Source organism: Nycticebus coucang, chromosome 5 (assembly GCF_027406575.1).
Source record: "Nycticebus coucang isolate mNycCou1 chromosome 5, mNycCou1.pri, whole genome shotgun sequence".
Classification (NCBI taxonomy): Eukaryota; Metazoa; Chordata; class Mammalia; order Primates; family Lorisidae; genus Nycticebus; species Nycticebus coucang.
Window position 1 is genome coordinate 92,198,839 of NC_069784.1, and position 72,089 is coordinate 92,270,927.

Sequence of the window (72,089 nt, forward strand, 5' to 3'; positions counted from 1 at the left end):
CTTGATGTCTGGATCTGCGTTTCTTTTTTTTTTTTTCTCTGCTATGTTCACTGGTTAAATATGTGTCAGTAAATGACCCACATTTCTACCATAGAGCCAAACATAGTGAACAAATGATTTTCAATTGTGAGAGGAGGGCCATGCCTCCCTCAGAATTTATTTATATGTGCAGTGACCATTTTATAAAACTGCTTATCTTGTCTCTGCTGGCCACATATTCCCTTTGCCTTCTTCTATGTCACCAAACTATATTTTCCCCTTTAACTTCTCTTCCCCCATCAAGAAATATTTCTGTAGATAGAAGCCGTTATTGATCAGAGTGTGTGAAGCCCACCACTGTGCCAGGCATTACAAAGAGGTTTGAGAATTTCCGTGAAAGCTATAATTTTACAATTCATTCCTGAAGATGTGGGAATCTTTTACTTTTGCAGAAATAAGTGTATTGACAGTTTTGCTTAGAATTTAGTGGCATTTCATAAAGCATTTCTTCATGAGACATGGACATCGCTTCAACAGTTTACTGTCAGCAAATCATCTGGAAACCAGCCCTGAAACGCTGTTAGCAGCCTTTGATACTTAACTGGTTGAGTTGAAATTAAATGCTTATAAAATTTAAAAGAGTGAAAAAAGTGGAGTGAAAGTGCTAACTCGAATTTTGGGAAATGTATAGGAGTTTTGATTAGAATTATGAGTATAATAGAGGAGTTATCTAGTTCTCTTACTTATCATGTTTTGTAAACTTCGAGATTGTGATACTAACAGCAACATGAGCAATGCTCATTAAAATCTAACAGATTTTGAATTGTATCCTAACTCCCAACGTCTTCAAAGGTTTGAATTATTTATAATAGAAAAATGTACTTTTCTCTTAAAATATGTTTGTCGAGATTTTTAAAACTTTTTTCTTATTTTTAACTGCGAAAATTTCTTCAAAATATTTTGAAGATATGGCAACCCAGTGAATGATCTGGAAACTATATTCCTTACCATTTATAAACTCGAATGTCTTTCTAAAAGCCAGGCTTTTAGCAATTAAGTTAAAAAGCTCTCGAAAAAGTACGTTATTGTACCAAACACATTTGAAAGTAGTTTAAATAGTATGCAAGTCAAACAAAAAGGAATACATTTAACAAACGGCAAGGTTTTTTATTCTAAATCTCAAATTGTTTTCAATCTTAGATTGTATTAAGAAACTTGAAAGAGTTCTTAGCCTTTTACTTTTTCTTCTGTAACCCTTAGTATCATCATATACAAAAGAGTAACTACAATGAAACACATTTTTTTCCTAGTTATATAATAATCCTATAAAATTAAGGTTTACTAAGGGTGATACCCCCTACTAAGAAATGCATCAACAATTGCTTCAATTGCTTCTTTAACTTGTCCTGCACTCTCTTACTTTTTGCAAGACCGTTTTCCAATCCTCCATTCCCTCAAACTCTGGCAGCGTAGTTCCTATATATTACAGAGGACATGAAAGTCCGCAGAAGGCCCATTGGCTAATCTGACCTCTACTTACCAGACAAACTCACATTAATCTTACTACCACTCTGAAAATAAAATGAAAGTACCTCTATTCTATCTGTGTTTTGCAACCTAAGCCCTCACCCATTCTCTCCCCACTACTGATCTTTCTTCTCTCATCCTATTCAACCTATTTTTTTCCAATAATCTTTAAACATAAGCATTTCTCATTCAAGTATTTTTTAAAATCTCAATAAAAGCATTAACCAAAACAATGAATACAATAGTCCTGCCAGCTGCTGCTTGGTCCTGTTTTCCCTTTTCACAGCCAAATGTTTGTGAGATTTCTATTTACTGTCTCCATTTTGTCACCTATCACTAAATAGCCAACCCTTCCAGTTTGATTAGCGTCTCCCACTTCATTGTAATCTGACCTGGGACTATAATGTGATTAAATCTAGTGGGATTTTTAAATTAATTTTTTACATAAACTTTCAAAAGCATTTTGACCATTGCCTTCATCTATAAATTCTTTACTCCTTTTGCTTACTTGAAGTAACACTGTCTCAACGTTTATTCTGTATCTTTCTATGCATTTTCTCTCTCTTGTTTGTAGCCTCATCCTCTGCTTCCAGTTGAATGAAAGTTAAAAAGTTCTTTGAGTATTTTCCTTATATCTCTTCTCTTTTCACTTTGGATGTTGTGCCTAGGTAAATGCACTTATGCTTATGACTTAAATTGTTCACTTTATGTAGGGGGCTCACGAATTTTTCTATCCAGCCTATATCTCTCCTCTGAGTATCAGACCCATGTATCCAACTATCTATATAGGAATTCTGAGTATTGGAAGAGTAATACAAATCAAAATTTTCAAAACTGATCTTTATTATGTTTCTCTTTATACCTGGGTTCTGAGCATCCTTCCTCTTCAGACAATAGTAGCAACATCTGTTCTGTTACATAAGCCAGAAACGATGGGCTATTCTCAGTATCCCTCTCTCCCCTTCCATCTGTGTGCCTTAATACAAAGTCTTACTGAATTTATCTCTTAAGAAACTTCTTTTTTTTTTTTTTTTTTGGTTTTTGGCGGGGGCTGGGTTTGAACCCGCCACCTCCGGCATATGGGACCAGCGCCCTACTCCTTGAGCCACAGGTGCTGCCCCTTTAAGAAACTTCTTAAGAAGAAGAAATTTCCCCTCCAAATCCCCACTACCATAACTATAGTCCAGACTACAATAATTTATCATGTGTACATATGTGTGTGTTCACAGAAAAAATTGTCAACAACAATATTTTTATAATTTGTTATGCCATATTTCACCTTTGTGATTCCCAATACAGGAAGTATAAACTGTATAGATTTAGACTAGCAGTCCCCAACCATTCTGGCACCAGGGATGTGTCTCATGGAAAACAATTTTTCCACAAAAAGTGGGTGGGGAAGGCAGAACTCAGTCAGTTATATGATGGGAAGCAGCTGTAAATACAGATGAAGGTGCTTCACTCATCACCACCACTCAGCCCATACTGTGCAGTCAGATGATTCCTCTATTTCACAGAGGACAATTTTTCCCTGGACTGGTGGGGGGCAGAGGCAGCACTCTGCAGTCCAGCTCCTAACAGCATACAGTCCAGTCCATGGCCCGGGGGTTGGGACCACTGACTTAGAGAGATGAATTTTGACTTATGCATTATTTATAAATGTGACTCCATGAAAATACAATATCAGAAATTCATTTTTGCCTATAAGCATTGTGCATGTATAAAAATGTTGAAACTTTTATCAGTAAATGGAAAGATATTTCTTTTGTAGATCTGCATTTGTGACAGATACAATTTATTGATACCATGGCTTTTTGGGCAACTGCATATGCAGTGGTGACCTATTGTGGTTTTGGATCAAATTCATCAAAAGAGTTAGGTTGTCCTTCATGGTATTCCAGATGACCACAATTATGAAGGGGGGTGCAATTGCCAACCATAGTGATAAAAGTTATCACATTTCCTTTTTTAGACCTAAATTGTATAAATACAGTTCACCTGCTTATAGCTGTGATATCTGTGTGACTATAATTAGTATGTATACGTAGGTGTTTATGCCTGCAAAAATATTATGTTATTATTGCTTATTGCTTATTTTATTGTGTATATAGGTCTATTAAGTGTTATGTTGTGTTTTTTTCCTCAAATACTCTTTTAAAAATATAAATGTCTTTTAAATAATTGTTAAATTATCTTCCCTAGAATTATATTTTCAGGATTTTGATCTTTTAGAATCTTTTGGTGATTTTACACTAGCAATTTTCATCTTTGTAAATTTCAACTTTTAGGATTGTGTCTTTTGGGCTTATAACCCAAGCCAAGATCTCCACAGAGCTGGCAGAGTGATTTTTCTAAAACATAAAGCTGTTGGTCATATCATCCCCATGTTTAAAGTAATTCCAAGAATCTAATAAACAAACACATCCTTGGGCGGTACCTGTGGCTCAAAGGAAAAGGGCGCCGGCCCCATGTACTGGAGGTGGCAGATTCAAACCTGGCCCCAGCCAAAAACAAAACAAAACAAAAACAAACAAACAAAACAAAAAACAACGCATCCTTGCAGTAGCTTAACTTTGTAAGTGTTGCCAAATATCTGATTTTACTTTGCAACATGCTTTTTCTTTCCTGCATTTCAGTGACTCTGGCTTATGTCTAATACTTTTTGCTGATATAAACTTACCTATTACACAGCTTTCAACTTTCACTTTTATGTAATTTCCAGCACTTCTCTGGACCCTGGCTTAGCTAAGTGTCCTCTGGGAGAACTTCCCTTTTCTCACTGACTAGATCAATTTTCTTTATTGTAAGCTTAAAAAATACTAAATAAGTCTCTTTCAAAATGTTTGCTACATCTAAACATTCAATTTTAGTTTAAATATTCAATTCTTTCATTAACATCTGTCTTTCCCCCTAAACTGTACACATCATGAGCTCAGTTTCTGTGTCTGTCTGTGCTCAGCATGGAAGCCCCAGTCCTTAGTATAGTCTGTAGCACTTAGTAGGCACTCAAGAAACATTCTCCAGATAACAAAATGAATGAATAAATTATGGATATTTTTTCTATGGTCAATAGAAATTCTGAAACTGAGAGACACTATTATAACTATTATCATAAAAATTCAAGTAAAAATTGTTCAACCATAAAGTGTGATAAGGTATCATTATTTAATATTACCAAGACTGTACCTGAAACAAGTATCATTTACGTGTAAAACATTAAGGAAAAGGTATGTTATAAAGACGAAGTAGGGGAACTTCCAAGAAAGATGGCAAAAATGATTAATGGATTACAGGGATTGATTCACTTGGAAAGTGTGACAATAATCAGCTGACTCAGCATTGCAATTGAAAGAGACCATGACATTGCTTGGATTCTACATCGTAAGTCTTCACCCCTACCATTTTAATTATGGCACTTTTCATGAAATTAGATTATTTTTTCAAATAAAGCAATTATATTTTAAAAGCATGGCTCAAAGGTGCTTTAAAGGATATGTGATAATAATCTATAATTATTGACAGGATGCAAACACCAATTGAGAATTGAAAGTCTTTAAAAGAAGAATGAGTTCTACAATTAGCAGAGTGAAATTGGGCTTAGAAAATTTTCAGTCATGCATAAAATTGCTATTCCAAACTACTGATTTTCCATGCCAAATGCATTCTCATAATATTGACCATGGAGCATTTCAAAGAAATAACCAGACAAACGTGGTGTTGAGGGGTGGGGTTTAACATTCAGAATATAAATAACAAAAAATAATAAAAAGCACCTTTTCTTAGATGATTTATGACCTTGTCAGACTTCATATGACAGCGTTGTTGGCCATTCCAGGAAAAGAGTTCCAAATTGCTTTGTAGGGTTGGCTGGCTGCTGCATTGGTACATAGCTTCCCACGGGGCGTATTTTCAAGGTGACCATCGTGATATTTAGCAGTGAAGTGTATAGAACTTTTTAACTTACCTGTCAAACCTCATAAAAATTAAACTAACAATGAAAAATACAGTTTTGGTTAAAATCTTTTACTTCCATACTTAAGTTTCTATAATTTTTAAACTTGTGGTCACTATATATATTAACTGTATTTTAATTTCCCAAGTTTGATTCTATCTTTTTAAACTTCTTTATATTTGAACATTAGTGGCATCTAATGACAAAAATAAAACCAAATTTATTTTCTTTGAACAAAGCAAAACACAACAAAATTGCATCCAACAGGAGAGAATTGTGATCAAGGACATGAAAGTACCAGCAGTATTTTGATACTTTACAAAGTGAATTTTGTATTTATCAATATTTGAGTATTCTTGACATTTATGTTCACATATTCTTTTTCTCTTTGCTATATTCAATTCAAAGTGTCATCTTTTTCCATGTATAGTAACAAGAATGAAATCATTCTACAACACATAGATGAACCAATATGCCATGGAGAGAAATCAATCTTCCACGTTCTTCTTGTTCACTAGACTCTGCTTCTCAGACTGATGGCAGATTTGACCTTGTGACTAAGACATACACCATTTCCAATTCACATTTGAAGAGAAAATCCAAGGCTCTTTCCCTTTATTCCACAGACAAGAATGACAGAAAATCAAATGGCCTTGGAAATCCTTTGAGAGTATGGCAGACCTGCCCTCCTGGACCGTAAGTGTCCCATGGAACGGAGCTGCTAGCTGACTCTGGACACTTCTCTGAATGTTTCCTTATTATATAAGCAATGAATCGGGTATTTTGGTAGAGCAATGTAGCTCGTTACCTCAATAAATACATATGTCAGTAGAAGAAACCAAAAGTGTTGGTTCAGAGTAACTTCATAGCTCAGAGTAACCTCATTTGTACAACTCTCATTTTACCTGGAAGGAGAGAGATGTTAATTTTTTTTTTTTCTTGTTTGTGGTGAATGCTTCATTGGTACCATTTTGTGGTATTTGCAGGCCTCTCTGACATTATCAAATGGATTGACATTTTAAATATCCGCAGTGCTCAGTGGGTACTAATTCAGCAAAGGCGAACCGCAAGCTTGTTTCACTATGACACAGCAAGTGATGTGTGGCTGTATAATCACAGCAGCTGAAATGAGATCAAAAGGCGCTGTGTTGTTAAACTTCTGAAACTGCTGTCACAGCGGACACACCTGGAGGGGTCCTTGAAGGAAAAAGCTAAGTAGTGAAGAACCTCCTAGGTCACCAGCTTTTCTGAACATATTACCCTGGCTCAGCGGGAAAGTCTCTCCTGGTACACAGTGTTTCCATATTTATAGTAAATTTTTTATACATTCGCTTCAATCATCTGTGGGCCTCCTAAAATGTTTTGATTTTCTATTTGCTCCAAATTGAAGTTTGACTTCCTATATTTTGTCACAGTTAAGAATACAAATACCCCAAAAGATGAAGAATATAAATCTTTTCCAGATTTACTGTCACAAATTTTTGGAAATTGATCCCAAAGGAATTTTAGTAAGTAGGAAATGATACTACTAACTGTTTGGCATGTGAGATTTCATAGTTTCTTGAAGTATGTTCTATATTATGTATGGAGTCTACAATGACAAATGTTAAAAACATCAGTGAATGGAAAGACTTTTAAAATTTTATGCTGAAACTTTTTTTCTATAAAACATGATTTTTATAAAATCCCCAGCACTTTAAAATAGTTCATGAAATAAAAATTTGTATATTATATTAACTTGAATTTCCTTAGCCTTTAGATGCTCACAAGTAAAAAGAGGTTCTAGGGCAGTGCCTGTGGCTCAGTGAGTAGGGCGCCGGCCCCATATGCTGAGGGTGGCAGGTTCAAACCCAGCCCTGGCCAAACTGCAACAAAAAAATAGCTAGGCATTGTGGCGGGCACCTGTAGTCCCAGCTGCTCAGGAGGCTGAGGCAAGAGAATCACGTAAGCCCAAGAGTTAGAGGTTGCTGTGAGCCGTGTGACGACATGGCACTCTACCAAGGGCGGTACAGTGAGACTGTCTCTACAAAAAAAAAAAAAGGGGGGTTCTATTAAGATTTTTACACAAATTCTCTTGGTTTACATTGGACACATCTGTAACAGCATAAATTCAGCATTTCTTCCTCACATCTTCCTCAAGACGCTTAGGGTATCGGCATCAAATATATGCAAATGTGTAAAATATGGACCCTGAAAATATTCAAGGCCAGTTTCCTACACTTCAATCTTGCTATGTATTTAGAGCATATTTAACGCATCAGAAAGATGAAGTTTGGAAATTTGATTAAAAATAAACAGAGGAAATCAGTATGTTTCAACTTAGGTGCATAAAGTTTATTAGTGTGTCAGTGGGAAGTCATTATTTTGGAAGACAACCCAATGCCTTTGTTATGCAATTCATTTCATTTGCTTGTCATCCTAATATTTGTAAGTGGCAGCTCTTCTAATCACTTCTGTCTAGTTAAGAAAAAGAATGAACAGAAGAGCAAAAACAAAATGAGACTACAAAAAAGAGAAAAATAATCATTACTGCAGGTGTCTTCACAAACTACCCTTCCGTCCAAGCGCTCTGAAGGGAAAACTGATTTCATATCAGGTCCTCCTCATCATTTCCCCACTAGGTTCCTATCACACAACACTGAAGGTTTTATAAGCAAATTCAAGGAGTGTATGGCAGAGAACAGAGCCTGAGGGGCAGAAGAAGAAAGAGGAATATTTAGGGCCAGAGATCGTGGATTTCAAGAACTTAAATGAAAGCTGTACAAGCTATAATAGAGAAAATATCTATGGAGCATGGACTATGGACATGGCACTATTCTAGGTGTTTGGGACATTTCAGTGAATAAAACAAGAATCTGTACCATTACGGAGCTCTCATCCTGACCTAAGGAGACTGATAGTAGACATGATAAGTAAGTAAATTGTGCAGCTTGTTAGAAGGTGAAGGTTCCCCTTGCCGAAGAATGAGATAGATGGAGGGGGTGGATATGGTTGGTGATGGAGGGCAGAGCAGGTTTAGATACAGCTGGAAGAGCTGACCATATTGAGCAGGTGAATTTTGCACAAAGACTCGATAATCAATGCCACCGGAGAAAGTCTTGAGAGAGGAGATGAAACAGGTACAGTGCGAGCAGCCCACACACAGCAGAGATGCGGGGAGAGGAGCGTGAAGACATGTTGACGGACACATCACCTTCTCGGCATCTGTGGGGGGAATGGAATAAGCCTGAGTAATTTGAAACTACTTTTGATCACTTTATTTTGACCTTGACATCTTTAAGACTACATTCCAGAAATTATAGCTTTACAAGTATTTGAATAATGTGAATAATAGTAACATTCATAACCCCTATAATCTTCCAAGTCATGTTAAAACTACTCACTAAATATTAATTCACAGAATTTTATCAATAACATATGAGATAAATGATTATCTTTTTGTACATTTTACAGAGAGGGTAGGGAACAGCTAGCAAGAGAGAACCAAGATGCACGAGCGAGCAGGTGAGCTTGTTTCTTCTTTCTTTCTTTTCTTTTCTTTTTTTTTAGATAGAGTCCCACCTGTTGCCCTGAGTGCTGGGGAATCATCATAGCTCAGAGTAACCACATTGCCTAAGGGCTCAAGCGATCCTCTTGCCTCAGCCTCCTCTGCAGCTGGGACTACAGGCACCTGCCACGACCCCCCTGCTAGCTCTTTTTTAGTTTGTTTGTTTAATCTTTCTATTTTTAATAGAGACACGGTCTTACTCTTGCTCAGGCTGGTTTTGAACTCCTGAGCTCAAGCAATCCACCTGCCTTGGCCTCCCAGGGTGCTAGGATCACAGGTGTGAGCCACGGTGCCTGGCCTGCTTGTCTTCTTTTCCATGCTTGAAACCATTTTGCCGAAGTTCAGCTCCAGTAACCAGCAATGCTTCTTTACTTCTATTTGGTGAAATATGTTACTTGCTGTTTTCCACAAAACAGAGACCAGTTTGAGAAGCTCCTGGACTACTTTTCAGCCTTCATCATAAATTTAAATTAGCTATAAATTAGTTCACATTTTTCGGTGATATTTAAATCTTGCTTTCCTCTTATCATGCTATTGTGTCTTCTTTTATAAATGTGGTCTTTAAACCTGGACGCTGGGGTTCACGCCCATAATCCTAGCACTCTGGGAGGCTCAGGTGGGAAAATCAGGATCACTGTCAGCAGTTCAAGACCAGACTGAGCAAAGTGAAACCCCATCTCTACTGAAAAACAGAAAAAATTAGCAAGGCATGGTGGTGGGTGCCTCTAGTCCCAGCTGCTCAGGAGGCTGAGAAGGAGGATTTCTTTTCTTTTTCTTTTCCTCCCACCCATCTCCTTTTCTTCAATCTCAGTCTTAAAATGATTTCTTCAAAGATACTGTCAGCTGAGAGGAGGATTTCTTGAGTCTGGGAGTTTGAGGTTTCTGTAACCTAGGCTGAGGCCATGGAACTCTAGCCTGGGTGACAAAGAGAGATTCTGTCTGAAATGAATAAACACATAGACATCTTTAAAGATCCCCCTCTATCTCTCTCCCACTCTACTTCCCTTCTTTCTACTCTTACTCCCAATCTATGTCAACCAAATCTCTCTGTATTCTGGCTCTTAAACATAAAGAACATGGTAGCACCTAGGATTATATGAGCAGGAACTCAGAGGCTCATTGTATTTACTGGTTGTATGTTAGGGAACCAATGGAAAGTCATCCATGGAAGTAACATTTACTACCTACTCTGAGACACGCGAGCCCTTACAGTGCTCACTGCATCTCACTTTCCCTGCTTCTTCAGCTTCTTCTCTGAATCTTAAGGTCATATTCTTCCTTTCCACTCTCTTTCCTTTTTAGGCTATCGTTTTCCTGACATCCCTATCAAAAGGGAACCCTTTCTCCCCTTCCCCCTCCTCACCCCCCCACCCCATTTTGGAATCTTCTCTCCTGGTGAAGAGAAATGTTTTCAGTACCTCTTCCAGAAATTTCTGTCATTCCCAAAAGTTCCAGTTTCAAATCCTCTGTGTCATAAGATATTACTGACATCTATAGAACCCGGGTTTCTCCTTCTCAGCATTTGAATATTTTAATCAATTCTTCATTTTCAATCTCATGGACACTTTTATTATTCTTACGGTTTCAATATACACGTGACTTACTTCACTGCTCAAATCCTTGACCTTAATCTTGTTCCAAGGCTTCGTCCATCTCAGCAAGTCACTGATTAGACTCTGAAATTATTAATAACTCTAACCCTTGCATAATCTTAATTTCAATTTTTGACCCTGACCACAATCTCATTTTTCTCCATTTAGCCTCTCTCCTATCCTGACATCAGCAATTGTCTGACCCTAACTCAGTGTACAATTTGTTGTTCCTGCCACTTTTTACAGTCTGTTACTACTCATATGTCCTCACTTTTCATCTTAGCTTAAATTCCATGAGCCATTATTATAATCACTTCCTAACCCTCACCTTGATGTAATTTCTTCACTTTGTGGTACTCAGTTGGAAAAAAAAAAGAAGAGTAAAAATAAAAATAAGCACTCTGGATAATTCTATCTCTGTACCTAGTCTATGTTTTACACTGATATATTTGAGTATAGGAAGAAAAACCATAACATCATGTGGACTGATCTCACTTAAAATGAATGGCCTTTAACCTTGACTGAAGTTATAAGAGCTGTCTACTAACATATGAATTCATTTCCCCTATATTACATTTGTATTCTATATGACCATCCCAAACCTTTTCTTCTCTCCTTGTGCCTCTGGTACCTCGGATTCTTCACTTCCACTGACAAACTTCTTTAACGTTGGAAAGAGAACCACTGAAAGCAGCTATATTATCAATGTAAGAGCATCCCCAAGCTGCACCCTGCTTATCTGCTCCCCCTTTCACCAAAAGTTACTGAAAGAATTGCTTATTCTCCTGGTTTCCACATCCTTTCCTTCCACTTTTTCCTTACCTTTTTTGCAGATAGGCATTCTCTGCTGTTGATTCCTTAAATCTACTCCAGTCAGAATCAACAATGATCTCCACTTTACTAAAGTGTATGGTCAATTCTCAGTCTCCACTTATAGGAGCAGATGAACAAAGACAGACTCTGTCTCTATGGAATATTTTCATGTTGCTTCCATTAAACTACACTCTCTTGGTCTTGACACAGTATTGAAATATATGTTCTACAAAACCTTCACAGGAAAAGAAATCCATGTGTACATAAATTATCTTAAAAACAAGAAGAGAACTCTTCTCAATATACTTTAGGAAACTATTATCGCTTTGCTAGTAAAACTGGGAAAGAGCTGTACCAGTAAGAATATTGGCCAGTCTCACATAGATCTAAACATGCTAAAGAAAATAATAGTAAATTGAATCCAATAAATAAATATCCATGTATATTGCATAACATATTACATAGCATGTAAATATATATAATATTCTTACACTATTCTATATCATATATAAAATCATGTTTTATCACAAAAGTCTGAAAATGTTTTTATATTAAAATATATTCACAAAACATACTATTTTAACAGATTCATAAAGAACAAACAAGTCTTTTTCTCAGTAGGTGCAGAAAAGTGCTTCATGAAATTCAACACTTAAGGTTCTAATTCAATGCAATTGTTAACAAAAAGAGGTATTGATCAGAAACTTAGACCAACATTAGACTTCAAAATACATATTAAAATACTTCCCTTATAATAAGAGAATAGAGACAAGAATGGTCATTATCATTATGTTTATTTCAACTGCAATTTTACTTGAGGCTCTATCTAACATGCTGAGAAAAGAAGACATAATCTTATAAGAAAGTTAATGGAAAAAATAACATAGATAATTCCTAGGCAATATGATTATCTATTAAAATCTAGAGCTCATACAAACTAGACTCATAATTTGATGAAAGCAAAAGCATGTTCAAATCAGACACGATCGCAAGAGGGACTTTGCCAAACAAATGCAATCAGTGTAACCTGGCTTTTGTACTCTCAATGAAGCCCCAACAATTAAAAAAAAAAAAAAAAAAGGATTTCCTTATACACCAGAAAATACAATCCATATATGTAAATATAATTAATAGAAAATTCTCTTATTTACAACAGAAATTAAAAACATAAAGTATATATATAAACTGACTAAAAAATAAGAAGAGAATTGAAAATGATCCAAACATTTTAAATTGTGCAATATATATAAAGACTTTTTTAGAAAAAATAAGAAAACACATAAAATATCCTGAATAAAAGGTTTATGTGTGTACATATATAAAGAGTCAGTATCTTAAAGATGAGAATTTCCTACTAATCTCATGAATTCAATGCAAGATTTCAATAGTATTTTTGTAGACCTTTGCAAGGTACTCTTAAAAATATACATAGTCAATAAATGATTAATAACAACCAAGTCATGGCTGGGTGTGGGGCTCATGCCTGTAGTCTTAACACTTGGGAGGCCGAGGCAGGTGCATTTTCTGAGCTCACAGGTCCAGACCAGCATGAGCCAGAGCAAGACCTTATCTCTAAAAATAGCCAGGCATTGTGGCAGCACCTGTAGTTCCAACTACTTTGGAGGCTGAGGCAAGAGGATGGCTTGAGCTCAAGAGTTTGAGATTGATGTGAACTATGACATTAAGGCACTCTACCAAGGGTGACAAAGAAAAAAAAAAGTGAAATTTCAGAGTACTATATGTTTGCTATTATTAAGACTTTCTATCAGCTATACTAATAACTTTGCGATTGGCACAGAGATAGTCAGTGAATAAATCAATATAATAAAGTAACAGGGAAATGATAAAATTGAATTCCTCTACTAAGCTTGATGCATTAATAAATTCCAGGTGAATTAAAGACTTAAGCCTGAAGATCGAGTTCTATACTTTTAAAAATATACATAAAGAATATCTTAATATAGTAACAGTAAGAAAATGTTGTGGACAATGACTAAAATGCACATCCATTAAAGAAAAACTGGATTAATTTCAATTCATTTAACTTTGTATTCAACATAGAGAACATACTACCCCACGAAAGTTAAAAGCCAGAGTTATACACTCAGAGAAGGTATTGCGTGTTCTATACTACAAGGATAAAGACTAGCTTTGAAATAAGTGATTACTTCTACGAGTCACACATAAAAGGGAAAAGTGAAATGAGAAATGAGCAAAGGGAAAGAACAGACAACACATAGGATAAGAAATCGGTATGTGCAATTGATACGAAAAAAATGTTTAACTTTTAAAACCCTAAAGAGACTTTAAATTATAACAGAAAAATAAACGTATCATAGTTATTAGTTTGGAATATTATGTTTGATATCACCAAATATGGAAAAGAACATGGTGAGAATAGAAAGACATTACTGGGGAAAATGTAAATTCTTTAGAAAACCATGTGAAGATATTTAATAGAACTAAAGAATGCAAATTATGTATCAATACTAAAAATCTATCATAAATATTCACCAGAACACTTGTAGAGGACACTTTTTACAGAGCTTTGGTAATAATGAAAATGTACCCAGAAACCAAGTTCTCTTGAGGAACCCTGGTAGACAAATAATACTATATTTATCTAAATTTTTGCCAAGATTTCTTTACAATGAGCAAGAACATAATTATTAAAATGACAAAAACACAACGTTCTGCTTCTTAAAATGATTGCACGATTTGCTGATTCATTGTTTTTATAACATGTACACACATAGAGAAGCCACATTTGAAAAGGATACGAATGAGGCAACAAAAATCAAAATAGTGGTTATTGCTATGGTTGGTGAGACTAACTTACCTGGAAAGGGAAGAAGGGAGCCTTCTGAGATGAACTCTGTCTTCTACCTTAATCCTTAATCTGTGTGCTGGCACACAGGTTTGTGTGTCTGTGAGAGAGAGAGAGCAAGAGAGAGAGAGCAAGAGAGAAAGAATTAAAATCTTCAACATTCTGGAGAAAGGAACTCAAAGAAAGACAAGTTAAGTCAGATATATCATATCCCACCATTCATTTCTGCCCATATTTCCTTTGTTTCTGTTAATGGTCATTGCTCTCCCCAGGGGCTCCATACCTATAAAGTATCTTTCAAATGGAAGAAAAGTATCCAATGTACTCAATACTATTATGAAACCAATATATAATCACCTACACTTTCATATGAAAGATAAAACAACTATAGTCCAGAAAGAAAGAGAGAAGAAGAGGGAGGGATGGGGAAGGGGGAGGCTAGGAGGAGGGAGGATATTTGGTGGGACGTCATCTATTGTGTGTAATGCAATGGTACATTTTAAAACTATTAAAACTCTCCTTCAGGACGGGAGCCTCTGTGGAAAGCTGGCTCCAGTCAGCCGTCTTGCCTCCGCCAAAGAAACAGATTTCAATGAAATACAAATCAAAACTACTTTGAGATATCATCTAACTCCAGTAAGATTAGCCCACATCACAAAATCCTCAAACCAGAGATGTTGGCCTGGATGTGGAGAAAAGGGAACCCTTCTACACTGCTGGTGGTAATGCAAACTAATATGTTCCTTTTGGAAAGATGTTTGGAGAACACTTAGAGATCTAAAAATAGACCTGCCATTCAATCCTACAATTCCTCTACTAGGCATATACCCAGAAGACCAAAAATTACATTATAACAAAGACATTTGTACCAGAATGTTTATTGCAGCCCTTCATAATTGTTAAGTCATAGAAGAAGCCCAAGTGCCCACTGATCCACGAATGGATTAATAAACTGTGGTATATGTACACCATGGAATATTATGCAGCCTTAAAAAGATGGAGACTTTACCTCTTTCATGTTTACATGGATGGAGTTGGAACATACTCTTCTTAGCAAAGTATCTCAAGAATGGAAGAAAAAAGTATCCAATGTACTCAGCCTTACTATGAAACCAATTTATAGCTATCATATGAAAGCTATAACCCAACTATAGCCCAAGAAGAAAGGGAAAGGGGAGAGGGAGGGGAGGGGATAAGATGGGTAGAGGGAGAGTAATTGGTGGTACCACACCTACGGTGCATCTTACAAGGGTACATGTGAAATTTACTAAGTGTAGAATATAAATGTCTTAACACAATAACTAAGAAAATGCCACAAAGGCTATGTTTACCAGTTTGATGAATATATTTCAAATTGTATATAAAACCAGTACATTGTACCCCATGACTGCATTAATGTACACTATGTACAGCTATGATTTAATAAAAAAATAAAATTACTGTTAAGAGTAGAGTATAAATGTCTTACCACAGCAAATAAGTAAGTGAGGCGTTGGTTTGTTAAAAAGTTTTGTGTAAGCTTGCCAAATTGTATATCATATTAGCATGTTGTACCCCATAAATGCATTAATGTACATAGTTACAATTTAATAAAAAATTTTAAAAAAGAGAAGAAAATATTACCACATGGGGACTTTACCTAACAAATGCAATCAGTGTAACCTGGCTTATTGTACCCTCAATGAATCCCCAACAATAAAAAAAAAAAAAGGAAAAAAAATAAAACAAACAAAAAAATCTCTTCTCTGATCAGATGGCTCTTCCATGTTGCAAATTTCTATTTCCAACTGCTAAGCATGTCTTTATAAATTCTCTACTAGGTCTTCATAGCTCAGAGAATCTAATAAAACATTTTTTAGAATAGACAGATGGATTTTACCTGCAAACTTGTTATTTCTAACTGTGTAAGGATATATAGGTTGACTACTCGTATAGTTGAATGCCTTTTCTACCCTCCTGCCTATGCTTAGGTGTGCTTTTGACATACTTCAGAGTGGGGTAATGCTGCAACTCCCAAACCAAAAAAAATTTAGATCTAAGGGTTAGATTTTATTTTTCTTTTTGTTAATGTTAAAAACTGTAATCTCAGATTTCTCAAAGTTATATCATAGTGTGTATATAACCTAAACATGTGTATCCCTGTAATCTTCTGAAATTAAAAAAATATATATCGGCTGGGAGCAGTGGCTCACACTTGTAATCCTAACACAGTAGGAGGTTGAGGTAGGAGGATCCATTGAGCTCAGGAGTCTGAGTTCAGTTTGATCAAAAGCAAGACCTAGTCTTTACTAAAAATAGAAATATCATCCAGGCTTCATGGCAGGGGCCTATGGTCCCAGTTACTCAGGAGGTTGAGGCAGGAGGATGACTTGAACCCAGGAATTGAAGGTTGCTATGAGCGAGGCTGACACCACGGCAGTCTAGAAAGGACAACAGAACAAGACTCCATCTCAAAAAATAAATAAATGAAATAAAAAATAACCAGCATCAGTTGAGTTCAACATATTCAGTTGAACATTTATAAAATGACTATTGTTTAAAACCAAGTTTGGGGAATACTAGATTTAAATTTTGTTTCTGTGTGATAAAATACCTAAGTAAAATAGACTAAAATCATGTAAATAAAATAGACCAAAATTGTAAATACTAACAAAAATATGCACTTTGAGTTAAATTATAGTTTCACTTGATGAAATGAGGTTCTGTGTTTGAGTAAAGACAATTATTGGCTGCAGCAAATGTAAAGAAAGTCTATTATCCCTCAGGGAGGACATAACACTTGATATACTCTTCTCATGATACATTACCTTACAAAAACTTTTCTTTTTTTGAAAGTTACAAGACAAAAGGGTATCTTATGCATGATAAGAAAGAAGAAAGGGGGTGAAAACACGTTAGAGAAATGTGAAAACCCAAATATTAACCACTTAAGTTTATGAGACTTAAGGAATTTATTAACAGTGCCAAAAACAAAAGTACCCAAATTGGCCAAATGGCGATATGATCTCACACACACACACACACACACACACAGAAAAAGAATAAATAAAATGAAAGGCTCATTCAAATAGTAGAAAGACTATGAGAAAAAACAATTTCTTCTTGTTTGATCTAAATTATTTTCTTAAGAAGTCTATCAGGGTAGATTGAGTATATTGCACCTTTTCCTCCTGTTGTGCTATTTTTAAATTATAGGACACAACAATTCTTCAGTTTAAAAAAGCTAAAAAGGAATTAGAAACAAATGATAAGGCGTTGGGATTTAGCACTGAAAGCCCATATACTATATATTCACAAATACAACAAGAAAAATGATAAGGCTATATTCTGTGAGAAAAATAAAATAATACAAATCTTTTTCCTGAATCTCTACTTCCCGAGCTGTATTTTGCATCTAGGAAATGATATATGGTGTTAGGCCCAGCCAATCTCCATAAATGAAATTTCCCTGTGAACCACAGGAAATTAGAACTTCATATTTCTTCAGAACTTCATGTTAACTTGAATCTAACTAAAAATGTCTGAAATTTGATGGTTGTTTCTATTTTTAAAAATGGCGAAAAGGAGAATAAAATAGGGGGATTTGTTAAATTGTGTTTATTTACTGTTTATTCCCTCTAGTGAAGGCTTCATAGGTATCATACCCTCTCTCACAATCTTTAAAGATTATATAGATGATAAGAGATGATAATCATAAAATATCAGAATGACATTTTATATTAAAAATAAAAATGGTGCTGAGGGGCCCTTCAGGTCTTAAGTACCTTTCCAGGCTGAGTTTTATCAATTTCAGAGAGTGGCAACTGCATCGTGTAAAGGAGGGCATTTTTAGATCTTAGGGTTAGAATATTCTTCAGGTTAATGTAAAAAAAAAAAAAAAAAATCAAGCAACGTTCATTTTATTCTCTGAAACTTATCAGCAAATAATGTCCTCCTCCTCGAGTTTCAAGTCTAATATACTGTGAAACTACACTTAACATACTGTCTTGTGGCATTCAGAGCTCATCCCTTGTTCCTACTGTAGCTATAACATGGCCCTCCAGTCTACGGCCAAGGACATGTGCATAAAAGAGTTGGTTTTCAATTTCCTGAGATGAGATTTGCACTTTCCTTTGGTCCGTAACTAATGAAAAGCCACTATTTTATTGTGTCTTAATCTTTCAACGTGTTCCTAACACGAATTTATCTTTTTCATTACCTCTTCAAAATTGTCAGTTAATGATCAATGATATTCTATGATGCATGAAACTGGAGAAATACAGTAATTTCTTTTGTAAGACAAGAAGATGTGGGAAGAACTATTCTCAGGTCCCACCTCCAGCCCTAGTCAGTAAGCACCAAAGACGTGGGGGATCACTGAGAAGCGAGCAATTCACTTCATCTGAGGGTGACTGGGAATGCTGCCTGAAAACGGCACAGTCCAACCCATCTCGGTGGATAAATGTAAACTGGCCAGAGGTGAAAGGAAGAGAAGGAAAACAGGGGAAATAGCAATTTTCAATACCCAAGATTTAGAAGATCATTTAATGACCTCTTGTTCAATGAATGAATAAATGTATGACTGAAAATCAAAGGACATGGGAACAAATATTTTTGCCACAGTTCATATTTTATATTTTTATGTGATAATATATTACTTAGAAACTTCTTCAAGAAAACGTAAATGTGAGGCAAAAGATTTGAAGTAATCATAAAAATTTAGTATCAACAGTAGTGGCTAAGAGGACACAAATACAGATCAAGATTTCAATTAAAAAGAAATTATCAGGTGGCGCCTGTGGCTCAAAGGAGTAGGGCGCTGGCCACACATGCCGGAGGTGGCGGGTTCAAACCCAGCCCTGGCCCAAAACTGCAAACAAACAAACAAACAAAGAAATTATCATAAAACATATCAGTATACAAACTGGATGGAGTTCAAGATGGGGGACCAGAGGCATCAGACACCTGTCCTCTCTGGAGTGAAAGGCCAGGTAGATATATACTTCTCTCTAGGAGAGAACCCTGGAGTCTAATGAGGAACTTATAGGAAATATCTGGGGCTTGGAAGAAGACAGATGTGAGCAGACAGCACAGTGGAAATCAGCGCAAGCCTGGGGGGACTTGGTATCTCAGGGAAAGGTGAGAGAGAGAATTTCAGTGATCCCTATCTCTGCTGTCACTGCTGCAAGCCCCACCACAGGAGAACTCCTCTACCCAAAAGACTCCTATCACTGGAATGGGTGGTGATCTGTACACCTCTGAAGGGCATTTCATGGGGCTTAGAACTTATCCCAGGTTGCTCACCCCTTACTCCAATGGGCTGCCATTATGAGAACCCACAAGCTGAGGACACTATCCTTCCTTAAAGCCAAGCCCTTGTGTCTCCACATCCCTGGAGTTCCCCCTGCCATCTCGTGGTGTCCACCTGCAGGGCTGCAGCAGAGAAACACTGGCATGATCCAGAGGTGCTTTGGGGTCCCTGCTGCTCTAGTCCCCACAAAGTGCTGCCCTCCACCCACAGGGCACACTGTAGCAAGCAAAAAGGAGCCCTAGAGATAAAGGACAAGAAGGCATTTGCCTTACAGAGTCTGAGAGCTCACTGCTTCAGGCCGGAAAAGGTGACTGCACTCCCATCAGAGACGTAAGTTCTGTGATCTACCTCACCAGCAGAGAATAAAGTATCCCACTGTCAGTGAAGCAGCCTCTGTTCTCTAGATCATGGGTGAAGAACAAGATTCCTTCTATTACTCCTCATACCACTCCAGGCCCAGCCACTTCTGCTGCTGCCAGGGGATCCCAGAGCAGACTCTACAAAGAATTTTTAAAAAAATCCGTAAGAAAAACCAAAAAAACCCTTGCAAAGACTTTAACAGATTATTTTTTTTTTTAAAAGAAGATAGAAAAATTGCCAAAAAAATATGAAAAAATGCTCAACATACTAATCAGGGAAATGCAAAATAAAACCACAATAGATGCCACTTTGCCCTTGTGAGAATGGCCATTACTAAAAAATCAAATACAATAGACATTGGCATGGATTTGGTAACAGGGAACAGTACGCACTGCTGGTAGAAATGTAAATTAGTAACATCTCTCTGGAAAAATGTATAAATATTCTTCAGAAAACTGAAAGTAGACTGACCATTCAATCCAGCAATCCGCTATTGGGTTCCTACACAAAGGAAAAGAAATTATTTTATGAAAAAAATCACCTCCACCTGAATGTTTATCACAGCACAACTGCAGAGATATGAAGTCAACCTACGTGTCCCTCAGTGGGTGCAAGGGTAAGGAAAATGTGTCTCCTTACATACACTCTGGAATACCACTCAGCCAGCAGAGAGAATAAAATAATTTTTTTTGAGCAACTTATATGGAACTGAACCCCATATCCCAAGTGAAATGCCTCAGGTATTATAAAATAAATACCATATATTCTCACTTATAAGTGGGAGCTAAATGACGGGTCTCTGTGGTCATAAAGTGGCCTGGTAGACATTGGAAATTAAGAAAAGGAGGGTGTGAGAGGCAGGTAAGAGATCAAAATTACTTACTGGGTAAATGTGTACTTTTCTGGTGATGAGTAAACTCAAAGCCCCAACTTCACCATTAAACAATTCATACCAACCATATGACAAAAACACTTGTGTTCCCTAAATCTATTGCAATGAAAAAGAACTAATTGAATAAATAAACAAAATTTTAAAAAGTTAAGAAGTATGCATGACATAACTCCTATGTTATAAAATTATGATTATACTCTATAAATGATAGCATTTATTGATGAGCAAATTAATGGCCTAGGCTGTCTCCCTCTGGCAGAATGAAGGCTATGCAGCCAACTGGCTGACTGGAATCCTAGCTCTGCCCTGCTCTGTGATTATGTGCAAGTTGATCCCTCTATATTTTCTTTTTTTTTTTAATTTTTTTTTTTTTTTTTTTGTAGAGACAGAATTTCACTTTATTGCCCTCGGTAGAGTGCCGTGGCCTCACACAGCTCACAGCAACCTCCAACTCCTGGGCTTAAGCGATTCTCCTGCCTCAGCCTCCCAAGTAGCTGGGACTACAGGCACCCGCCACAACGCCCGGCTATTTTTTGATTGCAGTTTAGCCGGGGCCGGGTTTGAACCTGCCACCCTTGGTATATGGGGCCGGCGCCCTACTCACTGAGCCACAGGCGCCACCCGATCCCTCTATATTTTCATTCCTGTTCTCTATAAAATGGGGCTAACATTAGTATTTCCCTCATTATCTGAAATCGAGAATTAATTGGATTATATATGTAAAGTACTTAAAGATCAATCAACAAACAAACATTAGCTAATGTTATTTCTCCTTCTATAAATGCTAGTAGTCACTGATGGAGTTATATATTTTTGTAACACATAAATTTTATATCATGAACATGCATTTCTTGTATAATTTAAAGAAAATTAAAATGGATCATAAGGTCTATATGGGATGTTTTTTGTTTGAGTCTTCCCTCTATTCTAACCTTTGCTACCCAAAAAATGATTTGCTGAGAACACTGCAGCTCCCCTTGGGAGCTTTTTAGAGATGCAAGATCTGGGCCCAAGCTTAGATCACCCAATCAGGATGCTGCACCTGCACAGGCCCCGTGACTCCTCACACAGGCAGTGTTGGACGGGCGTCTTTATGGCCTATGACCACAAAGAAATCAAATCATCATTTTTTCTATCTTTAATTCACACTACCTTAAAAAATACTTGAGATGATGTATTTAGTTTCCTTTTTTTCACATAAGGCCTGGGCATCAAGTATTTAAAAAAGGTAAATTTAATAACCATGATATTAGAAAGGTTGTTACTGTTTAGACCTACATTTTGTAACCCTCAATGGATAGCATCCTTCTAAAATTTTATTGTTTGACTGACTTAACATTCACGAAACTCAAAAATGTACTATTTGATGACAATTTTAATTTCTGATCCTATATCGGAGCATGTCTGACATGATCATTTTCCTGTTTGGCTCTGATGTTGGAAGACATCAACACATTTTTTTTTTTTTTGTGCCTTTCTTCCACGAGAAGAAGGGACAGTGCTGAGTACTGAGCACTGAAGGTTAGGGACAGTGCTGAGTACACTCTTTGGCCCTCAAACATGGTTGATCGCTGGCTGTAGAAAGAAATGGGCTGGTCAACTTGAAAAAGTGAGAGTTATTATTTTAGAAAACACAAAGTTTATGGGCAGAGTGCACACAGCTCATCAGTACTGTGGAAGTTACAGATTACAAGGAGGTCCTATAAATGGTGGCAAAAAATTATTATTCTGGCTGATGGAAGGTGCAGTTGTGAACAGCTATACCTTTTACTCATTAGTTAAGAAGAAAACTGGAGAAAAAGTGCAGACACACCTTTCTTATAGGAAAAATTTCATCACTCGTCTTGTAAGCAATGTGAGGAACAGAAATTCAAAATAGAGGGAAAGAATGTCATCTTTTGACACTGAGGAAAGGCTAAATGGGAAGATGCATTTTATAATGCAAAATGAAAAACAATTAACAAAGGATTGCCTGGTTTGTAGCAGAAGAAATGCTACAGGGAGAGAAACCCTTTTCTACTGTGAGACATGCAAGAGGAATCCTGGACTTCATTCTGGAGATTGTTTCAAGAAGTGTCACACTCAGGTGGCGCCTGTGGCTCAGTCGGTAAGGCGCTGGCCCCGTATACAGAGGATGGCGGGTTCAAACCCGGCCCCAGCTGAACTGCAACCAAAAAATAGCCGGGCGTTGTGGCGGGCGCCTGTAGTCCCAGCTACTCGGGAGGCTGAGGCAAGAGAATCGCTTAAGCCCAGGAGTTGGAGGTTGCTGTGAGCTGTGTGATGCCACGGCACTCTACCGAGGGCCATAAAGTGAAACTCTGTCTCTACAAAAAAAAAAAAGAAGTATCACACTCAAAAAAATTATAAACGAAAATTAAAAATAAGCACTTTCACTGTTTTGTGTAACCTTCAATAGATGGTAAAATTATCAGGTGAGTTTATATTGGTTTTTCTATTTTAAAACTGTAGGATAATTACAAGTAATCCACAAACTGCTTTTCCCACCCCAAAATAAATAAGAGCTGGGGAGCGCACACCTGGCAGAAAAATTGGATTAGAATTTTTAAGATCATTGCATAGAACTTCTTAGAATTTAAAGGTTATTGAAAGTTAACAGTCATCTCAAGAAAACTTTTTTTCTTACATACTATTGTGCCATTTTTGTTTTCTCAGCTTAGTATGAGGTACAGACGATTAGGTTACGTTGTTTGCGTTTGTTAGGTAAAGTCCAAGTTGTGGTTGTGCCTTTCACCCAGGAGGTTTGCCATATACCCTCACATTGTGCCTGCTAGGGAGAGCACACCGATCCCCCTCCTTCCTTCACTCTCCCAGCTCCCTCTTCTCCCCGTCCCACACTTGAAATTTTTAATGTATTTAAATGTATATGTATGTGTGCATGGGTATAGTTTATAGGGCACACGAAAAAGTCTTGTGAGGTGCGCAGTTTAAACCTTGCCTCGAAATGCTTTGATATCCCTGAATGGCAGGGTCCGTCTGTCCCCTTCCCGTTGGATCTGGACAAGCTTGTGACCATTTTGACCACTAGAGTACAACAGAAGTAATAGTATGTGGATTTTAAAGTTAATTCATAAAAAGTCATGCAGCTTTTGCCTGTTTCTCTTTGCGTTCTCGCTCTCGAGAAGTTTTCTCTTGGGATAATTGTTCTCAGAACCCGTGCACCATACTATGAGAAGCCCAAAGCGTGTGGAGAGACTGAATGTGGATGGTGCAGACTCCAGTCAGGAATCCCCGCCCAGGTGAATGCAGCCCCCGCCTAGCACATCGCCAGTGGTTCTCCTCCTGGTTGAGACCCTCCACATCATGGGACAGGAACAAGCCATTTCATAATTCCCTGCCCGAATTCCTGACACACAGAATCCGCACCCTGCAGAAAATATTTCACGCCAAAGTTTGTGGTGTGCTGCCCAGTAATGGGTTATTACACACAAAATAAACAACTAAGCATTAGAAAACAATAATATGATTTGGAATTTTTTTCTTATTTATGTTTTTCAATTTCTCTGTAATAAATATGTATTATATGCAGGCAAAAAAAGATAGCTATTCATGAAATCTAGTATGATTGAATTCATATGCCCGTCCATGGAAGGGCTTAAATTAGGTTAAATACATTTATCTTATGGAATTATCTGAGACATCCTAATCCTTACTATTCTTTTAGTAAACTGAATATACATATATGTTCATAGGAATTTTGCATATCATTACTATTACATACAAATAATTCATTTTAAATAGAGTATATCTAAGACTGTGCTTTGAGCACAGTTCCAGAAGTCATTATTTCAACCTGTCAAAGTTCTTAATTGCAATAATATTTCATAGAAACATTTGCAATAAAAACAAATTCCATTGGATACTTAACAGAAACTGAGTAATAGTAATAAAAGATAAACAATAGAGAAAGCAGAATCATTCAGAATCAGAAGGAAAATTGAAAAGGAGATGGCTTAGGATTGCAAGGAGAAAAAGGACTGATATTTAAGAAACGAAAATACGCCTCATGTTAGCTTTGCTTATTTAAATTGCTCATAGGTGATTTGAAGCCAATTTTAGATAAAATGCAGCAAATTTGTACGTACTCTTATGTCCACCATTATACTCAGACACACAGGCCTCATATCATTTATTCTAGTGATTTCTCAGTATCCCAGGAATTTTCCTTCCACAAAACTTTTATTTTGAAAGTTTCTTTTTGTTTATTCTTTCCCTTTTTGAGACCTCATGGATCTCCGTAAACTGACAGCAAACATGGCGTGTTGGGCCTGGAGACTATTTTTTGATGTCATTTAGTGCCCAGAATAACTCTGCCCTTCCTCAAACTAGTGCTCTTCCGACTCTGACTTCTCTTAGAGAGGACAGTTTCCAAGGGAGTCCCTGCCACTCAGCATGTCCCTGCAGGAGTAAACACTCCGCTAGTTCACAGCTCCGTGGGTAAGTTACAAGAAAGGTCTGTAACCGTAGCAGCAATGCGGTATGATCAGCTGATAGGTACCTTATAAATATGTGCTAGATGCCTTTGGTTTTTCAATTAATCTCATCCTCAGCCACGTAAAAATACCTCTCACCCCCATGTACACTAAAGCTAGAAAATTTGTTCGATGTCTCATAAAAATAAATTGTGGAAAAATGATTAGATCCCAGATCTATTTGTTTCTCAAGCCCATATTCTTTCAGCTATAATAAATAAATAGTTTCCTGATGCTCAAATCTTTTTGGAATTTTAGCTTTTATTGAAAAAAATGTATCTGTGAATCAGTTATGTTCTACAAATTAGGCTCCTTTAAGCAAAACTCAAATTAACTTTTTCTTCTTTTATTTTGTTTTTAACAGAACTAGGGAAATTAGATCTACAAGCTGACACCTGCTTTAAAGATTGGTTTGGTGCTGCACAGAGGACAATGACCTACCTCCTGGGGGATGTGACCTACCTCCTTGTAGCTACTTTCTGTTGTGCTCAAGTGAGTGGGTTAAATTCAGAAATTTATGAATTTATTTATTCATAAAAAGAAGACGTGAAGAGCCAAAAATTGAAAATTCCTCTTTTTGCTTACTTTCTATACTTCTTTTCCATTTAAATTCATTTAAATCCTCTCAGGTTTATTGCACTGGATCAACTCCGCGGGATACCATAACAAAATAGTTTCCTTTTTCTTGAAGACTTGCTTTAATGGTGCCCTGGAGCATTTCCCTTTTCTATTCCTAATGGCAACTCAGGGATATCTATAACTGACTGTTTACTTTTAGATAAAAACAAACAAGCAACCCCCCAAATATCACCCAGTCTTTTTCAGTTATATATTCTCATCTCTGACCCACAGCTCGGGACCCTGCATATACTCCACTCTCCTCCAGACCCTGCATAGGATTTGCTCTGGCTCCAGAAGCTGCACTGGGAAAGTGCACATCCTTGATTCTGCTCTTCCTCATACTGTGACGGAGAGAAGGGACTGGAGAGATGGACGTAATTGTGGTGCCTAGTGGTGATGGACAGACACTACTAATTCCACTCTGGCTAACGGCCAGGTTGCTGCTTCTTATGCCTTCTGATGGAGGGACGGTTTCCACGCAGGTAGCATGCCTGATCTTCTCGTGAACCATTTTCTCCTTTATTGCAAACTCTAAAATCACAGGCAGAGTCTGTCATTCTCAGTCTTGCTAGTAGACCTTGCCCTTAACCCCCAAGGGAAAAAAAAATCTGGGTTTTTTTTTTGTTTGTTTGTTTTTTGCTACCGGCAATCTTTAATGATGAGAGTTCTTTGAACTTTATATTCTTTCTGATGATGGAGCCCTAACTCTGCTTTTCATCTTTCCCAGGACCCTTTAAAATGGAGCATTGAGCATTATCTTTCTTCTACACCCTACATGTCTCACTGATGTGAGCTTCGTTAACACACTGCAGACACCCAGCAGGCACTAATGATGACAGTAGGTATCAGAACCAAATTGCCAAGAAGTAGATAAGTTTTCTCAAATTGTGTCCTCACCACATCCTTCTGTGATGTTAACACCGGAGTGAAGTCACTTGATTTCTTACCAGCTGGCCCACACGCCCCTCTGTTTTCAATACACTCATATGGTTGAAGGCGGGTAAAACATTCCATCCCTCATGGCAAGAGAAAGAAACCATCGCATGTCTATTCGCAGTGAAGATAATTGGAATATTCTGGCCTTTCCCGAATTGTCAGCCTGTAGCGATGAAAGGTATGTTTCTGGGTGAAGATTAATGGTTAGGTTAGCAAAGCCATTTCCATCAACAATTTGTAAAAGACTTAATAGCTCTCTAACCCTAGTTGTTTTTCTCTTCTTCAGAATGTCATAATCATCCATTTCTTAGTTTGGAGTCCACTCAAACTAAGTTACACTACATCCCTGGAATACCTAAAAAATTTCCCTGTGAAAAACTGACAGTATGTCTGTAAGACAGACTTAGCGACTCTATCTGACAATCCAATATAAATCCGCTGTTCTGTCTGACAGATATATGTCTTAGAGAGATGGCTGCTACATGCTGTCACGGCTCCATGGCAAAGGTTCCACAGCCATTTGGTTCACTCCCTATACTCTGTCAGCAAGATCTAGAAGAAATATTTAAACATCCCCCCAAATATGACTTTCTTTGTAGATTTTCTGATCACCCCCAAATATGACTTTCTTTGTAAATTTTCCTGATCACCAATAATAAAAATTCAGTTTCATTTTATCTCTCAAAATAATTTTCCTGACCTTTTTGTTTTTTCTAATCATTATTTGCACTGTCTGCATTATTTCTTTGTTAATACAGTTTCCACTTTTTTACCAAGGAATGGTCTCTCCACGAAAGTTGGTATTATCCAGTTAAACAAACCAAGGTTGAATTCTCAGAGAGAGAGTGCAGAAAATTGTCAATCAATAGACATTGTCAATTAAGAAAAAGGAAAGAAAAAAAAAGGTAGTCAATGTTACTATTGGCACAGAGGGGAAGGCGGAAGTTCATGAGTCTTTCAAAGAATTCAGTTCATTTTAGTTAGGCATGTTTCTTATAAAATTAAGTATTTCTTATGAAATTAATAGACACTATTCTATTAATCTCACAAATTTGTTTTCTAATGAATGTTTTTTTAAAAAATCTAAAATATTCAAAGAAATAGATGGATATCAGGAAAATTGAAGCCTATTTCATGGCCCTTGTTTGTAGGCCTTTCAAACACTAAAATAAACGTCCATTAGTACTTTGGCTTTTAATAATATAAGATTAATTTTTATAATGCTCTTTGAGGAAATGTCCAAATGAAGTTCATATTGTAGCTCTTGTAGATACATACTTTGCAAATATGAAAAGTCACAGACAAAAGTGATGTTCTATTCAGTTTAAATAGAATTGAGCAGTTACGTATCTCATAACAACATTTTGATCAACAGTGAACTGCGTATGCCAAAGCCCTATAGGATTATTGTAGACCTAAAAAAATTCCTATTGCACAATGCATCATTCACATGTTTGTGGTGATTCTGGTGTAAACAACCAGCTCTGATGCCAATTTTATAAAAGTATATCACATACAATTATGTATAGCACATAGTATTTGATAGTGGCAGTAAATGATGGTGTTACTGGTTTGTGGAACTTAATACACCTTCTTTTGCAATTTTATAAGGTATTCCTTCTACTTATAAAAAATTAAGTTATCTATCAAACAGCCTCAAGCATGCCCTTGAAACAGCATTCCAGAAGAAGGCATTGTTATCATAGGAGATGACAGATCCATGCATGTTACCGTCCCTGTAGACTTTCCAATGGGCAAGATGTTGCAGTGGGAAACAGTGGTGTTAATGACTATGTCCTCATGTAAGCCAATTGCTAACATGTGTGTTTATGTCTTAGTTTTCTTTTTAAAAGCATAATATTTAAAATAGAAAAAGCTTATAGAACAACTATAAAAAAGAAATACTTAGTTCAACTGCGGGTGGGCATGTAGGTACTTAAGGAAAGAGTCATATCTTGATGTGCTTGCATTGCTAGAAATAATGATTTAATGAGCTTAAAATCAATTTTCAATTGTTTATTGTAAGTAGGTTAGGAATTGAAATAAGAAAATGATTGCAGATGATAAGGAAAAGGGAACAGAGATGGAGAGAAGTGGATTAGAGAAACCCAAAATCTGTTGCAAAGCGATAGCCTGAAAGCCTGGCATTTTCAACTGAAATGTCTTGCCAGAGCTTCACCCCTCCCCAACGTGATTCAGCTCAGAGGCCACTGAGCCCTGAGAGATAAGGCTCGCTGCAGGCAGGGCTGCCCTTTCAGGGAGAGTTAGTACATTTGGGGAGTTAGCGAGGAAATGTTAAACTCACTGGAGACAGGGTAGATGCCTAATCCTTGTTAAGAGAGAAAACGTCTCTCAGGTAGATAAGGAGAAAAATACTTCCTTTCTTCTTTCATCCTGGTATGGACAGAAGTGCCAGCTAATCTGTGCACAAAGCTTTCCAGAGAGGGGTGCAGTTAATCACCATTCCTGAGATTTGTGTGCATCGTATGATTGGGGTCTGCTTTGACATCCTGCTCCTGGACTGCATTCCCTGTCCCATGCTCTGTTTGTGTTAAGATAAAAAATAACTTAGAGTAGTAATGGTAAGAGGTAAATCAGTCTAATTAACATAGTTAAAGAAATAGGTTAGAAACTGCAAGCCCAGCAAGAACCATGATGTAAGGGTATAGACTTTCCCTGTTAGATTGATGATTAAAACAGTGATGTGTGTAATAAAAATGGAGCTAGCCCAGAGCTAGGGACCACCACTGGTCCTCATGCTTGGAGGTGGACAGTCCCCTGGCCCAGATTCTTAAAAACTTTCTCTTTGTGTCTTCACTCTTCATTTTCCCTCATGCTCTCATCTCCACCAGTTGCTGAGAAAGAACTCAACAGGATAGTGTGGGGCTGGTCCCCAACATTCAACTGTACAATATGCTTGTGTTTCAAGTGTTATTTAGCAAAAATTAAAAATTTAAAAGTTTATAAAATTTTCAGTAAACTATGCTAATTTATTATTGAATAAAGAAAATTATATTTTATAAATTTAGTATAGCCTGAGTGAACAGTGCTGATGTGTAGACTTTGCTGTACATACAGTAATGTCCCAGGCCTTTGCATTCACTCCCCACTCACTCACTGGCTCACCTGAAGCTAATTCCAGTCCTGCAAGTTCCATACATGATAAGACCTATGCACAGTTGTAGTTTTTTTTATCTTTTATATCATAGTTTTATGGAAAAATTTATCTATTTAGATATGTTTAAATGTACAAATATTGCAATCTTCAGGATACTAATATGTTGTATAGGTTTGTTGCCTAGAAGTGAGAGGCTATACCAGATTGCCTAGGTGTGTAGTAGGCTGTACCATCTAGGTTTGTGTAAGTGCACTGAAGACATTCACATAGGACAAAATCACCCAACCAAGCATTTTTCATAACCCCATAGTTATAGGTAAATTTCCAGCCTCTACATCTACACAGGAAAACACAATAATTTCACTGCTGTGGTGCAAGTGATCACCATCTGTTTAAAATCTCAAAGACTTTAGCAAGAAAATAACTGATCAATAAATAAAATATTTATTTATTATTCAACAAATAAAGACAAAAATTGCAGTCATAATTACCAAATAGCTGGTTAGGCAATAAGAAAGGCTGATTATACTCTACTTCACTAGACCTTAATAAAGGAGATAAGAAATATGAATGCCAGTTAAACAAATTTCTCCCTCTTTACTCCCCAAATGCCCATCACTTTGCTCTGCATTTCTCAGCAGACTCTAATGTAGTTTTTAGAGTTACAATAGTAGACAGCATTGACTTATTTCAACACTTAATTGCTATTACTCAGAGGTTAGAAGTAAAAAACGATCATCCATATTAGTGATTTTGGCAGAAGATAGCTAAGGAACCACATTGTCCAAGGGAGGGGAATAAATTTCCATGTATTTGATGTGTCAAATGCTATTGCACAATCATATTATAAGCCTTCACTGGATTATAATTCCAACCCTCCTTGGCAACATAGATATCTTTTATCTAAGTACAAAAAGGACAGAGACAGTCACTCTGGCAATTCAGACATCCCATTCTGTGGTTATGTCCTGCTGAATGCTTCTTTCCTAAGTCCATTATATAAAAAGGGGCAGAGGGGAAAAAGAGATAATGTGAGAAAGCAAGAAAATCATCCATTCATTCACGTGACAAATTACTTTTCCTGTAAAGAAATCTTCACTTTGACTAGTATACAAACGAGGTTTGAATTTGGAAATACGGAGGGTTGTTTTTTTAAAGGAATTTCTTCATGTTTAATCAACATAGATCCATCCCCTTTGTTACAGGGATGGATTCAGTCATTTACTACTCCTTAAAGCTCAGGAATTCCCTCTACTCCCTTAGCATTCACTTAGAAGAAACTTCTAAGAGAAGTTTTGAATTTTCCATTGACAAGTTTTCTTGTTGGCTTTGTAAAACTGAGAAGGCTAAATACAATCACTTCAATTTCTTTCTTCTGAGAATGATGAGGTGTCTTAATAGGGTTTGAAAGAAAGCCACCACATATAATTCATGAACACTCTCAGAGGCAATTATCAATGATAGAATTTATTATAACACTAAAAGAGAAAGTTAAAGATTTAAATATTAGTATTTGATAAATTTAAATGTTATTTTAAATTTATAAGTTTAAAACTTTGGCAAAATTCAAAAATACAAAAAAATGTTTTAAATTTTAAAATAATATTACCTTCTGGAGATGGCCATTATATTCTTCTTCTGTACTGATTTACAATGTATATGTACACATGCAAATACACATATCATTATTTTTCCATTACATTGGATTCATATCAAATACATTAACATTATGTTTTAGATTTAATGAGTTTTTCTATGATATTCAACCTTTAAAATAATTTTAATATGTACATAAACTTCAAATGTTAAGTTTATTGTATTTTTTTATTAAGCTCTGCTGTCTAATCTAACTATACTTTAGAAAATGTCCCTGCCCATGTCTTTTTATAAAGCATAAAAAGCATAAAATTTGGTAATGTTAAAGAAAAATTGCAGCAGATAAGTTAAACAGGCAAGGAAGGCCCTCAAGATGATTGCAGCAGGATGACTACTACAAAAAAAGGAAAAGAGATTGAATACAACTTCACTGAAACAAAGGGTCAGAGAGTTTTTAACGTGATTGAGCTAGTAAAGAAGGATTGGAGGACTTAGTGGGAAGGCTGGTCATTGTGATTAAGCCATCTGTGGCGTTAATGGAAGTTGAGCTCCTTCCTTCCACAAAGGATGGAAGATAGGTATGCTATCTTTCTTGATGACATTTCAGTGGGATGACTCCTGGGTCCTTAAGAAAACACTTCTGGTTGTGAAACTGTCAAGAAGCTGGAAGGTGATTTACATCTCATCTTCTCCCTTTGCCTCAAAGGGCAAGGGAAGAATTTATAACTTCAATCTTTTCTACGGTAGATGCTCTAAGGAAAGGGAGGGCATGGGTCAAGGAAGAAACCTGCTGAAGTTTAGCCAAGCTGAGGGAACCTCTAGGGGCCATCCTGGCCAGTGGCAATGCACATTGTTAAACTGACCATTGTATTTGATTTCTCCTTATAATTCATATGCTAATCTGGAAGCATTAGAACGTTTGGGATGGAGGTAGATGTGAGTAATGCCAGGAAAAATGAGGCATGCAAAACCTACATAGCTCAAATAAATTTTCAGAGGGTGCTTACATTTCTACATGAAGTAAGTACATATTAATACTATATGACACACAAAACAAGTTAAAACAGATATACTTCCAAACACTATCCCATAAGATCAACATAGTAAGAATGCTACAAAAAATGGTTGCTAGATCTTGTAGACTCTTAAACATTATTTAAGGAGAAGAAATTCACAAACACATTCATCATTATGGAAGAGAAATCAAAGCTCCCACTAAGTAACCACATCTTAACAGAAAAAAAATAGTGTTTGTGAATGGGGTCGTAAAAGCACCCTTATAAGTATTTTTATAATTATCCTAAAACCTTGAATTTTAAATAACAAGAATTTCAGTGACATTACACGTTAAATTAGTTTAAAAAAAAAAAGTGCAACTGTCTTCTATTCACCCTCCCTTCTTGTGGAAAACTTGGTGGTATAATATTCATCACCCATGCTTCCACTTTCTATTAGCCCTAAAATTTGTTTAATCAAAACCTATCAGATAAAGATAGACTGGATCCTGAATGATGTTTCCTCTATGCCTACTCTTCTTTTCAAATGTTCTTAATTGAATACTTGAGTGTATTACCTCCTGCTCTGAGGCTTGCTATAGACCCTAAAATGTATAAAACTAGTATGTTTTAAGTTTAGGTGACTTAAGTTTAACCAATCTTTTTTGTGTGTGTGTGACAGTCTCACTATGTTGCCCCCAGTAGAGTGCTGTGGTGTCACAGCTCACACCAACCTCAAAGTCTTGGGTTTCAGTGATTCTCTTGCCTTAGCCTCCCAACTAGCTGGGACTACAGGTGCCCACCACAAGGCCTGGCTATTTTGGGGTTGCAGTTGTCATTGTTGTTTAGCTGGCCCAGGCTGGGCTAGAACCTGCCAGCCTCAGTGTGTGTGGCCGACGCTACAGGTGCCAAGCCAATTTAACCACTTTTTTCCTGATTTATTTTTTTCCCTTTTTTTTTTTTAATTAAATCATAGCTGTGTACATTAATGCAATCGTGGGGTACAATGTGCTGGTATTATATACAATTTGAAATATTTTCATCAAGCAGGTTAACATAGTCTTCATGGCATTTTCTTGGTTATTGTGTTAAGACATTTGTATTCTACACTTAGTAAATTTCACAACATTCCTCTTCCACCCCAGGCTCTGTCAATATCCAAAATGTATACACACACACACACACATCTGTGTATGTATATACATGTGTGTACATAAACTAGTGGTTCTCAACCTTCCTAATGCCGCAACCGTTTAATACAGTTCCTCATGTTGTGGTGATCCCCAAGCATAAACTTATTTTCGTTGCTACTTCATAACTGTAATTTTGCTACTGTTATGAATCGTAATGTAAATATCTGATATGCAGGAGGGTCTTAGGCGACCCCTGTGAAAGGGTCATTATACCCCCAATGGGGTCACGACTCACAGGTTGAGAACTGCTGACATAAACACATACATGTAGACATACACGTTAGAGATGAATACTTAAGGATAGATACAGAAACTGTTGCATATCCATAAGCATATATATTTATATGCATTTATATATAATTGTTTCTGTATCTATATCTTTACCTGTGTCTTTATCTATATTTGCATTTATAGCTCAATTTTCCCTATGTCACTTCCTTCCAAAGCACAAGTCATCAGTTATTCATTTCACAGTTATTTTTCACTCCCTGTTAACAGAGAAAGATACCAAACCTTTAAAATCTTTTTACCCAACACTAAGGCTATTTTATAAAAATTAACTCTAGTCCTGGTTAATTACTACATCTATTTATTCTCTAATTCTAGTTTCCATTTTCTTCCTGATGACAACAGGAGTCGCTTCCACATATTTAAATTTCAAAAAGGGATTTTACCTTATAGGTAGAAAGTCCATATTTCTGAATAACAATGAATGAAAAAAAATGACTTTAGAAATATAGAGAATTTTGTGATTTATATTATTTTGTATAGTCTCACTTGCTGTCTTTCCTTCACAGTCTTAATAGTTTAAATAGGAAATTTGTGATGCAGGAAACATAACAATAGGACTATAATCATCCTAAAATCATTTACATTCCCATCAAGGGGGGTTGTAATTTCATGTGGCATTGGGAATTAGTTTTGGTTATAAAGGTCTGGGAAAAAGAAGAATCACATAACAAAAAAAAGTTACACTGAAAACTATCAAATGTACTAATAAAATTTTGAATCTTCTCCCCTACAGCAAATAATCATTTCCCGGGCTTCTGATACTTGCTTACTTGAATATCTACATAACATTAAGTATAAGAAGGATTTAGAGAAATTTGCTCATTTATCTCTGTGAAAGAAAGAGATGAAGAAATGAAAATGTATTCAGGGCCTACCATAATTTATATACACACTGTCAACTTCTGTTGCTTATGATGCTGCACACATATGCTTTAACTACATCTAAGAAATTTTCCTTGTGTGCTCAAGGCGCAAAAACACAGCTGTTGGGCAGCGCCTGTGGCTCAGTGGTAGGGCGCTGGCCCCATATACTAAGGATGGTGGGTTCAAACCCGACCCGGCCAAACTGCAACAACAACAACAACAACAACAACGCCAGACGTTGTGGCCAGTGCCTGTAGTTCCAGCTACTCAGGAGGCTGAGGCAAGAGAATTGATCGCCTAAGCCCAAGAGCTGGAGGTTGCTGTGAGCTGTGACAACTCAGCACTCTACCAAGGGTGATAGGGTGAGACTCTGTCTCTAAAACAAAAACAAACACAAAACATAGCTGTCTCTATCTCTGCATGGACCATGGCATTATGCTCCTTATCCAATCTCTGCTTCTCCTCCTCGACTTCTAGTTAGTGTTTGCTTGAAATTTCAAGATTGAGTCTTCAACACCATGACTGAGACTTTCTAGAAACTTCACATAGCCATAGGGTAAAGTTCATACTTCTTAACAGGGATTATGACACCGTTGGTGTCCAGACCCTGTGGTCTTCATCTCTTACCACGAACTATCTCATATTCTACTCTTCCTAGTTTCTAGAATGTTTGAGAGAGCATTCTTTTACCTCCTTATTTATGTAGCAGTTAAAGGCAGATCTAAGGTAGAACGTTCTTTTACATCCTTAAAGGTGCCTGCTCTCTCTTCTCTTCTTGACTTTGCGTCCACATCAGACCAGTGGAATAAGGAGAGGATCCATAAGGGGAGTAGCAGGTGTGATGGTTAAGACATAGATGGAAAAGCCAGAAGGTCAGGGTCTGATTCTTAGATCTGCCTTTAACTGATACATAAATAAGTTATTTTTCCTCTTTAACTATAGTGTTCTCATATGTAAAGTTCAAAATAATTGTCGTATTATACCTCCCAGCCTCACTCTCCAGTATGAGAAAATAGACATAAACCACTGAGAACAATATTGGCACACAGTGTTTAATAAATGCTGGTTGTTGTCATAAACAACATACTTTGTATGGAGGAAGAAATTGGAAATTTCTTGTCTCTCCTTAGACAAGGCAGAAAGGAATGTGGTCTTGCCTAATGTGGAATTGAGAACAATCATGAACTTACAATACTATGTGAAAAGGATCTTCTGTCTGAAGAAGTTGGATTTCCCTTGTAGTTAATTTGCTCATAGAAATTTAGGAAGAAACTAATGGGTTTCTAAGTCTACGAGTTCCTTCAATATGATCATCCAAAATAAACTTCAGTGTCAGTGTTCTAAAGTTGGTAGGGAAGAACATGTTGAGGTGAGCCTAGGGGTGATCAGATCTTTCTGAAATAGAGAAAATTAAAAGGTCATTTATAGATTTTGAATCTTCCCAGTGCTTTTTGTCAAACATGGAAATCCTCCGTGCTGCCCAAAGAATAATCTTCACAAGTGCCATCACTTTAATAAAATACCTACCTTTGTCTTTCTCGTAAACACAGTATTCTATGTTCACGTCTAAGTCATTCTTCAGGGTAAGTGCTAATCTCATTTCCTCATACCTGTCACAGAATCATGTCAAAGATCTTACTACGATTAATTATCTTAGAGCTAAATGTCTCTCGGCCTTTTCGGTTACAAAAATAAATGGGGACGAGGGTTATTTATTTATTTATTTATCGCCACTCAGAAACCATGTCTTCTGAGATAGCCATTTTCTTCCATAGAAAAGCATGCATAATATATATATATATTGCTACATAAATAGTTTTTATTACTGTATTGTTTTAAAATTTGTATTATGTTTTGCATTGTTACTTACTGCTGAAATTTTACCAGTATTTTTGATCTTCAGTTAGTTGGAACCATAGAGGCAGAACAATAAAAAATGAAGTTCTGTTACATTTTGGGATCATCTGCAATTAGGTTATTTTTAAATATATATATGAGTTAAAGTATATTAGGAAATAATAGTATCTTTTGGTACCCATCAAGGATCAGGTAAATTGATGTACATGCATTGATTTATTTAATGATTATAACAACCCCATGAGATAGGAAATGATGCATCAATTTGGCCAGGGGTGGGTGGGTAGAGATGCACAAACATTAAATAACTTACTCAGTTGCATGTCTAGTCAATTAACAAGTCACAATTTGAGCACAATAATCTGATCCCAATTTAAAGGCAGCATGGGTGATATTTTGACATAACCAAACCATTAGCTGGGTTCCAATATAAATTTTAAAATATATAAGCTATTGCATCCAAGTTGCCTTAGGAAGGACTTTTGAAATATGACCTCATCTCAGTAACTTTTTAAAACTTTTTTATCGTGTCCCCTCATTATATATATTAAAAAGCGTATGAAATAATTTCATGTCTTCCCTGTCTCTCGGTCTCTTCTTTCTCTGTAGGTCTGCCTGGCGTATTTCTCTCTCTCTCTCTCTGTCTCTCTCTCTTTTATTCTTTCTCACTCTCTCCCCACCAAAAAAGCTAATTTTAATATCCTGACTTGCATGTGAGCTGCCTGATTAATGTGTTTGTGAATTCTTAATAAGGGAAGTGTGCATATTCATAGTGATGTTTATTAATTCATAAAGCAGCTGCTCAAAGGCAGCTAGTGGAGAGAGCCATCTCCTCCCTCAGAAGCCTCTTGGCAACGATTAGGCCTTTTCCTTGCCTGGTTGTTTCAAGCATAGCACCAGCATTGGAAACTGATGGCCATTTATCTGTCCTGGGAGAGGGATCCCTCCTGCCAGTGGGAGGCCAGTGGGATCAGAGGTTTGGATCTAAATCCCCCAATGTACAGAAGATGAAATAAAAAGCTTAATGAAACTAGTAGAGTCCACATCTCATTTCAATTATTTTTAATTGTTTTCAGATGCTGCCTAGCATGCTTCGTTTAGTTCTGCAATAAACAGAGCAAACAGCATGGTGGTAGATCTCATTTGAGACCCTAAGGAAACCTCTCACAGGAAATGAAAAATAATAAGAGTGTTACATGTACTGGAGCATGAGTCTGGTAGATGAATGAAAGCATGGGGGAAGGTAGAACCAGTGACTGTACATCTCCTGCCTGGAGATTCATAGGAAACTCGCTTTTAAATTGTTACCACCACTGAAATACAAAATAATAAATAAATGAGCACGCAGTGGAGCCCACAGTGGAATCTATTCAAGCTAACTGGAAGAGGAAGCCTTTCCTAGGCTTCTCTCTTCTAAATTATTTTCTTCCTACTCACTTGGGGAAAGGTTGACCATGGCACAGAGGTGTTTGAGACCTCAATGTACACAGAGTTGTAGAATATTTGCTAATAATTTGGGAGGACTTGTTAATACCAAAGAGCACCTCCTACACCCTGATCTAAAACAAAACTCACCATTTATAAAGTTGCTCAAAGAATTAATTTAATTGAAAATTCCCCAAAATTGTTATTGGTCATCAATGAAGAACATAATCATTCAAGGAAATTAAAATATCTGGTTTTAATATCTTTATAATAGTGCATCATTTTAAGTAGAGGACAAAAAAAGGATCTTTGTGGCTTAACTGAATAGCATATTTCTAATACAAATCTAAATGTACTATCAGAGTTACTGAGTATAGTCCTGAAGTATTTGCATGGAGTGAAAAGCCTTCTCTTGGGTGGTGCCTGTGGCTCAAGGAGTAGGGCGCCGGCCCCATATACCAGAGGTGGCGGGTTCAAACCCGGCCCTCGCCAAAAACTGTAAAAAAAATACATAAATAACTAAAATAAAAAAATCATGGTTTCACACATACATGGCTTTAAAAAAAAAAAAAGAAAAGAAAAGCCTTCTCTCACCCCAGGTGCGGGGCTTCTCAACTAAGCCTACAAAAGCGACAGTAAAACTTTTGATGATCAAGGTGTTCAATTCCCACCCTCTGACCTGTTGAATAGAGTATCTGTGGATAAGATTTGGGTACATTGTTTTTTAAGAGTCTCCAAGGTTATTCTGAAGTCTAGCCATGGTTGACTCCCTCTGATTCGTGGATTTAGTAGTTTAAATCATATATACATATCTTGCTTAACATATCTAGTCACAAGAGAATAATATATATACATATATATACACACACATACATACCTATACACATACATACCTATACACATAAGTATTCATAAAGGACATATGATAGAGTTAAAGATAAATAAATATAGTAAGAATGGCAAGTATAACAAATTGATTATGGATAATGGACTTTACCTGGTCTCTGCTGCTTTGCTGCTAATGCCAAAATAATGCAGCTGCAAAAGACAGACTATGGGGCAGCCAAGGGCCATCACACCTGTCCTCAAAGACCATGTCTCTAGAAGGTAGCTCTCCTCTCATTCCCATGCCACCTTTGTTTCCCAATACTGGTATGTTGCGTTACTTTTTACTTATAACAAAAGTAATGCATGGTCATTGCGGATTATGGTCATTATGACCATAATGCAATGGTCATTACGAATTATTACTGAAGGCATAAGAATGAAAACACAAATTACCTGTGATTTCACATTTCAATAGTAATTATTTATATATTGGCATATTATTTTCCATTTTTCTGCCAGATATATATTCATTATTTTCCATTTTTCCTACCAGATATATATTAATATATTCAAATGTATATTCATTTTTATTCAACTTTACATAATTAACATTTTCCCACATCATTGAATACTATCTCAAGCATAATTATAATGGGTACTATATTCCCTTATACTTGTGTTCTTATAACTTACTTAACAATAATCCAAGATTGCTTCCAAAATTTGCTTCTATAAAGAATCATTTGGTAAATGTTATTATACATTAAAGTCACACATGTATATCTATATCAGATTGTTTCTATTAAGTGATATTATTAAAGTTTTTAACATATATTTCCAAACAGATTAAAATTCATGCAATAAGTGCTCATTAATGTGCAATCATGTTGAGAATTATAAACTTTAACATTTTTAGCTATTTTCACATTGAAACAATGTCACTGTTTTAATTTTAATTTTTATTTCTTTCAGAATTAATGAGGGTGAATATTCTGGGAATTGTCACTTCATGGTCTTTTTATTTGTTTATTAGTGTTTTCTCATCTATTCTAAGACTTCCTCATGTAAGGTACTAACTCAGTGTTTTTTCTCATATTTGTGGCCCATATGTTCTTAGTTTTAAAATTTCTTTATAATTTATTTATGACATTCTTTGCATCTAAATGATCTTATTTTTACATTGCCAAAATTTTTAGTATTTGCATTTATAAATTGTATCATTCTTTATAAACCTAGGACAGATTTTCTCACCCTAAGATCAATGAGCAATTCACCTCTACTTTCTTTTCGTTTATTTTGATTTCCTACTTTGCTTTTAAATATTTAAATATTCTGGAATCTATTTTGGCTTTGTATGAGTTGTAAGCTGGCCAACTTATTTTTCTCAATGTATTGAACAAATAAATCCCTTAATTATTAGATTTCTTTAATAATCAACCTTTATATAAGTATGTTTGCAAATAAAACTATCAATCTAATTGTTAACCTTTACTCTAGCAGCTGATTAAAAAACATTCTAGACTTATGCATTTAAAAACAGCTAAGAGGAAAAGATTTCCTTTCATTTTTCTTTTTATCTTTTATAAAATTGTCTCAAATGTTCTTCAGACTTCAGGTAAGCTTTTAATTTCTCTATAACATTTTATTTTAATTTTGCCTTTCCCCCCCATTGCGTGCTTAAGTAATTTTGTTTTTAAAACCTGTTATAAGAAAGTAAGCCATTCAATTAGGTTAATTTATTTAAATTCACTGCAATCTCTGTCATATTTGAACTTCTGTCATCATTTTTGGATACATTTTCAATTTTAATTTTATTAGTGTTTTTAGATTCTTTGCTCATTATTTTATTGTATGATTTGCTATTTTTGTTTCTTCTCATTATAGTCAAGACAGCATAATGTTTTTGACTTCTCACTATGAAGGATAAAGATTTTATCTCAATATTTTTCAATCTTTGTTAATTTAATCCACAGTTGTACACTGATTATATTAGTATATAATTTTTACTTTAATGATACAGTTCCCTTGTTTCAACAATTACTCTGGTTTAATTATCAACAAGTAGAGCACAGACATCCTCAACAGAAACAGGAAATTTACCAAAGAAAACACATTTCTACAAATTGTACAAAAATAGCAGCATCACATTTACAAATTGTATTTGTAAATAACAGCATATGAATTAATATCTGTTCATTAAAATACATATTTCTCAATTATAAGAATCATTTTTAAAAGAAGAAAGGGAAAATCAGTTCTTATATCTAATCTTGCAGTTTGCTGGTGAGAGTTAGTGCTCAAAATCTTTGACGTGATCATATATTTTGTCCCAGAAATTCCACTTTTAGGAATTGTCCACTGTGAATAATGGTATCTGTGTTAAAAATATATACAACAAAAGAATCAAACATCACTTGTGAGTGAAAAAGAGACTATCTAAATATCCAATAACTATTATCTACCAAGGACTAGCTATATGCCAGACATATAACTTTAAACACATAATTTTCACAACAACCCTGGGAAATAGGTACTATTAATACTTTTGTTCTACAGATTTGACAACCAGTGTGTATAGCTAGCTAATGGTCCATGCTCAATTTGAACCCACACAATTTAGTTTAAGAATCTGGGTATTAACCAGTGATACAGCTGCCTTTCAACAATGGCCAATTTAATCAGTCTAAGCAATATGAAATTAATTACCTCCATTGCATTCTATACTCAAACAATGGAAAAAATTGCTTCCATTATGGAGTTCCTGACTTTGACTAGTTTCCATTTGATTTAATCTGTGAATACAATCTCAAAATATATACACTAGAGTTTAATGTTCACAGCCACATATTTCTGTAGCCTTCTTACATGAACTACACTCTGGTTTGGCATCAAAGTCTTGGGTCACGACCATTTCTCTGCAAAACTCAATAGATGTCACTTCATCATCTTTTGTCACTTTATGCTGTATTAGGCATTGAATGTTAAATTATGGACACTTTGGGACAAAAAAGAACACCATTTATTCTGTTTGTATATGAAATTATTTAATATTTTTGAGAATGTATTCTTGCTCTTTGTCTTTTTGTCTTCAAATGCTTTTTTTTATGACTCAATACCTATCAAAGCCATTGCATAATTATCTTCTTATTTTTTTTTAAGCCTTCAGTTAATAAAAGATTATACCAGATCTCATGCTTTCCTAGAGAATAGAAGGTGAAATGTCCTTATTCCCTCTCTATGTCATTTACTCAACATTTTCACACTTTGCAATATAAAAACAAATTTTGGGTTAAGGAGTGAAGCCCGGTTTCTATGTCTAAGCATCAATCACCTACTCTAAGGTGGTTGGATGAAGGAAGAAGCTCTTCTGATTCTTATGGTAAGATATGATAAGAGTTCTCATGAAATTGGAGGCAATTTTGAGCTATGTATTGAATTAAAGACTTCGTCCACCTGTATTTTTCATAGCAGTTATGCCTCCGTTTCTGTTTTCACTTTTCCTCATAACCAATTTTGCTGTGTCTTCTCTTATTCTCCTCTTACAGCTTTGGCTGTGTTACGTCCTAGAAGATCAATTCTTGGAAGAAGAGGTAGCAGATTATTTTTCTGGTTTATAAAGTATCTTTAATATATAAGAGCTAAACATATAACTTTTTTCTGTCCAGTGTATCTGCTGTGTCCTGAGGTAGGGATAAAGGTTAGAGGACAATGGAACGTTTTCTTCCTGTGCTTTGAATGATAGGTCACAAGGGTGCAGAGGAAGAAAAGTTTTATAATTCACACCATCCACAATGGAGATAGCAAAAACTTCCCAAACAATGGTCAATGACCTCCTTTTTAATTCTCGGAGCTAATGTCAGGTTTTCAGCAATGTTGTGGGAAAATCAGAAAGATACATATATATGTATATATTTTTATATATTAGTGCAAGAAGACTTTCAGCCTCCTTTTCTTTCAAATGGTTAAAAATCTCCAACATCAAGTTGACCTATGAGGTGCTAAAAGGTAAACAAAAATATCCAACTAAACAAGCAATGTTATGTTTTCTCTTGCATAACAAAGGTATTTAACTCTTTTATTGTCATCACAAGATTTTCCAGGTATTATCACCCTTCATCCAAAACAGGATATGCTAATGATATTTCAGGGGACATATGAGAGGCAGATTACAGTGCATATCTAATAGCAAAAATCAAACAAATAGACAAAAATTCAATTACCTCATCAGAACCCTTCACTCTATTGTTCTGACACCAGGGTTTCCCTCTGTTTCTAGGCAATATGGTCCTCAGATTTACAGCCTCTGGTCCCTTTGCTCTCAGAGGCCCCCTCCCCTCTGTTACAGGTTTTGCTTAAACATCTTCCACATGACCATTGATGAAACATACTTCTTCATTTAAAATATATCTTTAAAATCTAAAATCTCCAGAGAAAATATGCTGAATAAAATTGACCACATCTTTTTAAAATGTAGATCAGGGTAACTATGAAAGATGGCTGTATGAACTATCTTCAGTGCTAGCCAGCCGATTCTGCCTCCCTTCCAAACATTTCCCACTCTTCACAGAAATACATTTGTCTTTTCTCTGCATGCACTTGCAGGATTTGTCTTTTATATTGAATGTTTGGTATCTAGGGGCCTAAGACCTTAGGGTATTTCCTATGCTATTGCTTGAAAGAGTTGAAAGTTGAAAGAGATTTACAGTCTAAAACTTTAATATTTTCTTCAGTATGGATTTTTGTATTAATTTTATTTTCTAAAATATTACATCCAAATCTTGTTTGTCTTGATTGTTTACATTTTTGGGGGGGCCTCCTCAAATTTTGGTCTCAATGAAAGAGTCTTGCATACCTCCCCATAGGCCCAGCCTTGAGAGCTCAGTAAACATATGTCTTAAAGAAATTAATATTTTGCCAATTGGGCTCTTTGTTTCTGCACTCAAGTGAGAAGAAAAATGAATCCTAAACCTAAATCTGAGTCTTTCTGTTGGTAGTATGTTCCAAGACTGTCATCTCAGTTTCTTTAAAATGTAAGTTTTTGTCTAGAGACGATGAGACTCCCCTCTGTCTTACTCCCTTTGCTGAGTGGGGGCCTCTTGTTACCCATTGGCATGTTCCCTGACCAGCACTTACCAAGCTAAGCGCATTGCAGGGTATTCCCCTGTTGAGGAACCAGCTACATGATGTATAGCTGACTCAGCTCACATTCATTGCTTAACCTTGTACACTGAACACAAGTCCTCCTTATTTCTGTTTGTAAATAAAGCCCACTCCAACTCTCAGCTCCATTTCAAAACTTTTCTTGGCTCATAAAGTCCTAAAGCAGCTTATATGCCATATCTTGTTCTGACTGATGAAGTGTGGCTAATATCATGAACATCAATAGAAAAAAAAATGTTCCAAGGAAAAGGTTATGGTTGAACAGTGACAGAAGCTATACAAAAAAAATCGAAATGGTAAGAAAGGAAAAACATTAAGTAAAGGCCCTTGATTTGATTGTTTTATGGTCTTCTTGGATTTCATAGATTAAGAGATTTCATTTCTTTCAATTTAGCACTATTAATTAAAGGCTAGTGTGCTAAACCCTACTCATTTTTATAATAGTGTTATATAGCTTAAAGCAAAAATGCACAAAATAAGTATCATCGTGTCTTTTAGCTTATCACCTATGATCTTTAAAATAATTTCAGTAGAATTATTAGTAAGATTTTGATAAGCTTCAAGAGAAGATTGTCTGTGTAGTGGTTAAGAAAGAACCAAAAATACAAAGTGAAGAGTGATGGTGATAAAATTGGGTTGACAGGTAGATTTTTTTTTTTTTTTTTAAGAAATGTGATTATAAAAGGAGAAAGGGCCATTGCTTTAGGAGGAAAAGATTCATTTTTTTATTACTTTGTTAGTTATTGATTTTTGTTCATATGTACTTATAGCTGATAACTGAGCTTGTTTTCTGATAAGAAAGGGAGATAGCTGAATAGGTAGAGGATGGAGGACATATGGAATAGAAAAAATATGAATCAAAGTTTAAGAAGGTAAGTTGTCTGTGAAAGTATCCATCTCAAAGAGCAGGCCCATATTTCTTCTAGAAAAAATAAATATACATTTGAAAAAAGGAACATTTTATTTGTTTGAGCTAAAGATTGAGCGGGAATATTTGCTGAATGGCCTTGTTGGCTTTTTGTTACAGTCATTATTGTTTATCCTAGCCACACACCATTTCTGGTCTCCAAACTGTGTGGTTTTGGGGGTAGAACTAAAATCTGTTGACGAACAGAGCGTATTTGGAATAGTCTTACAGGGAATATGATAGGAAAGGGATGCATAAAATACTTGTCAAAAAGCATTGAGAATATATTGATTTCAAGAAGTATTAATTTATAATAAATTCCACCCATAATTTTTTCATATCAACCCACAGCAGTCACATTAGAAATGAGGGATTAAATAAATGGCATTTTCATCTCATAATTTCATTTTCAATACTTATTGCCTCAAACAAAATGTCAGGTTTGAATATAGAAGCTATGTTATATTATTTATTAATTTAAAATTTTCATGATGCTTAACTTGCTGTGGAAATATATTATACATACACAAATAATTCATTGGTAGTCAATCCTTTTTATTAATATCAAATAATATTTGTTGTTTATCCTGAATCTTATCATGTTAGTGTTCATCAAGAGGTATATGTTTAGATTTCTATTACCAACACAAAATTCCCAAGATAATTTCCAAATGTTCAAGAGAGTAGTTCCCAGAAATGCTATACTAGAATCTTGTAGTGATACAGTATTAGTTAACAAAAAATAGATTGTATCTTAAAATAGCTACCAGATATGTAGGAAAGACAATCTTGGAGTGCAATAGTGTGGAAGTAAAGTCTGTGTGCCATTTACTATGTTACACTATTTTAAATTACACACGAACTTTATGCCCACCCTGTATAAAGAGCTTACAAATTATGTATGCAGTATTTATAGCAAGGAACAATTAACACAAGTTACGTTAAGAATTATTTGTTATATTGTGAAATGTCTGTTACATAATAGAGAGCATCGGTGTCTGCCTACAGCTTTCTGTTACACATATTGCTTATGAAATAGTTACAATTACTCCCAAATCATAGTAAAATATTTACATTATTTTAGTTTATACATTTTTGTCATGAAATGTTCACTGAAAATAAATATACTATTTATAAAGTACTGGAAAATGCTTACATTCCAATCAACACATTTAAATTGATAGCAATGTAACTGGCTTCTGAAATAGTTAAAGGGTGAATAAACTTACTTGAAAGCAGTGAATTTATGACATGCAATAGGCTTAGAATCCATTTTTATTTTTAAAAATCTGTTACACATGCACTTATTTTAAGGAGTTAAAATACAAGTTTACATAAATATCTCAGTCCACCATCTCACCCATAATACTTCTTGGAATTCATTTACCAAAGTTTATGCAGACACCCCTGCGCAATCAGGCAGGAGAATAACCTTTGGTGGAAGGACCAGTTTAGGCTGGAGTCCCGTCCACTTGGCTCCGCTCCAGCACTTCCCCAACCAAAGAAGCCTGCAGCTGCTACTGCAAGGTCCCTTAGACTCCACTGAACCTCTGTTTTGATAATGTGAATTCTATTTTATGACCTTGCTGGAGAGAACTCTGTCAAGAAAAACATTATTTTTTCAATAGGAAGATGTTGTTATGAAATGTTGGTCAATTTTTAAAGATTGCATGGAGGTTGGTTAGTAAAATGGAAAATAGTATCAAGATAGAAGAACTTTTGCGCCATAACTTCAAAATTTCATCTATCGTAATGATCGACTGAAAGCTGAATTCTTTTTCTAAGGTGCTATGTAATTTACCCTTAGGAAGAGTCCTTACTCTTGGAAAGATTCTTCTCCAGAGCACAAAAGTTTCCAGTTTACAACTCTGAATTTCACTGTCTTCAGCAACCCAACATTTACAACTTTACAAGCTTTATCAAACTGCAGTTCATAATACATCTCATTTGGGCTTATTGGTGGAAAATTGCTAAGAGCTGTGTAATTTTTTATAATCAAGGAGTTCTCATTCCAAGGTTTGTGATGCTTGCAACTTGATGTGCCTCAACTATTAAAAATAGATGTTGAAATTGAACTGAATATGTTAAGAGAACCATTATGTCAAAAAATAATTTTCATTAGCTTTATTTTCAAAAAGACTGCAAAATTAGTCTGAATATGAGCAACTATATTAAAATAATCATTCTTGCCTGCTTCCAACTTAACAATAAAAAATAAGGTTGTACCTGTAATTTTTATTCATTAAATTGAAGGCTGCATAACTGCGAATAAACTACTAGGTAACTTTCAAAACATCAAGTCATTTCTCCTCCAAGTTTAATATTCACACAAATTCATAGAAACTTAGGAAACTTGAAAACGATATTTTGGAGGTGAGCAAAGAAGCCTTTTCAGTGACAATTTCAAGTGTCCAGAGGAGGGAGTGTAGGGAAGTTACCTTAAATTAAAGAAAGGAAAAATCACTTGGAAACATAAATTTATCCTAGTCATGCACACAAAAAGACTGAGTATAAATCTTAACTCAGATGTGGCTTTTTCTGGGAGAAACTAAAGGAGACCTAGAAAAAAGAAATCTTGCTTGGAGAGTAATCACCATATTGAGGTAATAATAACCACAAACACTCTGACATGTAATAGTATCTTTAAATTATTCAATAAAGAGGTTATGAAAACTTGCGCCAATTTTAAAGGTTAATTTTAAGGGTTAAAGTGTTCACAAGAGGAGAAGAAAGAAGAGAATGTTGGGAGAGAACTTCCCTTCTAAGAAATGAGCGGTAAGAGAAAAGGCTCAGAAAGCCTTAAGAAGCGTAATTAAAATCTTCACCTAGAGTACCCTGACGAAAATCAGTTGTGAATCTTCCAATGTGGCTAGAGAATAGGTTTTCCAGGAGGAAGTAATGAGAAATAGTAGGCTTTCCTTGACCAGCAAAGTTTTGTTTTTGTTCAGAGGGTAGAGAATGCTGGGGAGATTATAGGCAGGAAATTATACACCAGCTTTTACTTTAGCGAGATCATAATGACAAAAAGAATGGACAAGAAAGAGGACATGGAGGAATCAGGAAAGGGTTGAGCCTTCCTTGCAGTAAATAATCAAGATGTGGTGCAGGTGTGAAGGGCATTAGAGTTAGAATGGGAGAGAGAGAGTAGCACCCTTTGCAGATACCGTGTTCCAAGCAGATAGGGTCTATAAGAAAGCTGGAGGGAGCCAGCATTATTCCACACTTCTGGCTTGGCAAATACTAATACCTATGATTCAGAGAATGCTTACCGTCTGCCAGGAACAGTCCAAAGTCATTGCATGAATTAACTTATAATTATCCCAATAAATTTATGCAGCCAATATTTTCATTATCACCATTTTATAGTGGAGAATAGTGCATAAAAGAGAGGCTAATAAGTGTAGTAAATAATTTCATATAGTTTTCACTTTTATGACTTAAAATCACAAAAATGTGGAAAGGAGAGCTTTATTTCTTATAAAGGCTGGGAGGTATGGTCTCTGGCAGAAACTGAAAGCAGACACTTTGCGGGAAGGAAGAGTGTAACAGTAATTGATGCCAAACAGGTTGACTAAAAATACTTATTGAATAGGGAATAGAAGGAGCATTGAGTGTTCATGATGGGGAGCAAGCATGTTGTAGTAAGCAAACATGTATGTTACATAAGTCCTATGTTAACTTTGGGGTGGAAATTTCACAATATAATGCATTGAAATTAAATTGGCTCCATTCATAAAAAGATGAGGCACAGGACAAAGAGGTGCCCTGCAGACCAGCCAGAGTCCATGGTTGGTGTTCACTTATGAGGAAGGAATGCAGGTTAGTTGTTGTGGCAGTGTGGGGCAGTTGGTTTAAATCAGCTGTGGAGGAAGCTGGTTTCTATGTAACTTTTAGGAAAGGAAATATAGCAATAGTTAGCAAGGAAGGTGTTAATTATGAGGCATATCTGATCTCCTGTGTTGTCATGGCTAGGACTCAGTTTTTAAGGTTTCTCTGGAGTTTTCTTGGCCAGGAAAGGGTCCATTCAGTGGTTTAGGGTCTTGGGATTTTATTTTTATTTCACAGAATGAAGAAAGAATATCACAATATGATGTTTCTCGATAATTATGAGACTATTTTTATGTTATTAATTTCTTTAAAATATGAATGACAACTGAGAGCAAAAAGCACACACAGTTGATGCTTGAGCAAAGGGGTCTGAGCTGCCCAGGTCCACTTCCGTGAGGGTTTTCTGCGGTGGAAGTTACACGGTTTGCCAGCCTCTCCTGCCGCCCCTCTACCTCCTCCACCTTTTCTCTGCTGCCACTTCTGAGACACCAAGACCAACCCCTCCTTTATCTCCTCCACATGATCCTTTTCAAGTGAAAATAACAAGAAGGAAGACTTTTATGATGACCACCTCTACTTAAGGAATAGTAATACATTTTCTCTTTCTTATGGTTCCATTTTTTCTCTCTTTTCTCTAGCATACTTTATTATAAGAATACAATATATAATACTTGCAACATACAAAATATGTGTTAGTTGACTGCTCATGTTATCAGTAAGGCTATTAGTAGTTAAATTTGGGGGAAGCCTAAGTTACACATGGGTTTTTGACTGTACAGGTTGGTGGTATTTTTTTTTTTTTTTTTTTGGAGAGACAGAGTCTCACTCCATTGCCCTTGGTTGAGTGTCGTGACATCACAGATCACAGCAACCTCCAGCTCCTGGGCCCAGGTGACTCTCTTGCCTCAGCCTCCCCAGTAGCTGGAACCACAGGTGCCCGCCACAACACCCGGCCATTTTTTGTTGCAGTTTGGTTGGGGCCAGGTTTGAACCCGCTACCCTCCGTATATGGGGTCGGCGCCCTATTCACTGAGCCACAGGCGCCGCCCAGGTTAGTGGTGCTCTTAATCGCTGTATTGTTCAAAAGTCAACTGTAGCCCTTTCTGGTGGTGTGTTCAATGTATGCATGTCTAATACATATGGCAATTAGTACAAAAGGGAGTTAAAAAGGGCCTGTAAAGTTGCAAGGTTTCTACATTTCTATTGAGGTATAGGGTGTCCCAAAAGTTGCCCATAAAGTTGCCATGCACAGAGAAAACTAAAAATTGTAGCTAAATGTACATTTTTTTTTTTTACAAAATATTCATTACAAAATTTTAGAAAGAGGTGATCACCATGTACAGAATATTTTGTAAAATTTTTTAATGAGTATTTTGTAAATAAAGGTATAGTTAGCTACAATTTCCCATTTTCCCTATATATGGCAATTTTGAGGATGACTTTTAGGACACTCTGTAGTTAAATACAAACTGTGAAGAGATTTAAAAAGTTAGCATTTTCTGTGAGGATACATATTGTCATCCTCAGAGAAAACACTGAAAATAATAGAAACTCACAAAACATAGACAAGTTAAAATACAATTCTGTAAAACGTTCAAATAATTTAAAAGAAGATATAAAATTGGGAAAGGAGTAACAAAATAAGAGAGGACAACAGAAAACAAATAATAAAATGGTAGAGAAAAAAACAACAATATTAATAATTACATTAAAAGTAAATGGTCTAAACACATCAACAAAAAGACAAAATGATGTAGATAACTAGACCCAATGACATATTGTCCTTAAGAAAACCACTTTAAATCTAATTTTACAGATTAATTACAGCACAAAAAAAAAATCATGCAGACATTAATCCAAAGAAGGTTACAGGAGCTATATTAGTAGAAGACACATTAAATTTCAAAAAAAAAGGGTAATCATGAAGAGGAAGGTTATATAATGTTAAAGAGGTAAATACACTCAGAAGACATAATAATACCTTATGTTTGTACAGAGAAGTTTAAAAGAGGTGAAGCAAGACTAGTAAAGCCGAAATTAAAAGTAAATGTATCGAGGGTCATACACAAATGTCTGTAAAATTTTTCTCTTCATAATCAATAGAACAAATGAACACAAAATGAACAAGATTATAGGAGAACTGAACAATGTTAATTGACTTAATTTATCTAACTGGTTTGTACATAACACTACGCCACACAACAACAACAACAAAAACCTCTCATTTCAAGTTTGCCTGGAATATTCATCAAGATAGATCTATCAGAGGCTATCAGAGAAGCCTTAATACGTATAAAAGGATTAAAATAAGGCAAACTGTAGTTTCAGAGTAAACTAGAAACTAATACCAGAAATGTACCTGCACATTGGGAAAGAAAGAATGATAGTGAGAGTGAGGATAATAAAATCAGATAAAGTGGGAAGTGAAAGTACACAAGTAGGTACTGGAAATTAAATCACACAACCTAAATAGCCCATGGGTCCAAGGAAATTAGACAATATTTTTCCTGAATAAAAATTTATGTTGTGGTTGAAAAACTTCTCACAGTCCACCTGTGTTTAAAGGTCAACTGTAGATACATTCTCTGCAGTAATACCCAGAATACATTTTGTTTTCCTAATGGGCCCTGAATGATACCGCTGTTTTCATTATTTCCAAACTTCCACGCTGCAAAACATAAACCTCACCACTTCCCTTTGCTGATCCAGTTCAGCGGCTTCTCATAAACCTCAACACAAAAACTAAACTCTTCCTTGTAGTACGTGTCCTGGAATGTCGGTCTGTCTCTCACTTTCTGACATAATTCATCATTGCTTTCTCTGTCTTTTAGTATTCAGTAACTTCTGAGCATGAAGAACTGAATTCCTTTTGTTTCCTCTAAGGTGCAGAACTTTCTCTCACTGATGGACCTGCCCACATCTTCCAAGTGAAACACTTGTTTTTGTCAGGAGGCTTTCATTGGCTAATTCTTATTGAAGTGAGAGCTGCCACTTTAAATGCAATTTTTACAAAGCATTTTCTCTGCTTGTCATGGAACAGAGCACCTGCCACCGCATTGTGCTTTTATTACATTTCTATTCCCTCTTCCACACTTCCTCACAACAGTTTGAAATTGTTTGAAATTGTTTCCCTATTGAAATAATTTCTCTCTTTTGCAGCAGGTCATATCCTAGGGTCTACCATGCATCATAACATCATATAATATAAATTAAACAGTATGTGTCATTTGGGAAAAGGCTCCTCTCAAGGAAAGGTAAACTCTGCAGAGATGCACACACCCTTGGCTTCCTCATAGTCCCATGACACATACTGTAATATCTACTAAATCGAGCTTGTTTTCCATTTCAGTGACGATATCATTGTTCTCATGAGTTTCCCATCTTATAGGAAAAGTGTAAAACATAACTGTTGCAATTGGAAGAATAAATTAGCTGTCAGGAAGCTTTGATGTGTGGTATTAGCTGTTTATAGGAGACTAATGGGAATGTCAGTTGCCTTACTCCCGTAAATGCTGGGGTCCTGCAGATATTATTACTGTTATTAATATAGATCGATAGAATGAGAGTGAAGATAAAATAGTGCTCCTTTGAATGATACAGGAATAAGTTCAAAAAGACCTCATTCTAGATATTCTAGGCATGAGATTCTTTAAGTGCACAGAAGCCAGCTTGAAGGTCCTTACCTGGACAAGCATAAAAATGGGACAGAGAACCTGAGTGCTCACCTCTGTGAAAATACCTCACTCAGGAAAAGAGGCTAGCTTTTTGGCTTTCCACACCTCACTTTCAAAGAGGGTCAGATGTTCAACTGGTTTCCCTTATTAACGGTAGGGAAGAAGGACCCTCAGAGAATCAGTTGCATTTGGCAGGATTTGCACGAAAGAGAATAGTATCTTGTTTTCTGTTTGGAAGTTTATCCAGTTACTGTGTGAGATCAAATAAGAAAGAGGATATGATTATGTTAATTGAGTGCATAAGCCAGAGAAAGAAATAAGGGTTTCTCACAGTACAATTAGAATCGTGTACTAGAAAAATTAAAGTAATTTTTATGTTGGTAACAACCTACTCAACCAAGAAGTTATATTTATAAGAACACTAAAGCAAGTGAAGGATAGATATATGCCAAGAATACGATGGAGAAAAATGTTTTAGAAAAGGCCTCTGAGCAAAGTTAATGTCCTTCCCAAACATTAGAACACAGGAAGTATTCTAATGGCTTCAGAGAGTATTAAAAATCATTTCAAGGAAAGAAATACAAAAATCAGAATATACTAAATTATATTGTCTATTTATTTTTCATGATATATTTTCTATTCATCCCAAAAATGCAGAGATATACCCACAAACAAAATAAAATTCCTCTTCCTCTGCAAGGGATGAAGCACTTTGCAATGGCATTTTCCTTGCTCCCAAGAGAACAGTAAAACAGTAATGTTGCCCTAATATTTTTGTATTATAATAACAGCGGGTGTTGGGGTTGGTATCTTAATTGCAATGGAGAATTAGGAGACTTGCCAAAATGTTTTATTTGCATTTCTTGTGGTTAGGTTGTATGATGATTTTGATGGTGTTGAAGGATCAGTTCTTATATGGAGCAGCAATGAAGTTAGAGGCAGCATGTCACCTTGTAAGCCATCTACTCGCCGCTGACACTGAGAACAAGTTCTGATTATCTCTTCATTTTATTTTTTATTTATTGGATTAAGTCCACTAACATCATAGGTGAAGCCACTTTGAAAATGTATTAGCTGACTCCAGATTTGTCTATGGAATTTTTCAAAAATAATTATGGGTAACCAGAATGTATCAAAGTCATAGTAATGAACCTTGGTGACACAAGGTTAAACAATATAGATTCTACATTTTCCTAAAAGGAGATTACAGCTGAAGTCCATTTGATTTCATGTTTCTTTGGAAACTCTCTCAATCATCACAACTCATCACTCCCTCAAAGTACGTGCGTTGATTGGTATAATAACATAGGCCCTACCTTCTACTGATGGAGCATACAGGAAAGGAGAAGTTCTATTTCTAACTTGTGTCTTTAATGGGGAGACTATGCAATGTGCTAGTTGTTTATGCAGTACTAAGGGTATAATCGCTTTTAAATGTCTCTATATTTTTTGCATGGTCTACTTCTCATGGTCGTTCTGTCAAAACAAGTGTGAAGGTTCTTATGTGTGTGTGTGTCTATATACAGATACATACAAGAGTGAAGGTTCAAATATATATATGTGAATATATATATACATAGAGACACACATATACATATATATCAGTGTTTCATATCTGTGAATGCATGATTAGTTAAATGAAAAGAAGCAATGATTTCTATAGAGAAAAACCTACTTAAACAAATTGGTCTAATTCCCCTCCACTGCACTCGGAAAACTATTTTATGACATGTTGAAAGGTAGAAATGGAGTGAGAGAGAGCTGACATTCTTTAGATACAATTTCTCCATTCGAATTCAAAATGAATTGAATATGAAATAATTCATAGTGGCTCCTGTCTTAAGTAAAGTAAAATAACACCACCACTAAAACCAGAATACCCATAAACACTGGCAGCAGAAGAGAAAATTTGTTGTGTGTGAATAAAGGATGAAAAGACTTTATAAGTCTGGCTAAGTGCTCGGCTACCATGCTAAAGTCCATAGAAGTTTCACAAGTCTGTGCCATTCTACCAAAAGATGCCTGACCTGGTGGAAATTAGAAAATTGACCGTTTTCCAATCACCAACTTTCCCCTAAAAGCAGTTCATTTCTAAAAATAAATAAATAAATAAAAATTGTCTAGGATTCTGAGAAAAGTCATTTGCTTCTCTTCCAATTTTATTAGTAACATGAAAACATATCTACACTTATTTGGCTAAAAGAAACTGTTAAAGTGAGATAAAATAGTGTTTACTTTCCATACTTATGAAATAAAAATAATTCTTCAATACATAGTAGGATGTTCCATTCCTGTTGAAAATGGAATAAGCTCAGAATGTTGTAGATGTTACTGGAATTCTGCATAGTCCAATAGAAAAGCAATTGGAAAATAAAGTTTATCATTCATTACTTTAAAAAGAATTTTGTCATATCCAATATTCTTTCCATAATAGATTTTCAGAAGAAAGGAAGGCACTAGGAAAATGCAAAATTTGCCCTACATTTTTAAAAGTTTTCATGATTAAAGTACAATTTAGTGAATTACTGTTTTCTTTTAAAATTATTTGAATTGAGTATATTTTTCATGTTTTTTTCTAATAGAAACTTTAACTACATGTTTTCTTAGTAAGTACTACCAATATTTAATTTTACTGAAGAGAAAAACTACAGATAGGCTCCTGAATCACTGAATTCACTCCTGAATCTTAGTTCCTGAATCACTTTTTGAAGATTTAAATTGAAAAATGAAAAGAAAAAAATAGTAGAAGGCAATTCATACACTTCTCTTATGGTTGCTCTTTGAAATATGTTTACTAATATAGGCCATTGCTGTCTACGATGTATTTTAACATAATATAAAGAGAATCTTGACACATATAATGTATGATTGAGTGACAGCATTCATGAAAACGATAAGGTGTTTGGTGTTTAAGGAAAAAGAGAGAGATGTCCTCAGGGGAGAGATTATCAGCAGTGAGGAAAGTGATTGTGGGGGCAGGAGGAATGGATGCAAATTAGAGGTGAGACGCCACTCACAATAAATTACTGCAATAGCCCAACAGAAAGAAGAAAAACAATGCAGAAGGACACAAAGGTAAAGGGACTAACATCAATAGGGATTAAAGCTAGAGAAGGAGGAATGAAAGACCACTACGTTGGAATCTTAGCTTGAGTTACTTGAGGTGAGATATCCCCCAGGAGAATTCTTGAGCTGGTGTTCACATTGACACAGCTCTTGAGAATGCTGGTGCTCAGACCCCAAGAATTATAGCAGAAGTTGCAAATACGCATTTGAATATAGAAGCAGGCTTAAAATTGAGAGGTCAAGACAAGTTATGCTTTTTGAAAATTATTTTTAAACTATCCACTTATTAAAGTATAATTATCAAGGGAGTTTACCTAACAAATGCAATCAGTGTAACCTGGTTTCTTCTACCCTCAATAATAATAATAATAATAATAATAATCATAATAATGATAAAGCATTATTATCTTCCAGGGAAAGCAGAGAAAATTTAGAATGTGAGGTGGTGAGTGGTAGGAGCAAGAATGGAAACAAACAAATACTGTTAAAAGCCCTTCCTCTTTTGATTAAAAATAATTAAGTAAAATTCAAGAATGTGCTATATGTTTTATCCTGGGAAGTAAGTCTCAAACGAGACAATCTTCACAAGCCTTCTTCCAGCATGTGCCTTTGTATATAACTTGCAAATCAACTTCAGAACTCAAAGACACCATTAAAATTTTCATTGAGGAATCTCTGAATACTGCTTTTAGTCATCTGCTCTATTATTGCTGCTGTCCTATCAGAAATTCCACATCTGAGCAGTCACAAAGGGAAAAAAAAAAAAGAATCCTGCAGCACTTACCAGTCAATTACAAAATGGGAGAAATAGTTAGAAGCTAAAGTTATCTGAGGATATTTTTTTGCCAGATGTAACTGATAACGGAAATTTTTGAGAAATGTAAAATATACATACACCATTTAAGCATCAAATAATTTTTCTAGTAACCTCATGCAGTTACAAATGATCTTCTGGATTACATGCTACTAAGGTTGCACATCATTTCTCCCATGTTAGACAAGTTTTCACATTTAGATCTTAATCAATTGAAATTGTTTATTTCTATACGGAGTAAAGTAGGCATTTATTATCATTTCCTTCTCTATAGGTAACCTCTTTTCCAGCACCATTTATTCAATTGGAAAATGGAAAATCATTTACCCACAGATTTGAAAGGCCTTTTGTGTCCTGTATCAAATTCAATGTATAGGGAACTGCTATTATAGTCCATTTACCTATTTGGGTAGCTTTGTGTCAAGAAGCACGTTGCGTTAATTATATATATTTTTCAAATTATTATGTTTTTTTTTAGGGTAATTTACCCTAATATTTTTCTTCTGCAATGGGAGAAAAAATATGAAATAAATTTATCATGAAGAAGGAAACTTACCTGTCTGGACATTAAACTATAATAAGGATAAGAAAAATTTTTCCTACATAATTTATATATACAAGTTCTTATATGAGTTTAACAATTGTATTCAAGTACCTTAGTGGCATAGGAAGCTAAAGTTGAGAATTTAGTTTGAAATTGTCTTGGATTTATATTTCTTATAGGACATTGTCAGAAGCAGAGATAACCACTCCATGCTATAAGAAATCAAGTATAAATAAGTCATATATAATTTTCAGAGGTAAAGAATCAAGAAAAATTTATGGGTCACAGTTTAAAAACAATCACATAATATGTATGTAAAAAATAAGCTACCATGTGTGGTAGTTAACTAAAACAATAATTAGCCTTGCAAGATGCATAGAGACTCCACAACATGTGAACTCAAACTTGGAATATATTTAAAAAATAAAATTTTTGTTTGATATATTAAAAATATTTTTAAAAAATCTTGAAAGTGTAAGAAAGCTACAAAAGATCACAAAATAACCATATGTGTTAAGAATTTTATATTCCTTAGAGATAAAAAATATAAAACTTCAAATTAAAAATGAAATAGGTAAATGAAACAAAATTTTAAAGATAGGTAAAAATGGAGTTAGTGAATAGAAAATACAGCTGAAGATGTTTTTCAGAATTGATCTCAGGCATTAAAACATATGGGAAACACAAAAAAGATTTGTAATACAGCTGATCACTTCCAGAAATATATAAAAATTAGATGATTAGAAAGAAAACGTTATTTATTTTAAGAAATAATGGGTGAGAGTTAGCCTTTTGGAGTACAGAGAATAAAAAGCAGAGGTCATGTTCAAATAATAGTTTACGGCCTCATTTGGCCTGTAGAAGTAGAATTCATAGATTTTATTAATATTTCTTTTAACGACTAGTCACAGAAATGTTTATCATACTTTTTATTTAGCATGCAACAGTTTTGTGACACACAAATGCCTTTTTGGAAAAGACATTTTCAGTAAGATTATGAAAAGTCCTGGTGGCCACAAAATATATAAAACTTATAAACAGAAGACTAAGCAGATGGGAAAATTTCTTACATTAAAATGTACGCATAATCTATTTTTTTCTCATTTTGAGTCACAGTCCTGATGTGAATGCTACAATGAAAGATCAAAGAAAAAAATCAAATTTATTCCATTGGTCATTAAATTTTTCTATTTTTATTCCCTGGAACCTAACTTAACCTAAAGCCTTGTGATGACCCAAAATTTATAAGACAATGTTGGCTATAGGAATTATTTTGATTTTCTCACATATGCAATGTGTTCATTTCAACTGGTTGACTACCACTTCTAGGTGGGATAGAGAGTTTCAAGAAGAGTATTATAGGGAGTCCAGGTGTAAGCCACACATGAGTCCCTGCAGGTGAAGTAGACCATTCATTTCTCATGTACAAGTAGGGTGAAAGAAAAGAAGACAGCAAAGGAAACCAGGAAGAGCATCAGTTAAGAAAGGGGAAAAGGGAAGATCTTTCAGAGTCTTGGAAGCCATGGGAAAAAAGTTTTAACAATATGGATGTGGCTGAATTGGTACAAAATTAAGATGAGAATAGAAATATCATTTAAAATATTGGTAATCTGGGCAGCGCCTGAGGCTCAAAGGAGTAGGACGCTGGCCCCATATGCCAGAGGTGGTGGGTTCAAACCCAGCCCCGGCCAAAAACTGAAAAAAATAAAAAATTGGTAATCTTTAGAGAAACATGTTTAATAGAGTTGTAGGAAAACTGTAAGATTGAGTTAGATCAAAGGGTGTAAATGGAAACAAAAAATTAGAGCTAGGCTGTGTAGACAAAGCTTCTGAGTATGTTGGCTCTTGGAAAGATCAAAGATACAAAATTGGATGCTCTGTCATATTTTATCTTTTAGTTCTTTTTACATATTTTTTGAAGACAATAGATGATGCTGGTATATGGAAATGTTACCCTAGATAGACAGGAAAGAAAAACTGAAGAGGCAACATTTTAGGGAGAGTCAAGAGGATGGGCTGCAGAGAATATGATTTGCCTTTGGTAGATGGACAACCATTCCTATCATAATAAAAGTAGTGAAGAGAAAGATAGACTAATCTAGGTAAAATTGCAGGTTTCTTGAGGACAAAATTAAGGCAGTAGGGCGGTGCCTGTGACTCAAAGGAGTAGGGCACCAGCCCCATATACCGGAGGTGGCGAGTTCAAACCCAGCCCCGGCCAAAACCTGCAAAAATAAAGATTAAGGCAATTGTACACAGCTATGATTTAATAAAAAAAAAAAAAAAAAGATTAAGGCAGTAAAATATTAGTTGAATTCATCAGCTTGAAGTGAGCATTGAGAAAATGAATAACAGAAATTTGAAAAACAAGAGGTTCTAAGAAATAATCATCCTAGGTGCAAGACAAGTTCCAAGATGGCTTTTGAATACCCACCTCTTTCCTCCTATCTCACTTTTTCACAGAAAAACTGTAGAATGAGCTGAAAATGAAACATCATAAAATAAGAAGAAACTGGACAGTCCAGGTTCTGTTCTCATCTTTTCTAGAACAGGACGCCCTGCAGTGCTTTAGCCCAGTGATCTTGGTAATCTCTGAGGCCTAAAACCCAGAGTAAAGCATCTTTCTGGCTCCCTCACCTATAGGGCAAGTACTTCGTCTGCCCTGGAAGCTTTCTGGAGCCCTGGGGGATTAGCTCACCAAGAAACCTAGACTTCTATGGTCTCTTCCTGTCTACCTTTGAGTAATAAAGTTATTTCTACTAATCTATGGGAGTGGTTTGTCTCATCAGACTCAGAGCACCTGATGCTTGCTGAACCCACCGTAATTGGCGCACAGGGAACTTCCTTTGTACTGGGGAGTTGAGGTTAGAGTACCAATCTGAGGGTTTGATTTTATTTTTTTGTTTTTGGTTTGTTGTTTTTTTATTTTTTAAAAAATCACAGATATAAAATGAAACAACTCCATTCATTTAATCTTTCTTAATAATAGAAAAAGTGCTGTTTAACTATTGTCCCTGAGAATTGAAGAGTTTATCTAGAGTTCGTATATATCTCAAGAGGGAATTAACAGAGATAAATTATAAGGGATCAGTATAATATTTTCCATGTTCAAACAGAATGAACCATGAGTAAGTAGATTGCTAGTGAGGAAGCTGGAAGGCTACAGATGAAGTAGATCATTTATTTCTCATTGAATACAATTTTAACAAATGCTTTCCAGTTGTTATCACAAAAGTGTTATAGCTGTTAATAAAGAATCAATTTAAAAATATGAATAAGAGGCTTGCTAGACCAAAATATGAGTTTATCTGAGTTTGAAGATAAGCATGGGCTAATGGCACATTTACTCATTCACTATTGTTTTGGGACAAACTCCAGAAAGTCTAGAAGAGCAATATCAAATCAATTTCTATAACTTGGAGTTACCAAATTGGCAAAAAAAAAAAAAGTTGATAAAGTTTCAATTTAATGGCTGGTTGTAAGGCAGTAACTTGGAATAGAGACCAGATTTGTGCAGCGGGAAGAACATGGTAGGACTTAGACAACTGAAGGTCATCATCTAGTAAAGATAATTATCTCATTCAGTAGAAATTTAGAAGTGAGAGATATCAAACATTAGGAGGCACAGTCACAGACTGGTATTTCAGAGTGGGCTATCCGAAGACAGGATTTCATTGATAATTAAATCCATGCTATTACAATTTACATAAGTGACTGCAGCTCATGAGCATGGTGGTCAGTATTCCTAAGACGTTGAAGTCAACTAAGGCAGAGTGAGAGGAATACCAACAAAGAAAAACCACATATACTGCACATTTTTGCAGTAATAAGAAATTTCTTACATTATTTTTAGTGCTAACTGGGTGACAAAGTTAAATAACTCATTTATTTTCCTAAACTTTTGATTAATTATCCAACTGGAGGCTACCATAACGACCATTGACAATTTTAGAATTTTAGGTGATGGTCAGTTATATATTAAATGTCAGTTTTGAGACAAGGAATGGAGTTTTGACAGTAGACTAGATTCAAGAAGTATCAACTTTGCCTCCTGCTAAAGCAGCCCAGCTATACATTCCCCCTTGAAAATAAATTAGCTACAATAATTATCTAAAATAAATAAATGTAAATAGATCCTTGCTCTATTTAAATTAAATTTTAAAGCTGCCCTGAAATTGAGTAGGAAAGTGTGTTGTGCGTGTGTGTGTGTGTGTGTGCATGCGCGGGACTTCAGATACTTCAGATTTACTTCAGATATTTGGATATAGGTTGCAGCCAGGGAAATATGAATAATTCACAGTACTATAAGACAGTTTCTACGTCTTTTTAAAATTATAGTCTAAAGAAAGATGTCAAGGAAATGAACATTTGCTTTGAACAAATATAACATTTGCAAAATCCTTTGTACAAAGAATAAATTAAACAGATTCATTATTTGCTTTGTAAAATATTTATTGTAGCATTCCTTTAAATGTCAAGTTTTTTCACTGTGTTTTGGTAATTGGGTAACTTTTGAATAGCGTGATTATTTTGTAAATCAGGATACCAATGCGTGTTAATAAAATAAACCTAAAGAAAAATAATTAGAATAAAATGTAGTTATTTCAAAGAAAATTCTCAAAGAAATAAAAACTTAGCAATCAGAAGAGCAGAAATATTGAGTGAAAGGGAATTCCATGCACTAAAAAAATAATACACAGGATTTGGAACCTAGAAATAATGCATTGATTGTCAATATCATGGTTGATGGGAGAAACATCATTGATAAGAAATCAAGAAGAATTACTTCTGAAAAATGAGCAATAATATCATACAATAACGTATGTTCATTTAAAACAATCTTGTAATGGCTAGTTTTAGTGTCAATGATTGGGTTAAAGAATGTCTGGTAAAACATTTTTCCTGGGTGTGTCTCTGATAGTGTTATAGAAAAACATTAGCATTTGAATCATGAGGGTGAGTCAAGAAAATTCATTCATCTCATGAGAGTCTGACTAGAACAAAAAAGCAGAGAAAGGGAAAATTCTCTCTTTTTTTGAGCAGGGATATGCATTGTCTCTGGCCCTTGAATATGAATGCTTGTGGTTTGGGTTCTGGATTTAATGCTTGTGTGTCCCCTAAACAACCCAAAGTTTGGAGCCTTTGACCTAACACCGGGATTTACACCACTGGCTCCCCTGGTTCTCGGCCCCCCAGGTTTATAATGAATTACACCAGTGGAGCTTTTCTGGTTCTCCAGCTCGCAGAGGGCGTCTCCTGAGACTTCTTGACCTGCACAATTACATCAGCAGATATTAAAGATATCTGCTTATATACCTATACATATTCTTTCAGATTCATTTCTCAAGAGAACCCTGAATAAACTTTTGCTAATTCTGTCATATTTAATATTTGTGTTGAAATATAGAATAATGTTCTAAAGTATTCAAAATGTTTCCTAGGAATCAAAGAGAGAAATAATAAAAATTAGTAAGTTTAAAAGTTCCAAAGTCTCATAAATGTAAGATGAATAACAATTATGAAAGAAAAAGGAAGGATGTGATATCTAGAACAAAAAGCTTTTCCAATTAAAATCTAGGAATTCTTAGGCACAAATTTTCAGTTAAAGTTAATTATGTTTAGAGGAGGAGAATGTAGGAACATGTAAGCTACCTTTCTAAAGGATCTACAAATTCTTAATTGTGACAACTTCTACTCTATTTACGTAACCTAATTAAAAAAAAATGCATTATCTGCTTAAATCAATAATTGGAAACTGAAGGTTCACAAACTTACTTTTAATGGAGACCAGTCATGTTTTGGTCTACAGAGATTTTAAATTGTGCAAACATTTAAATAATGACAAATTGTATACGAAAATGAGTTTCTGTCCTCCCTTTACAAGTCAGAATGGGTGGTGACACTGCAACTTCAGGAGCAGCTGTCCCCTCTGACGTGGGCCTTGATCTGTCCACGCCATTTCTCACCCACCTGTTCACTCACACCTGCCCTTTCTGGAGCACTCATTTGTCTTTTGCAGGAGTTTGAGTTTGAGAGGCCCTGCTCAGGCTCTGTGTTCTGAATACCAAGAAATTGCCACAAATATTATCTTTTACTAATATAGAAATCTAATCCTCTACCCAAGCCTGTGTGAAAGGCCATAAAGCCCAGAAAATAAGAGATTAGATGTAGATTTGCCGATGTCTGTGAGAATACAGTTCAAGCAGAGTACAGAAAAATTCTACTCCAGCACTTGGAGTAGATGAGAAACAATGGGAGGATGTGTGGCAAATGTAAATAAAATAATTAATAAAAAGAATGAGATAATATAAAGAGAGAATTATTTGAAATAATCAATTGATTGTGGACATAATTTCACTTTCCTTACATTATTTTACATCTCAACTTCCTTGTTCAATTAATTCAGTAATGATAAGACTTCTCATTTTCCTATTTCCTGTCTTCAATTAATTAATACAGTAAATGAATGAGAAGTTAAGTTTAAGAGAAATTTTCTATATCGAACAATTAGGTCTAATGGAAAAGATTATGGATAGAATTTAAATGAATAGCAGAAATTCATAAAAAATGATGACCAAAACTATCACATTTTACTTTATGTAATTTCCTTCAAGATGTTGGATGAATATCATTCACTCACCACATTGCAGAATAAAAGATAATACGTTGAACTCGGTAGATGGATCTTGCAGAATCGTAAATAAAAAGGAAAGTACAGTATATTTACTTTTGGTTTATAAATGACAGAAGCAGACAAAAAAATGTGAGTGATTGAAATCCAGTAGTTTTCTCAGGAAAGTTAATTGTAAATAATGAATTTTTTTTAATGAGGGACGAAAATAAATTTTTAAGTTGCAATTTTGAAATGCAAGGTTTATCTAAAGGTGAAGTTTCTTCTACTCTTTGACCCTTTTTATTATCCTTGTTTATAGTCTCTATAACAAGGCTATAGAGGCTCATTTTCTTGAAGTTCCTGGACATTTTATCTTAGAATGTTTCAGTTCATTATTAGAACAATTTAAAGTACTGTAAAAGTAGCATTGCTGAATTAAATTAGTTTTTATCTTGTGGCTGCAACTTCCGCTGCACTCTTTCTAGCCCTTTGTGTCTGAAGCCCAAAGAAAGATGGAAAGAGAGAGAGAGACTGAGACCCTGAAAGACCCATTGAGAGCCAGAAAGATCAAGGTGTAAAGAAGGGAAATGATAGGATGCTCCCATTTTATTTCAATCAAAGTCTCTTAACAGCTGTGCTGTTGACATTTGTTAGGTATTTGTTACGGGCAGCTGAACTGGGCCTTGTAAGATGTTCAGCAATCTCCTTAGTCTTTGTTCACTAGAAGCCAATAGTGACGACTCCCCCAGGAATGATAGCACAAAATAGCTTCTGCATAACAAAATTGGCCCCAAACAAGTGTTTTATGTTTTCCAGTCTCTCTGTGTTGAATTTTCCAGAATACAAGTATTCTCAGTATAGAATTAACTGACTTAAACTAAAGCATATCTAATTTTATATATTTTAAGGAGTCTCTGTTTTAATTCATTTCGTTTCTGGTTAAAAAATCTAAAGTAGGCTTTTTAGTTTGTGAAGATAAATTCCCCTCTGTTTTCAAATAAATGATAAAATTAAAATTAATATTATTGTAGCAACAGAAAATTTTTTAGATGAGGCATGAATTTGGGGCTATAAATAATCCAAAGAAATAATCTTTGGTATGAATAATGTTACCTTTAATTATTCTATTATGTTTCTCTTAACTATTATACAGATTATAGTTAAATTACTGGTATGAAAACTTCAGAGCAAAGAAAACATCCATAAGGAAGCTTCAATTAACTGATCTCTGATATCAGGTGACATCCCAATATGTTTATATGTATACAACACTTGTGTGTTTCACTTTATTTTTTATAATAGGAAGAATATTTTCTGTTCAAAAACGTGTACTTTGGTAGATATTGATTCATAATTATGTCACAACTCAAAATATTCATCGCCATATCTCTCATGATTTTTAAATTTATTTTTATTTATTTATTTATTTTTATTTTATTTTTTTTGCGGTTTTTTGGCCGGGGCTGGGTTTGAACCCGCCACCTCTGGCATATGGCGCTGGTGCCCTACACCTTTGAGCCACAGGAGCCACCCTATCATGCTTTTTTCCTCATAGTTTTAGAGAATCATTTATGACATAATTTTTTTTAATTTAAAAATAGAAAAACTGGCTCAGCGCCTATAGCTCAAAGGCTAGGACACCAGCAACATACACCAGAGCTGGCAGGTTCAAACCTAGCACAGGCCTGCCAAACAACAATGACAATACAACCAAAAAAACAAAAAAAAAAAAAAATAGCTGGGAGCTGTGGCAGGTGCCTGTAGTCCCAGCTACTTGGGAGGCTGAGGCAAGAGAATCACTTCAGCCCAAGAGTTGGAGGTTGCTGTGAGCTGTGATGCCACAGCACTCTACCAAGGGTGACACAGTGAGACTCTCAAAGAAATAAAAAATAAATAAATAAATAAAATAGAAAAATTAAAGCCCAGAGGGAAAATAATTTGCACAACAGTACATCATGACTCTAATTAGGAACTTGAGGTCTATACTCTTGTGCAAAGTCACTAACAGGATGCTTTTCTGAATTTAGAAGTATCTTGGTTATGTCCACATTGTTACTCATAGACTGGGTTAGAGTTTGAGGGCCTCAGTAAACTGTTCAGCAGCCTCCCTAGTCTTTATCACTAGTGCCTCCTTTCCAGGAGTGATAGCCCCAAATATCTTCTGGGTAACAAAGTTGCTCCCAAACAAACGTTCTTTGTTTTCCAGTCTCTCTGAAGGATTTCATGTCTCACCAGCACAATAAAGGCTCTGGTGTCATTGATCTAGTGATAATTAAGATTAAGATTTTTTTTCAGCACCTAGAGGAAGCATCCCTTATGATACACAGTAAGAAACTTGGAGAGCTGTTCCTAGCAACTACACAACTTGAGCTGTAAAATATATTACACATTATGGTGAAAATCTTATGTTCATAAGTAAAGGAATCCAAGAAGTATTTAATTCCAACACATGTTGTCAAATGCAGTAATCCTCAGTTACATGTGGCAATAAAATTGTAAATCTAGTAGTACATGGTGAAAGTTTAGGGAAAACATACCTCTCTGACCTAAGGCAATAATCATAGGAAAGAACTTTTATTTTATAAGTGTTGCAAATTATAGTATTCTTCAGAAATAGAAGTCAGAGTTTTTTAAATTTATAATTTCAAATTCCATTTTTTAAAGAATTAATAGTAATATTTACTGCCTTTCTAACATTGCCTAACATTATCTGTTAGAAAGACTGTTATCAAAAAGATAGGGGATAAGAAATGATCCTGAAAAGAATAGAAAAAAAGGAAAATGGTTGTAAAATGTTTTTGAATTTGATTTACCAGGATTTCATTAAGGATTTTTGCATCTTATTTCATAAGATATTTTGGCATGAAATTTTCTTTTCTTGTAGTTCCTGAAAGAGTATAAGAAGAATTGGCATTAATTATTTTTTGTATGTTTAGAAGAGTTTAGTCATGAAGCCTTCTGGTTCTGAAATTTTTTGATTTTTTTTTTATACTGCTTCAATTTCTTTGCAGTTATCGGTCTCTTCAGGCCTTCTATTTCTTCATGACTTAGTCTTAGTCAATTGTATATTTCTAGGAGTATGCCCATATTATTAGGTTGTCCAATTTGTTGGCATATAATTGCACATAATAGTCTGTCAGGATTCTTGCCTCATAGATATTAGAATGCCTGTTATCACAAAAACAAGAAGTATGCATTGGTGGGGGTGTGCGGACAAAGGAACCTTTGTGTATGCTGTTGGTGGAAATATAAATCAGTACAGCCATTACAGAAGACACTTTGGAGTTTCCTCAAAATATTAAAAACAGAACTACCGACTGATACGTTAATCCCCCCTATGGGTGCATATCTGAAGGAAACAAAATCAGTATCTTGAAGAGATACCTGCATTCTTACTTCCATTACGTTATTCAGGCAGACAGTCTCCCTTTTTTTCCTTTGGGATGCCACCCCGTTTTCCTGCCTCTTTTCTGTCCCCCACAGCTTCTCTCTCACTCCCTGCCCTCTATTCTCTTCACTCTCTTTTGTATCTCTTCTTCCCCACTCTCTTCCCTCTCTCTAATATAAAATTTACTTATATATGCAAAGAAAACATTATTCAAATAGCCAACATATGGAACCAACCTAAGTGTCTATCAATGGTAAAAAAAAAAAAAGTGTGACGTCATATGTATATGTACAAATGTATATGCAATGATATGTAATGTATATATATATGTAATGTATATGCAATTCATAGTGGAGGGTCATCGAATTCAACTTGTACAAAATTTGGTACTATATTCTATATAATTTTTTAGTTAAATCTTTAAGTAGTGAGCTAAAGAAGGTGATTTGAATATAAAATGTATGTTGTGGAGCTATTGTTCAATGATGATCTTGTTCAATGATGAACAAGAAATAACACTTCCCCTTCTTCAGTATTTACTTAATGACTAAAAATTATATTTAAAAGAAATGGAAAGTGTGCCAATGTGTGTAATTCTGAAAATCTTTCACAAGGTCAAACGGTATGCTTTGTACATAAAATATTTGCAAATATTTATTAATTATAATACATTTCTAAACAAGTATGATCTGAGAAGCCCAGAGACTCAAATGGGAGAGCTGAACTTAGGCTCATTGGTAAGGACGCCTGTCTTTATGGCTCGAGATCCAAAGTAACCTCACTTCTTAGGGGTCATTAGGATTGTCCCAGCCCCTATCTTTAAGAGTTTCTAGACTTGCCAAACTCTACATCTAAGGTCAGCAGCTCTGCGGGCCCCTGAGATACTGATGGCAGTAGAGGTATACTGCTTTCTGCTAAGTGTTTATTCTACTGTGAAACTCTTGAAGAGCCCAAAGCTAGATAATTCCTATAGCTGATGAATCAGGGTGATAGAGTGTCTGAATTCTCTTGTTAAGTCGACTCGGTGCCTAAAATTTCACCATACGTTAAAATCCAGAGTGTTTACTTATGGGTAAGTGAAGTTCTTTAAACGTAGGTGCTCTCGTAGTAGAGAATTCTGTACCATAGGCTGATGTACATTTTTATGAATTTGTTTGGCCTCCTGGATTGCTGTGTTCAAATATGCTCAAAGATAACATATTGCTTCAATTCTTCATCAAAGCCTTTGTCATCTGAATTTTTAGACTTCTATGTAAAACATCAAATCTCCTATGCAGAACTTGCAGCGTATAGCCTTACATTCTAGTTTTTGCATTTTAGGTCACGGAGTTAATAAACACTGTAATATCGGACGTGTGTAATGCAAACCAGCAACTTCCTACTGCTAGATAACATATTTATTGGATACAGAGAAAGGACAATATTCATTTTTCAAGCATGAGTGGTTATTTCTTCATGTTAATACAAGTTTAATTCACATTAATATTCTTCAGAGGCATTATAGGAATACCTTCTCTCTTCCTTTCCTTCCTGACAGTTCATTTTGCAAGATTCTCACCCTTACTATGTCTTTCAAATTCTTGTCTTTCTCACAGCTTAAAGATAATTTCTTGAACCTACTACAGACATTCCCGCATTTCGTATACAAAATTATAAATTTACACAATTTCTTTAAACACTGTTTTTCTTCCCGGCTGCATTTTGCGCCTCTGTTAATCTTCAGCTCCAAAATGTTTTACATCATCTTTTAATTGCGATATTGGAATTTGCTGAACTGACCATCCTTGCTCCAGGGTTAGATTCTGAAGAAATGCAGGTGCTGCAGAACTGCTAAGAACTGTCACTTTTTATCCTGCAAATCACAGTCACAGTTTGATTAATGATTTGCCTTTGCTGCCTGTGGTGATGTGACTTTAGTTCTCTCTCCTGATGGTATCTGCAAATATCTCATAGGAATGAATCTGAAATATAATTATTTCAAACGGAACAGAGAAATAAAACTCCCCAGTGTAAAGCTGTGTAGGTGTAAACAGGGTCCTGAGACTATTGGGAAAAAATGACTGCGGGGACTTCTCCTTTTCATTCATATGGTAAGAGTATATGAGCATCATATAAATTTATAAGGTGCTTTTATCTGAGTGTTCAGTGTATTTAGAGACCGTTCTGTGATATGATACTAAGCAAACATGTGTCCAGAATAAAGTTTTTCTAATTCTGCATATTTAAACAAATGAAGAAAAACTAATTATAAGGTTATTAAATTTGAGGACGAAAATTTCTAATATTAATGGAAGCATGTGAAGCTACAGGAATGACCGAGTTTTATTTAAAAATAAGCAAAAGCCTCTACATTTGCCCGTAAGTACGCCTTCTGAAACCACTTTACACTGAGAAAATCCTCTGAGAACTCTCAGACGTGCTTCAGAATAATCTGTCAATGAACTGTTGATCAGTTGTGAATATTTTAGCCAAAGCTGTATTTAGTTTAGAATATTTGCAACTCTCATTTATTCTGCAAACTTTGCTTAAAAATAAAAAAAGAACATGAAGACATAAAACCCCAATGGCCATTGGAAAATACTAAATAGCGGTTTTATGACAAACATTGAATTTTTGTGGCATAAAACATGCAAAATATATTTCATATAAAATTCTACAAAAAATTTGTATTCTTGTTGGATAAGATATAATTTTGTTTTCAAAGCTTTTCTTCCCACAGAAAGTCATCTTTAGGAAAAAAGAGATTAAAAAAATGAATGCATCATTCATTACTAAAACTGCCATATTTAAAATGAGCTATGGTCCTCAAAACTGGTTGGGTTTTTATTTTAATAAGGTTCAGATCAGTCACTTCAAAGTAGGATAAATGTATTGGCAACCTGTCTGTGAGCCTAAAAGGAAAGTTTGACAAAATAAATGTAAATATTTTAATAAATTTATTTTTATCATTTAAAATACACAACAAATTCCATGCTCATTTTCTTTGCAACCACGTATTTTTCCCCCAAGGACTACTGATATCTTCTTGGCACTATGTATAATTCTTGAATAATTCTGTGTATCACACTATTTAACAAAATTGATCCTAGATTTGGGAATCATGAAAAAAGAGGAAAACACTCAAAAATGAGAGATCTGTAGGTATAAGTTTTAGATATTGATTTCTACTCCACCAAAGTTTTTAAGTATTTTAATTTCTGCCTCATCTTTATTTCACAGTATCTGGAATTCTTTTATTTTCTCCAAAGAATAAGGTTACCAAAAGACTCAATAAAGCATTTTGGTTTATTCTGAGGTATTTTCATCCTGGATTTTAAATGCTAAACCCTATTATCATATTTCTTCCACCCCTAAAGCTTCGGATAATCTCAAAGGAAAACACCTCCCAAATAATTGAAATCTTCTATAAATCTTGAAAATCCTATATTCATGTTTGTTTCATCTGGCATAAACCTGCTGGTTTGCATAGGTGAGTAACCAACCATACCCTAATGCAGGCAGTAATGTAATTTGAAATGGAATTTGATTCTTTTTTAGAAGAAACAATCTTATTTGAAAATGAAAATCACAGTACATTTGTGTGACTATTTTACCAGAACAAAAATTATCACTTTTTTTCCAGAATTGCTAAAAAAAAAAAAAGAAAGAAAAAATATTAGCATTCCACAGAGAAACATCACCTGGTAATTGCATAAGGAAATGGTAACACTAATTTTTATTTTTTAGGTAATATTAGCAACAGTTTGAAGTAAAGAAAATCTCTATGTCGATAAAAGTAAAATTCAACTGCTTAACGTATTAAAGACATAATTCTATCACCATAGGAATTTAATGTTTCATCTGAAGTTAGAAATTTATCTATAAATACAGTGTTATTGTTACTCTAATTATTTAATTATTAAGAAGTCAAAAATATACCCAATGTGACTTAATCATAAATTTTATAAAGTTTATCAGTAGGGTTTTTTCTAATATTAGCTTTTTAAGATAATTACATATAAATATCAAAGTAAAAATAATTTATGGTAGTTGTTTTTTTTCTTTAAACATTTGTATGATGTCACTTTTCAATAAATAATGAGGCCAGTGCAGAAAGTTATCATTTTAAGCTTAAGGATAAATTAACAAAAGTTTGTCTACTGATTCTCATCGAGTTTTTCACTGAGTGCCCTGCATTTCCAAGTACAGTCTTACTCCTAGAGTTTGTGGATATTGAACAGACTACAGTCAAGTAGACATTGAACTTTGGACATCTAACTTGGCTCTTTTCAGCCATAGACAAAGACTAAAATGCTTGACCACGGAGATCTGAGCTGCTGCGTAAGGAACTGGGACAAGATTGACTGCTTTTGAACAAAGCCAGACAGAACTGTAGAAAAGGGCTTTTTAACTATATTCGTAGCTAGAAGAAATTGTGTGAATGGTCAAAAGTAGACATTAGAACGCCTCTGAGATGGAGTAATCTGTTCAACTTCTTTGTTTTTATCACCTTTATTAATGGAAATAATCTGTGTGGGGGGATGCAGGGGAGAGTAGAAAAAGGCTGGCTTAGAAATAACATTTTAGGTTTGGAAACAGCACCACAGACACTAAACCCATGTGAGTAGGTGCTGTTTGCCTTTAAGAATCCCCAGCAGCCTTTCCTGCTTAATGGACCACATCCTGAACCAATTTGGACATTCATTCATTCACTCACTCATTCAACAAATACTTACTAAATTCTATTCTGGAGGCCAGTGGGCCTGATCGGGAGAAGGTGGGAGACTAGAAGCAACCTGTGAGCACGTCACTGTCAAGGAAGGTGTGTAAATTGCAGGCAGATGAGAGAGAATTGTGAGTCCGCAGAGAAGCAACTGGGGGCACTTGAAGTGAAGGAGAAGACGGTAGGGTAATAAATTCAACAAGGTTTAAGGGAACTGTAGGGAGGCATCTATGCTTTGGGGGAGATGAGGAGGATAGGGTGCTGGGGTGCTGTGAGCCTACAGGAACTGTGATCAAGTTGTGAGGGGGCTCCCACACAACAGGATGGATGGGGGAGATTCCTAGAGTCTGTGCAACGTACTTGCACTGGAGAACAGGTGCAGTAAGGATTTGCTGAATGC